We start from the raw sequence: 72,089 nt of genomic DNA on the forward strand, positions 1-72,089 counted from the left end.
TTTTAAAACCATGGCTTCCACATAAGGAAAGATTTTAAAATAAACTCCTGTTATTTTTTATGTGGCCGGCCACCTAAGCTTGGGCTCCAAGCTAGGGTCGGCCACCACTTGGTCCATCCAAGGCTTATCTTGGCCGACCCTTGCTTGGGATCCAAGCTTGGCTTGGCCGGCCACTTAAGGATGGGTAAGAAGGTGGGTATAGGTGGGTATAAGACTTTATGAATAAGAGGCTACGATAGGGACTGAGAGGAGAAATTGGTTTTGGTCTCCCAATGAACTTGAGCTTCCCATGTTCGCCCTGAACACGCCCCGAACACCCAACTCAAGTTCATCAATAATATCTCATTCCACTAAAGAGTTATTATTGAACTATCACATCAATCCTATATTACTATATGGGCTCCTTCTTATCATAAGTGTGTTAGTCTCCCTGTGTTTAAGATATAGAATGTCCACTAATTAAATGAGTTACTGACAACTTACTTAATTAATATCTAGCTCCAAGAGTAGTACCACTCAACCTTATCGTCATGTTGGACTAAGTCCACTTGTAGAGTTTACATGACAATCCTTTTGAACTCCTCAAGGGGACATCATCAACCTAGATTACTAGGACACAGTTCATTCTATAATCAACAACACACCATATAAATAATATCATTTCCCAACTTATCGAGTTTATTGATTTAACGAGCTAAATCACACCCTTTGATAAATTAAAGAAATAAGTATTAAGTATATGCGCTTGTTATTATATCATGATTAAGAGTATACACTTCCATAATAACAGAGGTATTGCTCTTTTATATAGTCAGTATAAAAAGATACTACCTCAAATGGTCTTGCTCAATACACTTAGAGTGTACTAGTGTAATTTTATAGTCAAGATAAACTAATACCAAATTACACTACAACTATTCCAATGGTTTGTTCCTATCTATCTTAGTTGTGAGCTACTATTTATAATTTATAAAGAACTGATAACATGATCTTCTATGTGTGACACCACATATCATGTTATCTACAATATAAATTAATTGAACAACTACACTTAACAAATAAATGTAGACATTTGACCAATGTGATTCTTTATTTCAAAATAAATGTTTACAAAAAGCTAAGCTTTTAGTATACACTCTAACAGTTGAAGGCTCCTTCCGGCTCCAGATAAGGTTTCCCAGGGGTTATAAAAAGACCCCTTGACCTAGGAAATGGATATCAACTCCAGTATTCATTTACTAGCAACTGTTTGAGCAATTAACGAGTGTAAGAGGCTTCTCCGCCTTCACCGAAGGAGATCTTTTAGAGCTTTTTTCCTTGTCCTTGAATTAACAACCACCTAGGTTGTAACCAAGTAAATCCCGTGTCTCATCTTTTTAGTTGTTAATTTAATTTACTATTATTATTGCTTTTAATTAGAGTTGAAAGAACGGGAAGAGTGTTGTTTTTGTTGATAGGCAATTCACCCCTCTCTTGCCGGCCACCAGTGGTCGAACACTCAGTTCTTCTCAAGTATTTAAGGATTGTCTTGGCAGTCGCCCAATGATCTATTCTTGGATCTAACTGGTATCTGTTCGTGACACTTAGAGTGTATGATACATCGGGTCGAGTACATAACATACATAATAAATCCTATCGTAGATGTATAGAGAATCTTATTCATATAAATCATCTTGTCTTCTGTGTGTGGGCATATAGATTTTAAAAGGTGAATTTCATGCATCATGGGTATACACCCTTTCTTGGATTCAGACATGCTATGTCACGCCCCAGAGGAGTCCCTGTCCAAAGAAATTTCGGCAGCACCTCCCCTGTACGGGTGACAATCTGAAGCATTTCTATAGGCATAATATACATCAGCCACAGGCGGCTGGAATATACACACAACCACGCAGTTATATATATATCATCAGCCTACACGGCTGAAACAAAACCAATACAGCGGATAAACATAAAATACAAGCCCATACAAAACCAAATAAAACACTGCTAGCCGGCTAGGCTTACACCACATAACCAAAACAACACTCCGAACACAAAACCGGAACACAATGCTAAGTACACAAATACATATACTATGATAAAACAGCAAAAAGACAGCGACATGTCTTCTGATGTGACGCGGGGACCAGCAAACAGGATGCTCCAAGCGACACCATAAATAACCTGGTACCTGAAAAATATAATGTCCACGGGGGTGAGTTCAACAACTCAGCGAATACCAATAGACATGCCTAGTAAGATATATCTAACAGCAATAAACATGGAATACAGCTTCCGAATAATATATAGGAAATATACAAAACTGAAAAGTAACCAAGGAAGCTGTACTCACCAGGAACTCCTATCCTGAACTAAAGGGTCATCAAACCGATACGCAGTATGTCTCCTGTATGCATGTCAAACAAATGCATCCACCAAAATGCAGCATATAAGTGCAGCAAACACAAGCAAATAAATACAATCAATGCATGTGATGACCGTGCACTCTAACATCACTGCTCCTGAACAGTGACCGAGTGGACGGAATGCTGTCGGAGTACTCCTGTCCTCTGACCCCAAATCATAAATGGGGGAGCTCAATGCTCTCATCTCCCGGTACACGATGACGGGGAGGATATCTCTGCCGGCTACCACGCTGAGTCACCTGACCAACGAAGCCAAACAGAGTCCACCATCTGCCGGCTACCACGCTGCTACACTAAATGCCAAGGGAGCCAAACAGAGCGGAACTGTCTACCGGCTACCACGCTGAGTCACCTGACCAACGGAGCCAAACAGCAGAACCGCCACACACCTGCCTGATAAACCACTAATCCATGAGTGGTGGTGTGTGCAGTACATGTAACTGGCGATGGGCTCAACCATAGTGGAGCCGACAATCGCACAGCATGCAATCATGATGCATGACACTAAGCATAGCAAAACTGATCAACATAACCATATCCATATATACAAAATGAGTACTGTAAAATTGATGGTCACATACCAAGATCTAGAGTACACATGTCAGATAGAATATCAAAAACCTATGTCCCGAACATAATAAGTATGGAATATCCTGATCAGCATAGAAAAATCCATATATACATAATATGGGTACTACAGTATCAGTAGGTCAAATCCACGGATCTAGGGTATACAGGTCCTCTATGGTATAACAACCTAGATCCTAAACCTATCCCCCTTCCATAGCATATGTACCAACAATATGCACAGATCAAAGCCACAAGGTCTAGGTACACGAATCATATATAATATACTAATAGAAATACACAATCCAGGCATGGCATAAAAACCTAAGTATCGGATAATTTGGATACACATGCCAGAAACAAAAATCCAGAGCCTAGTCTTAACCTCGGTAAAGCATGGTATGTCACTCTAGAAACTAAGATACTCATGGTAATAAAGTACTCATGGCAACAAGATACTCATGGTAATAAATCATGAGATATAAGTACGGATACTTCACAGGCGACAAATTTAACATGCTATGGATATCAAACAGTGACATACCAAAGACAAACATGTTCATTGCTTGTAGTTATAAATACTATGCATATCCAAATGACAATATCATAAAAGATAAGTCAAGAGGTACCCGCCTCCAATGTAGATCGTATAGAACCAATCCGATGTCGAGACGCCCGTCTCGAATCACAGTCCTGTAACAACACGATATACAGATTTAGCTAATTACATATTAATTAATTAGATAAATCAAATTCCCGAGAAGCTAACCTAAACCCAAATCCAATTTTAAACCTTAAATTGGATCATCAACTCCTCAATCATTTCATAACTAATTCATACAAATTAGAACTTGCAACAATTATAATCCCTCACAACAACGTAATCATATAATCTAGATTACATCATGATCTATAACTAAAATCAAAACCCTATTCCTTACCTCAACACCAAAGTCTCTTCTGTTGGTCCACAACAGGTGGTTCCTGTCGGAATAAGGGCAGCCGCTGAAACCAAATACACCACCGTCGCAATGAATCTATAATTAGAAACCATAATCCGTAGTTAGCATAACCTTCCACCCAACCCAAGTGCTGCTCACGGCAAGACAAGAATCAGAGTACCAAATTTGAAAACCCAAACCTTAAGCCTTCACCTTCAACCCCTCTGCCGGATGCACCTGCTGTTGGCGTCGGAGCTCTATGGCCGGCAGCTCTGAAGAGGGGCGGCACCAGGAACTAGGGCATGGCCTGGAGGCTAGGGCAGATGGGAAGAGAGGAAAGGAAAGTATGCGACAGTGGAGAGGCTAGGTCACGCGACAACTTGAGTGTCGGCGAGAAGAGGAGCGATCGGCTCCGGGGTTCCCGTGGCCGGCGGTGGATCTAGGGCACACGGAAGGAGTGGCCGGAGAGGCCAGCGGCAGTGGCGTCGTCGGCGTCGGCAGAGGAGAGGGTGGCAGTGGGGTTTGTGGCGCCGTTTGGGAAAGCGATTAGGGCAGAGGGAAGAATCGGGCGTGAGGTTTCGGCGGGGAAGAAGGAACGGATCGAAGGAAATAAAGAAAACAAATAGATAAAAGAAAAGAAAAAGGAAAATGTAACTTTTCCTCATTTTAAATGGGGTAGCCTAAAGAGATTTTCCCGGGACCCATAATTGATCCCCGTAACCTACACCATACGGTCTCCAAAAAATTCCAGAAAAATCTCCAAAAATTCCGAAATTTTTTTGGTATTTTACATGCTAAATCATTTTAGCACTATGTCTACATATATAGACTGTGAAAGACTAAATAACATTTTCTGTTTGTCTCATAGATCTTCATCCCAAGGATGTAAGTGATAGATCGAATACGAGCAATAGAGGGAGGGGTGAATATCGCTTTCTTTAAAACTTATCTTTTTCTTTTCAATCAGAATTGTGCAGCGGAAAATAAGAAAAGGGACAAAGTTGTTTACTTCGTTCGGAGCCTAGCTTGACTCCTACTCGAAGGCTCGCGGTCCTTGACCGCTCCGATGGGCAAAACACTATAGCCCTTCTTTCCGAAATCCTCGGAAAGAAGTGGATCGTACATATACAAAGATGTAAGATAGTAACACTCCTACTATCTTACATGAAATTAAGTGCACTACAGAACAAGATATACCGACAATAGTAGTTGTAAGTCGAAGCTCAGTCGACACTATCGGACGAAGTCGCTTGCAGAGTTGACGAAGACTTATAGCACGAGCAGCTTACAGAAGAGCACTTGAGTTAATCAGAAGTTCTATATTCGCCTTAGACTTCGAGCCTCCTTTTATAGGTATACTGGACATTCGATCGACCGATCCTCCTGTTCGATCGACTGAACATGACTCCCTTCCTTCCTGACTGGAGTCTGACGCTGGCTCGATATTCTGCATTAATTGGTCTTTAATGGTTCGGTCGATCGATCCATCTTTTCGGTCGACCGAACAAGCTCTTTCCTTGTTCGTCGGAATCTGCCGAGATCTTTCTTTAATGCGGCTTTAATGTTGATTGGATCGGTCGACCGATCCCTGGGTTCGGTCGACCGATCTGCTTCTTTTCCTTTGTTGTTGATCGGTGCTGATGAACTGGCAGTGCTGAGTCATTAAGGTTCGGTTGACCGATTTTACTGTTCGATCGACCGATCATGCTTTGACCGGACTCTAGTCTGATCTGTTCTGAATTGATAATTGCTTTGAGTTGACCTGATTTAGTCGACCGATCATCCCATTCGGTCGACCGATCGGACAGAACCTACAAAACAGTGTTAAGCAAAACATCCTGCAAAATAGAGATTAACACAGTAGTATAAAATGCATGAGTAGTATGAAAGACAGTAGAACTGTCTTGATATCAACTTGGAAACCTTCCCGGTTCCTTTAGTTGGATTAGCGACCTAAGGTTGTTCCCTTCGGGAACCCGACCTCACTGTCTCTCCTCCAGTTTTTTACCTCAACCTACCTGCCAAACTTAGATCCTTTAGATCTAGTTCGGACTTTTCACTTAGCCTTGATCGACTCCCCAGGACTTTTCTCTTGATCTTCGGTCCTCCAGACCTCTCGATCACATTGCCAAGCTTCTGGTCCCCTCGACCTACTTGGACTTGCACCTGGATTCCAGGATCTGCTAAGATTTCTCTTGCCTAGCATCCAACTAGGTCTTTCGCGGTTGAGTAAATATCCTGCACACTCAGTCAACTTGTTAGATCATAACAAAACTTAACATGAACCTTTGACAACATCAAAACTTAGGTTTGATTCTAGTGCAACTTGCACCAACAGTAAGTTGCTTCTCCCATGTCTTTCATGGAGAACATCTTAGACAACCAAATTTTAACTGATTATAAAACTAGCATGTGGTTTCCTATAAGTAACATGTTATCAAGATATAATATTAGGAATACGAATATACTCCCACTAACCTTATGGTATATACAGGGTTCGTCAAGATTTTGTGAGAAATCAAACTCTTTGATTGTCTCATCAAAATGGATGTTCCAACTCTTGGATGTTTGCTTTAGTCCATAAATGGACCGTTGAAGCTTGTATACTTTATTTTTATCAACAGATGTAAAACTTTCGGGTTGTATTATATATACATCCTCAAGCAGGTTTTCATTAAGGAAAACTCTTTTCACATCCATCTGCCATATTTCATAATCATAATGAGCTGATATGACCAGGAGTATTTGAATATACTTAAGCATAGCTACTGGTGAGAATGTTTCGCCATAGTCAATTTCTTACCTTTGACGATAACCTTTTGCCACTAATTTTACTTTGTAGGCATTACATTACCATCCATGTCAATTTTCTTTTTGAAAATCTATTTGCACCCAATAGACGTAATGCCTTCAGGTGGGTTCACTAAGTTCTAAACTTAGTTTTTATATATGGAATCCATGTCCGACTTCATGGCTGTAAGCCACTTATCCCTTTCTAAACTTTTTAGAACTTTTTTATAATTAGTAGGGTCCTTATCGTCATTGAGTAACACGTCATTCAATTCACTTATGAAAGATTTGTATCTTTTAGGAGGAATATTGCGTGTCTTATGAGATCTACTAAGAGGTTATGTTACCATAGGTTCAACTGATGGTTCATTATTATGAGTAATCGATTGCGGTTCTTAACCAGACATCTCTTCATCGCCTATTAGAGTCTCTGAAACTTCATCAAATTCAACCATACTTTCACTTGTTTCCTATAAGAGAAATCCTTTCTCTAAGAACACAACATTCCTTGAAACAAACACTTTTTGTTCCAAGGAATTATAGAATTGGTAACCCTTTGTTTCTTTAGGATAACTAACAAATAGACATTAATCAGACTTAGCGTCTAGCTTGTCAGATACAACCTTCTTCACATAAGCAGGACAACCATATATCTTTAACTGAGATAGATAAGGTTTCTTACTAGCCCATAGTTCAAATGGAATAATAGAGATTGCCTTAGTCAGGACTCTGTTTAGCAAGTAAACAACTGTCTTGAGTGCATAACCCCAAAAGGTTGTGGGAAGAATTGCATGATTCATCATTGACTTAACCATGTCCAACAAGGTTTGATTTCACCTTTCAGATACACTATTATGTTGTGGCATATAAGACGGAGTCCATTGACACAATATTCCATTGTCTCTTAGATAATCTTGAAACTCTTGGATTAAGTATTTACCACCTCGATCGAATTGAAGTATCTTAATACTTTTACCAAGTGATTTCTCTACTTCATTTCTGAATTCTTTGAACTTTTCAAAAGCTTCAAATTTATGTTTCATAAGATACACATAACCAAATCGTGAGTGATCATCGATAAAGGTGATGAAGTAGCTATAACCTCCTAGTACATGAGTTGATATTGATCCACATACATCGGTATGTATGAGACCAAGTAACAACTTAACTAGTTCACCCTTTCCAATAAAAGGTAATTTTTCCATTTTATCTTTTAAACATGAATCACATGTATCAAATGAATCTAATTCAAATGATTTCAAAATTGTAAGTTTTTGCAATTCGAACATGTGTTTCTTGTTTATATGGCCAAGTAGGCGACAATGTCATGAGTAGGAGGTTAGTTGTTCATCAAAGTTATATAACAACAGTTGTTATTAAAGGTCAAATGGAAACCTTTTATATTTAAATAAAAATAGAAGCAATGTTATTTATTAATGCGGGAACGAAATAATAATTATCCAATTCTAAGACAAGTCCACTAGGAAGCTTCAACAAATATGTTCTAATGGTGACAACTGCAACCTTTACTTCATTGCTAACTCGCAGATTTGTTTCTCCCTTGACGAATCTTCTACTATTCCTTAGTCCTTGTATGTCATTACATATATGTAAGCCACACTCGGTATCCAATATCCAAGTGTCAGAGAAAATAGTATGACAATTAATAACGAAAATACTTGAAGTAGATGGGGCATCAGATGTCTTCTTTTTTTTCATAGACTCAAAATAAATCTTTCAGTTTCTTTGCCAGTGTCTCATCTTGCCACAATAATGGTATGACCTTTTGTTGTTGGTTTTACTGTCTTGACCTTTTTTTTCTTCCCAGTGGCCTGATGCTTTAGTTTCCTCTTAGAATTTTTTTCCGAGAAGTTTACTAACATCAATGTTTTTATTCTTTCTTCACAGAAGGTTCCACATCTTTAAGTATGTTGATCAATTATGGAATTATAGATTTAATGCGGTTTATTTGGTATTTCATTACAAACTATGAATAATTGCTCGGTAAACTGTGCATAATTAAGTCAATACTTAATTCATGATCCAATGTAAATCCAAGTGATTTCAAATGCTTAATGTAGTCATTCATCTTCAGCACAAATTGTGTCGTAGATGAACCCTCTTGCATTTTTGAGCAAAATAGTAGCTTGGTGATCTCGAACCATTCAGATCTAGCTTGCTTATCAAATAGTTCACGTAGATGAAAAATAATTGTATAAGCTGTTAGAATGTATACTAAAAGCCTAGCTTTTTGTATAAACATTTATTTTGAAATGAGAATCACATTGGTCAAATGTCTACATTTAGTTCAATGCAGTTGTCCATTTAATTTATATTGTAGATAACATGGTGTGTGGTGTCACACAGAAGATCATGTTATCAGTTCCTTATAAATTAGAAATAGAAACTCACAACCAAGATGGATTGGGGCAAACCATTGGAATGGTTGTAGTGTAATTTGGTACTAATTTATCTTGACTATAAAATTACACTAGTACACTATGTGTGTATAGAGTAGGACCATTTGAGGTTGTTCCTTTTATACTGACTGCATAAAAGAACAGAACCTCTGTTATTATGGATGTGCGTACTCTTAATTCTGATATAATAACAAGCACATGTACTTAGTATTTATTTTTTTTAATTAATTTATTAAAGGGTGAGATTTATTCGTTAAATCAATAGGCCCTATAAGTTGGAAAATAATATTATTTATATGGTATGTTGTTGATTATAGAAGGAAACTGTGTCCTATTTATTAGGATGATGATGTCCTTTTGAAGAGCTCATAAGGATTGTCATGTAAACCTTGTAGGTGGACTTAGTTTCGACATGACAATAAGTTGAGTGGTACTACTCTTAGAGCTAGATGTTAATTAAGTTAGTTGTCAGTGACTCATTTAATTAATGAACATTCGATATCTTAAACACAGGGAGATTAACACACTCATGATAAGAAAGAGCTCATAATGTAATATAAGATTGGTGCGATAGTTCAATAATAACTCTTTAGTGGTATGAGTTATTATTTATGAACTTGAGTTGGGTGTTCGGGTCGAACACAGGAAGATCAAGCTCATCAGGATGTCAAAACCAATTCCTCCTCTAGGTCCCTGTTGTAGCATCTATGTATAAAGCTCGCATCCACCCAAGTTATTCTTATGGCCGGCCACATCCTTGCTTGGTGTTTAAGCAAGGGGCCGGCCACCCCTTGTTTGGTGCCCAAGCAAGGGGCCGGCCAAGATGGGTTTAAAAGTGGGTTTTTAATTTTAAAACTTTCCTTTTGTAGCCATCCACAATAGACAATTTAAAAGAGAGATTTTATTTTTGTTAAAACTTTCCTTTTTTGTAACCATGATTTAAAAGAGAGGTTTTAATTTTAAATTTTTTTCCTTTTTGTAGCCATCTACAATGTTTAAAAGAGGGGTTTTTAATTTTAAAACTTTCCTTTTGTAGCCATCCACAATAGGAAATTTAAAAGAGAGATTTTAATTATTATTAAAATCTTTCCTTTTTAGCCAATACAAAGGATTATAAAAGATGATAGATGGTGCCTTAGAAGAAATAATCATCTACATAATTTTTATTCCTCTTTTATTCTCCTTGTGGTCGGCCCCCTCATATTCTTATTCTCCCCTTGCTTTCTCACCTAAGGTCGGCGGCATCAAGAGGCTTCAACCATCTTGTGGTCGGCGGGTTGCAAAGAAGAAAGAAGAACAAGAGGTGGTGTTCCTAGCTTTGATCCCTTGGTGACCGAAAGTCTTGGAAGAAAGAAGGACTTGTGTGATTTTTGCGTCTTGGTAGATCGTTGCTCACACGACGTCCAAGAAGAGGAGAGGAATACAACAGAAGATCAAGAGGTCTTTAAGCTACAAAGAAAGGTATAACTAGTTAATTATTTCCGTTGTGCACTCGTTTATTTTTCCTTTGTATGGATCTTGAAGTACCAACACAAGAGGCTAGCAATCTTGTGCTTTGATTGAGGTCTCTATAGTTTAACCTAGGGTTTACTGTAAGGAGTTTAAATATTCAATTTCTTTGAAAGGCTTTGATTAGGAAATGGTGGATGATCTCATACCTAAGAAGGTCGAGTGTCTCGCCAACGACCTGGAAACAATCTTTGAAATAGATATTTAATCAACTTCTGTAATATGGTTTAACTTCTGATGAACACATGGGTTGAACTTGGATTAATAATGTTAAATTTCGTTTGCAATCCAAGTTTAACTTCTGAAAAACACATGGGTTGCTAGGAAAAGTTCTGTGCTTATACAAATTTTTGTATAGGGGAAACAGAATGAAATTCCGAGTAGCGCCGACAATTGATATCAGAGTTCATTGCACATGGTTTAAAAGAGAGATTTTAAATTTTAAAAACTTTCCTTTTTTGAAGCCATCCACATGGTTTTAAAAAAAAAAAGTTTTAAATTTAAAAAGTATTTCCTTTCTAGCCATCTACAATGGTTTAAAAGAGAGATTTTATTTTTGTTAAAACTTTCCTTTTTGTAACCATGATTTAAAAGAGAGGTTTTAATTTTAAAAATCTTTCCTTTTTAGCCATCTACCATGTTTAAAAGAGAGATTTTTAATTTTAAAACTTTCCTTTTGTAGTCATCTACAATAGGAAATTTAAAAGAGAGATTTTTAATTTTAAAACTTTCCTTTTGTAGCCATCCACAATAGAAAAATTTAAAAGAGAGATTTTAATTATTGTTAAAATCTTTCTTTTTTAGCCATTACCAAGGATTATAAAAGATGATAGATGGTGCCTTAGAGGAAATAATCATCTAGACAATTTCTTAATTTTTTAAATCTTTCTTTTTTAGCCATCTAAAATGTTTTAAAAGAGATATTTTAAATTTTAAAAACTTTCCTTTTTTGAAGCCATCCACATTGTTTTAAAAGAGAGTTTTAAATTTAAAAAATCTTTCTTTTTGTAACCATCCACAATAGAAAATTTAAAAGAGAGATTTTATTTTTGTTAAAACTTTCATTTTTTGTAACCATGATTTAAAAGAGAGGTTTTAATTATAAAAATATTTTCTTTTTGTAGCCATCTACAATGTTTAAAAAAGGTATTTTAAATTTTAAAACTTTCCTTTTGTAGCCATCCACAATAGGAAATTTAAAAGAGAAATTTTAATTGTTATTAAAATATTTCTTTTTTAGCCATTACCAAGGATTATAAAAGAGGATAGATGGTGCCTTAGAGGAAATAATCATCTACACAATTTTTATTCCCCTTCTATTCTCCTTGTGGCCGGCCCCCTCATATTCTTATTCTCCCCTTGCTTTCTCACCTAAGGCCGGCGGCATCAAGAGGCTTCAACCATCTTGTGGCTGGCGGGTTGCAAGGAAGAAAGAAGAACAAGAAGTGGTGTTCCTAGCTTTGATCCCTTGGTGGCCGAAAGTCTTGGAAGAAAGAAGGACTTGGGTGGTTTTTGCGTCTTGGTAGATCGTTGCTCACACAACGTCCAAGAGGAGGAGAGAAATACAGCATAACATCAAGAGGTCTTTAAGCTACAAAGAAATGTATAACTAGTTAATTGTTTCCGCTGTGTACTAGTTTATTTTTTCTTTGTATGGATCCTGAAGTATCAACACAAGAGGCTAGCGATCTTGTGCTTTGATTGAGGTCTCTGTAGTTTAACCTAAGGTTTACTGTAAGGAGTTTAAATATTCAATTTCTTTGAAAGGCTTTGACTAGGAAGTGGTGGATGATCTCATATCCAAGAAGGCCGAGTGCCTCGCCAATGACCTGGAAGCTAATCCTTGAAATAGATATTTAATCAACTTCTGTAATATGATTTAACTTTCAATGAACACATGGGTTGAACTTGGATTAATAATGTTAAGTTTCGTTTGCAATCCAAGTTTAACTTCTGAAAAGCACATGAGTTGCTAGAAAAAGTTCTGTGTTTGTACAAATTTTTGTATAGGGGAAACAAAACGAAATTCTGAGTAGCGCCAACAATTGGTATCAGAGTTCATTGCACATGGTTTAAAAGAGAGATTTTAAATTTTAAAAACTTTTCTTTTTTAAAGTCATCCACATGGTTTTAAAAAAAAAGTTTTAAATTTAAAAAATCTTTTCTTTTGTAGCCATCTACAATGGTTTAAAAGAGATATTTTATTTTTGTTAAAACTTTCCTTTTTTGTAACAATGATTTAAAAGAGAGGTTTTAATTTTAAAAATCTTTCCTTTTTTAGCCATCTACAATGTTTAAATGAGAGATTTTTAATTTTAAAACTTTCCTTTTGTAGCTAATCCACAATAGGAAATTTAAAAGAGAGATTTTAATTGTTGTTAAAATCTTTCCTTTTTAGCCATTATCAAGGATTATAAAAGAGGATAGATGGTGCCTTAGAGGAAATAATCATCTACACAATTTCTTAATTTTTTAAATCTTTTTTTTGTAGTCATCTACAATGTTTTAAAAGAGAAATTTTAAATTTTAAAAGCTTTCCTTTTTTGAACCTATCCACATGGTTTTAATAGAGAGTTTTAAATTTAAAAAATCTTTCCTTTTGTAGCCATCCACAATAGAAAATTTAAAAGAGAGATTTTATTTTTGTTAAAATTTTTATTTTTTATAACCATAATTTAAAAGAGAGGTTTTAATTTTAAAAATATTTCCTTTTTGTAGCCATCTACAATGTTTAAAAAAGGGATTTTAAATTTTAAAACTTTCCTTTTGTAGCCATCCACAATAGGAAATTTAAAAGAGAGATTTTAATTGTTGTTAAATTTTTTCCTTTTTAGCCATTATCAGGGATTATAAAAGAGGATAGATGGTGCCTTAGAGGAAATAATCATCTACACAATTTCTATTCCTCTTCTATTCTCCTTGTAGCCGACCCCCCTCATATTGTTATTCTCCCCTTGCTTTCTCACCTAAGGCTGGCGGCATCAAGAGGCTTCAACCATCTTATGGTCGGCGGGTTGCAAGGAAGAAAGAAGAATAAGAAGTGGTGTTCCTAGCTTTGATTCCTTGGTGGCCGAAAGTCTTGGAAGAAAGAAGGACTTGAGTGATTTTTGCATTTTGATAGATTGTCGCCCACACGACGTCCAAGAGAAGGAGAGGAATATAGCAGAACATCAGAGGTCTTTAAGCTATAAAGAAAGGTATAACTAGTTAATTGTTTCCGCTGTGTACTAGTTTATTTTTTCTTTGTATGGATCCTGAAGTATCAACACAAGAGGCTAGCGATCTTGTGCTTTGATTGAGGTCTCTGTAGTTTAACCTAGGGTTTACTGTAAGGAGTTTAAATATTCAATTTCTGTGAAAGGTTTTGATTAGGAAGTGGTGGATGATCTCATACCCAAGAAGGCGGAGTGCCTCGCCAATGACCTGAAAGTCAATCCTTGAAATAGATATTTAATCAACTTTTGTAATATGGTTTAACTTCTGATGAACACATGGGTTGAACTTGGATTAATAATGTTAAGTTTCATTTGCAATCCAAGTTTAACTTCTGAAAAACACATGGGCTGTTAGGAACATTTCTGTGCTTGTACAAATTTTTGTATAAGGGAAACAGAACGGAATTCCGAGTAGCGCCAACATAAGCATCCATATACTCATGTTGTTTTTTGTAGTTCAGGAGACATCGAGGTCAGTATGATTCAACTTGCAAGCTAAGAATCAGTCATGTGCTTTTCAAAAGCCAATACTTGATCTGGTGTTGCATCATCTGCTATATTTATGGGAAGTGTTTTTTCAAGGACATATATTAGTTTCTGAGCCTTGAGAACAATTCTTATATTTCGAAACCAGTTTAAGAAGTTCGATCCAGTTAGTTTATTCGAGTCCATCAACAAACACAAATTTAAAGATGTCATAATTAAATAATTAACTTAGAAATACAAAAACGAGAATATATGAGAGAGGTGATTTTATTATGTAAATAATTTACATAGAATAAAATTCTCGCTTATTTATCAAATTCAAGAGCCTTTATTTTTAATCTGAGAGATTATAGGTTTTCTCCAAATGGGTTGCTATTCATTTCAGATGAGAACAACCTTAGCTTTGATGCAACAAGTCATTCTTAAATGTAGTAATAGATATCAAATATACTGATTACATATCGCATATATGCAACTATCATATTATGCTATCAACTAATTAATATTTGCATAAATATCGAGTTGTTAACACATTAATAAATATACATCAAATGCATATTACCCAACTTCACCTCTATCCATGTTGACCTTGACTTTAACAAAAGAAATCAACGCTTCAAGTTAAAACCAACCTGTTAATCATGAAATTGTATCTCAATGGTTCTAACATGTTTAATTTCAGGTTGAGTTTAGCTTTAGCACAACAACTAAAATAAGTAATCAAACTCTTTTCTTACCATATTAATAGAAGGTGTAAGTTTAATATTTTTGTAAGGGATTTAGGTGTAATCATCATTATGCATAATCTACTTATATGACATCACCTACATGATCAAAATGATGACATATAAAATGATATAACACATTGCTTGACATAAATGACATGACAAATAGCATGCATGCAAAATGATAATATGCATCTAATGCATATGACCTACAAGTATAGTGAAAATAATTTCATAGTTGTCATAATATTATTTGAAATAAAAAATATCTTAAAATGTAATTTGACAAATCAAAATATTTTTAATTAAATTAGAAAATAAATTTTTAAAATTTAATTACATATTTTATTTAGGAAGGAATTCTCTATTTAGAAAATCTAATTAATTAGGAAATAATTTTAAAATTTTAAATTTCCTAACAAATTAGAAAATATATAATTAGAATTACTTAATTAATTTTAAAACTTTCAAATTTGAAAATTTTCAAATTTATTTTAGAAAATTTTTCAAAATTAGAAATTTCCTAATAATTAGGAAAACTTTATAAAATTAGAATTTTTCTTAATAAATTTAGAATCTTTTCAAAATTTAAAATTTCTAAATTTATTTTACAGAATATTACTTAAAACAAAATTTTCCAAATTTTTAAGAAATTTGCCAAAAATAAATTTTTTTAACAAATTAGAAATTTTCCAAAAATAGAAATTCATAATAAAAATCAAAAAATAAATTATGGCTAAATTTATTTTATAGAATAATTCCAAAACTAAAATTTTCTAAAATTTTAAGAAACTTTCTAAAAATAAAATTTCCTAACAAATTGGGAAACTTTTCCATTAATAAAAAATAGAAAATTTTCTAAAAAAATTATTATTATTAAATTTATTTTTACAGAATATTTTCAAAATCGAAATTTTCCAAATTTTATAAGAAACTTTCTAAAAATAGAATTTCCTAAAAAAATTAGGAAACTTTCCAAAAATAAAAAATCATAATAAAAATTGAAAAAAATTAAAAAATAAATTATGACCAACTATGACTCATAAAATATTTTTTACGATTATGTCCAAGCATGATCAGGCTCTAATACCACTAGGAGTTATGAGTCCAACGTGGATGTATGTTTTAGACATTTTCACAAAAACATACGTAGCGAACAAATAAAAATATAATAAATTCCTAATTTATTACATTATACTACCACGCATGCAAGATATAACACGTGCAAACATAAGCACAAAAAAAAGAATAACAATTATTCTAGGCGTACCTTACAGATGATGTGAAGGAAAAGGGAATCAATTTTAGCGACGTTCATGAACCTTGTCTCTATTCGTATCTAAACCGAGATTTTCAAAACAACTATTGTGAGCAACAAGGTTTACCTCTGATTTGTACTAGCACAGCATAGAGGCGAGGCGATTCTAGAGGAGAAGAAGAAGCTCGGAAGTTTTGGAAGAAAAATCTCTCTTGGCTTCTTGGTGGCCGACGTCAAGGAGAGGGAGAGGAGAGAGAGGGTGGCTAGTGTTTTCGAAAAACCTAGAACAATAAACCTATGTTGATATGTTTCTCCTTATAGAGGAGTATTTATAAACCTTTACATGACTTAGGGAGCAAGTCATCTACTCAACTCAATAAGCAAAACTAAACTGATCCATTACCATTAAGAATAAGTTTGGTTTAAAACCAAACAACCTTGGTTCATAATTAAATCAAACCTATTTAGTTTATTATTAAATCAAGTTGTTTCATAACTAAACCAAACCCCTTTTGATTTATTATCAAGCCATTATGAAACCATATCTTCTACAATAGTCATGACTCATCTGTATTTCTGTTTCGACAAATATCTTTCCTTATTTGTCTTTTATTTGGTCCAACCAAACATTTTATCTCTAGATCTGAAAATTAAATTCTCAAACTTGTTTTACATCTTTCAGATACTCGTAGTGCGTGTAGCCCAATAGGTTCGCTGTTTATTTTGGTCGTCTATAATTAACTATTTAATTATGAATCGATTGTGAGTAACACCTAATAGTACATCATGATCCTCAATTAACCAGAAAATCACAGTTGATTCCAAAATAAGTTCTGAACCCTTTAACAACTATAGTAAGTCGTGCCTCATTTTTTTCACTCATCCTATATCCACTTGATTTAGGACATGACCTATGTATTTATCTCCACTAGGCTGACTACATTATACATATCCCAAGTAATATTTACTCGTCCTGTGGATTCGAATTACTCCAATCATGTGTCTAAGAGTCTCATACTATTAACATGTAATGTTTTGTAAAGGCTTTGAGTAACAACATCGACAAATGACCATAGGGTATATGTCTCCCTACAGGAAGCGGTGAATTCTGTGGGCTATCTAAATATCTTTGGACACTTTAACTTATACCCCATCATCTCAGGTCCACATCTCCAATGAGATACTTTGTTTAAGATATCAAAATATAAGTCTCCATGACCAAGGTGACTTGAATACTTCAAGTCTAAGGAAACTTATACTCGAGTTGTAATAAGAACTTCACAGATATATCAATACATATAGAGAACCATATGAAGTTTTACAGCTAGTCACTCTAGTGAACTAGTTATCATAACTAGTATCCATGTTTTACTCTCGACATTCCAATGTTTCCAGCTAGTGAGTAACAACTGCTTAGTCAAATCAATGAGTATAACCCGTGTTAGTCTCACAGAATTGATGATGTCCAGATAAATCAATTCATTGACTAAGGAATATTCAAATACTTTTATAATTACACATGTAGAGACACTCACTATTATGATCGAATCACAAATCCTCTCATGCTATGAATCGTATTACGAACATTCAGTAAATGAGTTTAAGATCATTCAAATACATAAATAATGTGCACTCAAATAGTGAATCTTTATTTATCAAAATAAATAGTACAAAACATAAGATGATTGTCTTAGGACACCTCTCAAACATAACAATCTAAACTCAACAAAACTATATATTATCATATTATGCTTGACCCAATAGGTTTATTTAGCTAAGACAAATCATTTTGGTGGTGAGGGAGAAAAGGGAAAGTGATCGAAGATGTGCATAAATGAAGAGACTAGTATATAGCCCCGGTTGTAGCTGAGTTGATACTCGGGCAAGACTTGTTACTAGAGAGATATAGTTTGATTCTCAATAGATGTAAATGCTATTTTTGGTTATCTTATGCCCCCTTTTAGGAAGACTTTGATTAAGGCTAAATAAGAGCCCTATGATTTATCATCTTTCAGAGTGTGTGAAATCTTTTCAGAAGGGTCACTAAGATAACGATTTCACATTTTGGCAATGAGGGAGGAAAGGGAAAGTGATCGAAAATGTGTATAAATGAAGAGACTAGTATATAGCCTTGGTTGTAGCCGAGTTAATACTCGAGCAGGACTTGCTACTAGAGAAATATAGTTTAATTCTCGATGGATACACATGTTATTTTCGATTATCTTGTACCCTCTTTTAGGAAGACTATTCAATTATGGCTGAATAATAGTCCTATGAGTTTTCCTCTTTCAAAATGTGTGTGAGATCTTAAAAATGCTGGTAAGCTAACAACTTCACCTTCACCCTTTAGCATTAGAAAAGGATTCGTATGCAATTTTATAACCCATATCCTCCTCTTGTTTGTATCTTTCAAAATGAGTCTAATGTTTTCAACTACATAATGAATTAAAATGATCTTGACATTAATCTAATCTATTTTTATATGAATATTTTTAAAAAAATATATATAGTAAAAAATAATATCTTATTTCTTTCAAATTGAGTCAAATTTCATGAGAATAAAAAAAATAATTCTTGAATTCTTAATAAAATTAAACATGAATAAAAAACTATTTAAAAAAATCTAATAATTTTTAGAAAATTTAAAAAGAGGTGAAAGTGGACCCCCACTCCTGGGGTTAGAATTTAACTGGAGTTAGGGTTTTTTTTTCTAATTTGGTTAGGTTAGGGTTAGAAAATTATTTCTATAAATGGTGGCCAAAAGTGAGGGAAGTCACCTCCTTCTCTCTCTCTTTCGTCCCTCTCTCTCTCTCTCTCTCTCTGTGGGCATTTTCGTACTTGGGCGAAGAAAGCGGTTTTATATCATTTTCTTGGGCTTCGCCTTTCGGATTTGGGGGGAAATCAAATTGGAGATCGCGCTGCCTCAAATCCCCGCCCATCGCCTCCACTTCCACCCTCCCAATCGGTAGCCTCGCCGTCCATCGCTGGAGGTCCTACGGTTTAGGGTTTGGGCATTTTCTTTTCCGGCAGGTACGTGTTTCACGCGCCCCTACTCCAAGTCCTCTTTATAGCTTTTTGAAATGCTGATGAGTTGAGACTTCGTTTGTGCGGTTTTTTTCTTCCAGTAAAGTGAGGATCTTTCAATAATGTCTGTTTAGTAAAGTGAGAACCTTTCAATATTTTGTCCATTTTTTTGTGGGTTGGGAACTCATCGCGTTTGAATGGTTCCTGCGAGGGTTATTGCTAAGTGTGCAGCAAGTTTGATTTGACCTTGGTTGCTGAAATCTATCAGGAAGAGGAGCTTTGCAATCACTGGAAGAAGGTTGAAAGATGGAGTGCAATAAGGATGAAGCCATTAGGGCAAAGGTGATTTCTGAAAAGAAGCTCATGGAAAAGGATTACGTGGCTGCCAAGAAATTTGCCTTAAAGGCCCAAAATCTCTTTCCAGCTCTTGAAGGCCTGATCCAGTTGATATCAACTCTTGATGTTTATATTGCGTCTGAACGTAAAGCTAATGGGGAGAGCGATTGGTATTCTATTCTCTGTGTGGGTTCTATGGCGGATGAAGATACAGTGAAGAAACAGTATAGGAAGTTGGCTCTCCTGCTTCATCCTGACAAGAATAAATCTGTTGGTGCTGAGGGTGCTTTTAAGCTAATTTCCGAGGCATGGAGTGTCTTATCTGATAAGTATAGGAGAATGCTATATGACCAAAAATTGCAGAAATTTTCCCAACCAACCAAAAACAAAACTGCTCCTTGTAATGGTAATGGGTTTCCAAATTTCTCCAAAAACACTAAAAACACACACATGGGGAATGGTAGGACTAAAGTGGTTTCTGCAGCCATGAATCTATCTTGCAAGTCATCAACACCTGAAACATTTTGGACAGTTTGTGATAAGTGCAACATGCGGTATCAGTATCTCAAGGTGTACCTTAATCATACCCTTCTTTGTCCTAATTGCCACAAACCTTTTCTAGCTAAGGAGACGAAGTCTCCTAGCCTATATGTATCATCGGTGCCAATTTCTCAGCAGAGTCAGCCAAACTCCAATCATAGTGCACCTAGCAAAAATGCCTCAGGTCAAGTGAAAAGTAACTCAATGCTTCACAATAAAGAATCTAGTGGACTACAGAATGGAACAAATACAGCTTCTTTCAATCACTCAAACTTCAAATGGAACCCCTTATGTTGTAGTACAGGAGTTGCTTGTGCTACTGCCTCATCAGCTGCTGCTGCACAGGCTGCAAATGTTATCCATCAGACTTATAAGGAAGTAAGGGGAGACCGTGAAGAGGCACAAACAGCAGCTAGAAGGGAAGTGAATCTTCACAGGAAAACTAATGCTCTCAAGAAAAATACTAATCCCGCTGGGGTACCTAATACAGGTCAAAGCATTAATATACCTGTAAAACAAGCGCGAAGCATTGGTCATGAGCCTGGGAGTGATAAAAGAGCAGTTCTGACACAACAATTTCCTTCATCTGAGATAAATAGAGTGAGTGGAAATTTTGGTGACACATTAAAGTCCAGAATGGTTGAAAGACCAAGCAATCCATACATACAGTTCTGTCTTTTTAATACTAAAACGATGTTGATTGAGATGACTAAGTCAGCAATTGAAGTGAAATTAAAAGAGTGGAAGTCTGCTGCCTCTGTGAAACTTGATGCAAAAGAAAATGCTAAGAAGAAACAAAAGCTTAGTGAAACTGGTAAAGATGAGGGCAACAATATGGTGCATGGGGATGCTACTGGCCAAAAGCAGACTCTGGAACCTAAGAGTGAGACCATACAATGTTTGAATGAGAACAATTCACCTAATGCTCAATTCGCTGATTCAGATGGTGAGATTAATGAACCAGTGTCAATTGATGTTCCTGATCCAGATTTTCATGATTTTGATAATGATCGTTCAGAGCAATCTTTTCGAGGTGATGAAATATGGACTACATATGATGATGAGGATGGTATGCCTCGTTATTATGCATTAGTTCAGAAAGTTATCACTTTGAATCCTTTCAAAATCCGCATTAGTTATCTGACGTCAAGGTCCAATAGTGAATTTGGCCCGTTAAATTGGGTTGCATCTGGTTTTCCAAAGAGCTGTGGTGATTTCAGAATAGGACGATCTGAGGTGAATACTACCATAAATATTTTCTCGCACAAGGTTAGGTGGGAAAAGGGACCGCGTGGTGTCATAAAAATTGTCCCGAGAAAAGGTGATACCTGGGCTCTTTACCGAAATTGGTCTCCAGAATGGAATGAACATACTCCTGATGATGTGATCTACAAGTATGATATGGTTGAAGTACTCGAAGATTATAATGAAGAACACGGTGTATCTGTTAATCCTTTGTTGAAAGTTTCTGGATTTAGAACAGTATTTAGGCCTAACACAGATCCCAAGGAAGTAAAGAGAATCCAAAGGGCAGAGATGTTTTGCTTTTCACATCAAGTACCTTCATATTTACTGACCGGTGAAGAAGCTGAGAATGCTCCGAAGGGATTCTTTGAGCTAGACCCTGCAGCAACTCCTACAGAACTTCTGCAGATAATCCATGATAGTAAAACAGAAGCCGTGGCAGAGGCCATTAAACTAACAGTTACCTAGTTGTTTAACTTGGTATATTCTTGACATAGCAGAATCATTTTGTTTCATTATGCATTTAGTCATTTAGTTTCTGATGCTATAAAATATGGAAGATTGTTAGACGACTTAGATAAAGCCTTTCCCCCCTTCTTTTTTGCAGTTTGCTGTGGGAGATCTTATCTGGCTGGTCCAATTTTTTGTCTGCAAACTAAAATTAGTTGGAGTTAGAATATTCATTTGATTAAGAAATTAAGCATTCTATTTCGCAAAGCATCTACTGGTGGTTCCTTAATTCCTGCCTTGTTATATTGGTGAGGTGACAGCCAACATCCCTTATCTGTTGATCATTTTTATATAGCTAACTTTTTCATTGCTGTACTTTTATTTCATTAATTTTTGTTGTATGAACTTCTGTTTTATGCAAAGTTTAGAAATCCCCTTTATTTTTTGTATTTTGTCATTTGTATGATTGTGGATGTCATGCTTGCCCATCATTCTTGTTAAATGCATTGTGAATTATTAGTCATACGTAGCGTTGGTGCTGGAAGCACTAGATAATCGAACTTGTGTTTGATAATTGGCAAAGGTTCAAAAGCATTGTGTTTGTCTTTGCGTTATTTCCTCTGCGTGTATTTTTTGAAAATCGTGGAAAAAAAAACGACACGTGCTAAAGCCTGCTATCCGTCTTTATTGTCCATAACCCCAACACATTACCAGACGTTCTTCATTTGAGGTCTAGCAGTGCTAGGATCTGCTTGTGGGAGCACAAGTTACAACCACGAAACAAGAACCCATCATGTTGGGCCAGAAGCAGATGAGCTATAGGATTGCAAAGCCAACAAAAAGGAAAATAAAGGATGAGTGAGAGAAAAGAAATGAGAGATGAGGGGGGCATTGGCAGCCACCCTCTATGAAAAACCTTCTAAAAATTTTAATCCTGGAAAGGGCTTTGATACTACCTAGAATTTTGGGATTTTACATGGATTTACATAGACTTGTGACAAACTCCTAAACCTAGAACGGTTAGTATGAGACCAAATCCATTAAACTTATAACTCTATTAATCTAATACAGGAAACCAATTCATCCTCACTTTATCAACTTGCTGCTCTGATGCCAAGGATTTAATGCCTGTATGTGTTGTCATGCACGCTAGCAATATGTTTTTCATTTTTATCATGCCTTGGCCTATATTTTCTAGTTATGTAACAAACTGAATAGATACATCCGTACCTTCATCTGAAGGCGTGTTAAATGTATTTGAATTATTAGACACGTCTATATTTTCTAATGGGGTTAGCTCCCTGTTTGACGTATTAGGTTTAAGGTCTAATTGAGTTATTATATATCATACATATTATCTTTAAAAACAAGGAATACAATTTTTCTTTTCCTCAATTTCTACATGTTATGAAAGCTACCTGGACTAGGGCTTTCAGTTCTTATATAAGAGCAAGCGTTGCTATCTTTGAGTTTGTTTCCTCATTGATGATAAATTTGATATGTTACTTTTTTTTTATAACATTTGCCTACAACCTTTGCTATACATATGCCAAGACGTTCCATATCAGCATTTGGCCAACTTCATGTTTATTATCATAAAATTTCACTTGTGTTTGTCTAAGACATAGAATGTTTTTATGGAAGTTGCTTTAGATTCCAGTGGACTATTTCTACTGCCATGGAAAATTTAGATGAGTAGTTTGAGAATATGAAACCTTGGAAGCAGTGAAATGTTGGCTATCCCAAGCAGTCAATAGTAGTGCTTCATGTTGTGGCCGTGTCCACATCTTGACATTTTCTACTTGTAGAATATTACTAATTGGATAAGAGATCTTCCTCTAAATGCTGTTGTGCATACTTGTTCTTTATTTGGGAAGGAACATGGATAGGGTGCCTGTTCACAAATTCCTGCATAACTAGGTTTACTAATATTGTAGCAAAGGTGATTACACTCAAGATACCCCTCATAGCCCGTCCTCAAATTATGGGAGGAGTTTTTTTTTCCCCCAAAAACTAGGAATATGAATCTACAACTATTTATGAAAATGTTGTCAATATATGATTATTAATTATCAATATCTATTAAATGATAAATACTACCATTTTTCTTTATGTTATTATATTTATTAATTATTTAATATGATAAGTATATTAAAAATATGATATAATTTTCTGTTTGTTTATGTGATATTAATAATAATTTGATATTCACTATTAATAGTTGTGAAATTTACTTATTCAACTTATTAATTTAAGTAATAACTAGCAATTGAAATTGTTATTAATTATCTGTTATTTAGTTCATTTATATTCTTTTAACTATTTAGTTGATTAATATTGCAATATTATGTATTAATAATTTTAGAGTACTATAGGCAGTTAGATGGTTGAACAAATTGTACAATATGTAAATGATGTGAATTTTATTATAAATTGATAATTAAGTTATATTAATTAAATATCACTAAAAATCAGATTCTACTACAAAATTTCCTTTATTATTTATTTTTTCTAAATTTTATAAAATGGTTATATCCTGACCCCAATTTTGCCAATCCAATTCGATTAATACCATGGGGGTTTTCTTTTTACTAATATCTATCTGTACTTTAGCTTGATTTGTTAAGGAGTCTCTGCTAATTTAAACTATTATTTTGGTATTTCCTCAATGAGAATTATCTGCTTACTTAAATTGTCCTTTTGCTTAAATGAAATTAATATTATTTCTCCTTCCTCTTTAGTTATTTTATTTTATTTTTAAACTGTTTGTTTCTTTTACTGGTCATCATTGGTTCTCATTTTAGATTTTACCTTCTCTAGCAAAAGTTAGTAGTTTATAATTGAAACAAACCAATTGATATGAGTCCATGATTTGGGATGGTGCTTCACCTTAAATAGCAAACATGATCGATTTTATGGAAATAAAATTAGGACTTTATTGATCGTTTATGATAGTATTGTCTTTGACATGGACAATTTGTGCCATACATACTAAAGACATTCGATGCACTGTCCTCATTTTTAAATGATGTCACATTACTGCTTGCCACAATCCATCAGTATGGTTAAATTCGTATGATTCCATTATTTTCTCTCTCTTATTAGTTTAAGGTGATTTATATAAAGGGGAGAATACATTTATGATCACAGAACTTATCTTTTGAGTTGAAATTTGCATCTCTAATAAAATTCATTTAGAAAAAAGGCACCTAAAATTTTAATATCTGCATATCTTGTTGATGCATGTTGCCTAGATGAAGGTATGACAATAGTGGATCATGTTATTATTTACACTAATTTCATTCGGTTCATCTTTGATTGTTTTTGGATATCTGATATTCCTAGGTGTATTTGCATCTATTTATGTTACAATATCTATATGTATCATGTACGATCACTTTCATCAATTTGAATGCAATAATATTATTCCTTTGCAATATATACTTTTAATTTGTGAACAATGAGACCTGCGAAGTGTGCTTGTTTCACATATGTGGCCGCGTAGTCAATTTTAGCAGACCACATAGTTTGCTAATGGTCCATTTACGTGTATGGAAGAAGGAAAAGAGGGACTCAAAACTAATGGAGTTTCATCATTTACATGCATTGTTTTTGAGTTAATTTCCTCCTCTTTTCTTCCGCTCAAGAAAAAGATGCTGAAACTTGTTTCTATTATTGAAAATAAATTTGCACTTTGAATTGTTACTCAACTACACCTTTCCATGTGTTCATTCTAATCTAGTAATCGAACAAAACCATGGTTTCTTTGTTTTATTTTTTTTGCTATTATTGTTGTATGCTAACTCTTGCTGTTCTGTTTTATTTCAGCAGCTTGAAATGAGCTGATACACTGAAGACAAGCTTATGATCACTAACCAGTGCCTTCCATCTGGTAGACTTCAGGTTTTGATGGGGCATCTCTCGGGTTCATTCTTTTTGGGAACCTTTGGCATATAGATTTCAGTAGTCTCTTCATCGCGAATACCATCCTTTTTTTGGGAACCTTTGCCATATAGGTTTTAGTAGTTTCTTCATCGCAAGTATCTGACATATTGTGTATATTTTGTTAGTCTCCTGAAATCTACTGTTTCCTGGGTCTTTTTGGTTATTCCTATAGCTCGAAAAATATATATATTAGAATCTGTTTAGTCTACAGTTTGTTCCTGTGTTGCTCAGCAAGCCTTGTGGAAACTGTTTTTTCATTTAAACAACGACAAATATCTCGGTTGGGCTTTTACGAATGAAGAATTTCGAGTTCTGCTCAATCCAGCTCTCCTTTTGTATGTTATACTAAATGCAATATCATAAATTGCATTTTTCTTATTAAAACCTTACTAGAGTTAAACAGATATCAAACATTTATTGTTTGATTAAATTTTTAGGGTTCATGTTGATATACACAAGTCATAAGCCTCTTGCGATTCGAGTGGTTATCAAACTTTATTAAAATATTACATTTTGTTTAGTTGAAGGTGAGAATGTGTGAAACAACAATCGAATGGATCAGAAGGTAATTTAATTCATATAAAATTTAATTATAAAGTTGATTTTTTATTTACATATTTAAAATTTTAATGATCTATAATTTTTGTAATCTTAGACCATCCTTAAAAATATATAAAAATTAAACAAGTTCAAAAAAAATAAATAAATTTAAGAAAAATGATATGTTCAAATAAAGAATCTCAATAAAATATTTAAAAATAGACATATAAAATGATGGAATTCATTAAAAAAATGATATGATGGACCATAAATTTATGTGTCTATCTTTAAATATTTAGTTGAGATTTTTCTTTAAACATATCATAGCTCTAAATTTAAACACAATCAAACTCAACTCTGACACTCATTATTAATAAATAAATCTTCAAGCGTGATGCAATGATAAAACATTTAGAGAATTAATAAGATGATTAAGATTCAAATTTTAAATAGAATGAATATTTTAGAGATTGATTTTTGAATATGGATAATGTCTATTTTTAAAATTAGTAAGCAAAGCCTATATATATATATATATAGATGAAATAACGAATGACTCATTCAAATCACTCTCAAACTCTAAAATAGGAAAACTCATTCCAATAGAAATAAGAGTGAATCACATCATTATATAAATTATACTCCGGGTTTTTTCAATATGCGAACCAAAGAGTCATCTATCTCTGAAATTAATCGGGTGAAATTTAAGCACTTGAATTATCAAAAAAAAAAATGAAACACAGCATTAACACAATAGACGATGACAATTGGAATCCAAAGAATCACTACAACATCTTCCTTGCTTCATGTAAAAAAGCTGAATGTTACAGTGCAGAAGTACATGAAGCCAAGACTGCAACAAACATGAGAAGTAGAGAGGTCTTTCACTGATAGTTAAAAGGGGAAAGACAACATAAGCCTAATTATTGCATGTTTAAGTCAGAAGTATCTAGCTACCAAAACATTTTAGTAAAAGACAAGGCTATTGTACATGAACTAGTCAAACAACATGATTTTAACTTCAGCCGAGCAGATATATATTTGTCAAATGGTTAGGTCTTCGGGAGTCACTCCGATGAGAGGAGAGAGCATCATCACGCTAAAAGTAAGCTACAGATACACATCACTCCAGGGGTTACTTTTGATCATCTCTATCAGAATCTTCTTTTGCATCATCAGCATCATCATCATTCTCAGCATCGTCTTCTGCACCTTCTTCATCCTCCTCATCAGTCATGTTATTGATGACATCTTCAATTATGCGCTTCACCTCGGCTTTTCTATCCATCAGATTGGTGTTGAAGTGAGCCCCTGTTAGCAGTTTATTTCATGCATCAACTTTCAATATGTTCATCCCTATTTTGTCCTAGATTGTAGTGTTAATTAGTAGAGTTGTTAAACCCAGAAAAATCATACCTAACTGCCGCAAAATATCAGCCAAAGTTGCCTGTACCCCAAGGATGTTTTTGACGATTAGAAATATCAACAAGGAAAAAAAAGTCAAAAACTGAAGCATCAAGCAAGAAGTCTGAAGCAACTTACAGTGTTGAAATCCACTTCTTTTAATATCTTACTAACAACAGAATGCAATTCCTCAGTGCTGGGTTCATTCTTCTTAGCCTCACTTAGCTTAGATTTTCCTAATTTCATGACCAGATAATCAGCAATGAAGAAAAAATTAATCCAAACAAGACAAAATAGTGTTAGAAATATATCCATGATTTTCAAACATAAATCACACTCAATACTTGAAATTAGCATTACCCATAGCCACTGTTTTACCAAGCCTATAGTTCCTCAAAGAATGCAATATTATAGCACAAATTAACTTTGGTCCAAAATGGCACATAGAAATATCTCTATAACCTTGTCAATTGCATTTAGATAATGAGTATTCATCAATTGAAATAATAATTTAAAAAAAAAGGGACTTCCAAATAACATAAATCTTCAGATAGGGCAGAAATCTTTTGTTATCAGAAAAAGAATATTAATAAAACAGTTAGTTATCTGACTTTGACATGGAAAAAAAAACAATCTACCTCGTTTTTTATTTGCTGTTTCCTTTGACTCTGATTTGGATATTTTTGTCTTGCCGGTTGCTTCCTTCTTGGATGGAGTTTTCTCCTTAGTCCGGCCTTTTCTACCTACTTTTTTGCTTTTTGAGTCTGGAGGTGGTTCAGACTCACTATCATCCAAAGAATCACTTTTTTTAGCAGAAGATGTAGAGGTACTTTTAGTGCCTCTAGCAGACTTATTTCGTCTTGACCTTTTTTCTTTTGCTGAGACCTTCCTTTCCGGTTCATTCATCTCCCTATTGGAATCTTTTTTGCTTTCTGGGGGTGAACTTGGATCATCTTCACTAGATACATCTAAATCATCTTCTGAAGAACGTTTACCGGAAGCCATCTGTTTGACAGGAGTAACTTTGCTCTTCTCTTCAGATGGTGCAATGTTCTTCTTTGTTTGCTTAGCAACAGAACTTTTATTGGTTGGAGCAGGCTCATCTTGTTCTTCCTCTTCTTCACTCTTATCATGATCACTCTCTTCTTGAGACTCCCCATCATCTTCGCCGTCATGCATCTCATCCTTTGCATCACCAGCAACGTTCTCTTCATTGTCACCATTCTCATCTGCAGTGGATTGTTGGTTACTCGTTCTTAGTTTCTGTACAAAAAGAGGAACCCATCAGGTTGACTGTCTTAAACATACAGAACAGAAATTATTCATCAAAACATGAAACTTGGATAATCAACCAGATCAAAAATGAAAATGGTTGATCATACACATTGAAGGATTTAATCTAACTATCCAAAGTAATTATGGCCAGGAATTGATCACTTGATCTTACTATCCAATTGGACAAAGATTTCAAATGTGCTATTATTTTGACCATTATTATTGCTTTTAAAATTTAATGACCCTCCAAGTAATAACAGAAAAAAAATCAGATGGTCAAAACTTGCAGACAATCCTTCTACTGTGCTGGAACACTTTCTAAAGATTGTAATCAGGCTGATACAGTCTATTTTATTTTCGTTTCGATAGAATTCAAACTGCTAAAGGTTACTTTTCCAGAAATCCAAAGCACCCATTATAGGACAAGGTTTATGCAAGGTCCTGAAAGGCCCACACGATCGATGGAATAGCATCAGTGTGTTTATTGATTGCTAAACAACCATCAATAATTTCCAGAAAAAAAGCAAGTTCTTGCTTGGTTTCTTCAAAACATTTTCGAGGATTGCAAATATTTTGTTACACTCTTGGCAATGGTAAGCAGTCACACACGTTACAAGCGATAATAACAGTTTCTTATGCCCTAAAGTAGTCCATTAGGCTATTTTGACAATATTTATAATTTTAATTATAACCAAAAATATGTGCAAAATTTTATTGTTTGTTTAATATACAACACCCTTTACTTAAAAGAACAAGCTGAAATCAATATTTAGCCGACATGAAAGAGGATACATCAGGTTCTATAAACTTCTTGATCTAATCAAATTCTGATCAATGAATGACAACAGACTACTTATCTGAATACCAAAACAGGACATGTTATTTACAACTATTTTACATGTTATCTGAACAATTAAAGGATTAGAATGGAACCAAATTCTTCACTACTGAACGAACAAAGAAGGCAAATACTATATGTTTTAGAAAAGTTTAGCACATTTGTACATCGATGAAAGAGAGAAGAATAAAAAACTACAAGTATCACAAAAACACCTTGACTAATCAATTTCCAGACATGTTAAGTACTTAGAATGAAAGAAGAGTACTGCTAGTCTTGCCTGTGTTGAGTGCCAAGACAAATATCATATGCAAACTAAATCCAAAAATAAATTTCTCCTTAACCAAGCCAATAACCAATTGCTCATATTTGTAAGAAATACATAATACTTAAAAAACAGACCTTAGTACTTTTTTCTGAAGGTATTTCTCCAGACGTTCCTTTTGACCGCCTCCCCCTCTTCCCTTTCTAGTAGTAACAACAATATATTATGGATGCTAGATCTCTTAAAGAACTAAATATAGAAGTCCGGAACATTAGATCAAAATTACAAATCCTTAACCTTTTCTGTTAGTATTACATCTCTAGTAATACAAGGCGACTCCAAAAATTCCATTAAATTTGATACAATTTCTTCCTGAAAAACATGAACTAAAGGTGAATTTTCTGGGAAACTCATCATATATGGTTACTGATTGATGTAAAATAAAAAATAAAACACAATTGTACTGTGTACCTTTTTGGTAGTGGTCTTTACTGCATGAATATCGAGTAGATCACAGAAATCAAGCAATCTTTCCTTATTATACTTGTCAAGTTTTTCTTTCACCCTTATTCTCTGTTTTTCCTGAACAAAACACATAATTTGACCATGATAAGTTCAAAAGAATACTTCACAATATTAATATCAGATTTTTTGCTGACACCATTTAGTAAAAAACTATGGTCTAGCTCCCTGCCAACAAAGAAAACATGACAACAAGATACATGGTTCTAGTTCATCTCCTACTAGAAAATTTGGTTGTCAAGCCCAACAAGTTTTATGGCCAGAAGATAAGAAACTCATAGTATTGATAGAACGGGTTTAGTATGATCGATAGGATTGGAATTGGGAGAACAAATGGAGCAAAATAATATACCGTAGAAGATAACAAAAAATATGTCTAAAACCCCCTAAAAATTATGTATATCATGCATCCTGACAGATGTATAAGTTGGCAGTAGAAAGGAAGATAAGAAACAGTTGCTATGGCTACAACATGATAAGCCTAAACTAAAGAAAGAATATGTTAAATCCTGTGAAATCTATCAGCACTATTGGAATCTGTATCAGCAGTTATCCATCCAATGTTTCTTTGATACCGAGTCAGTTTTGCTTTTGCCCTACAGAAGCTTCTAAACGGCTTATATGCATTAATGATAATCTGACTAACTAATGAAGCACTAACATCATACTAATGACTGTGGTTGACATTTTTGTTGTGTTAGATCTGAGAGTATATAATTTTATATTTATTTTCATTTGTGCTCCTACAACATGATAAAAAATGGAAAGACTAGAATAATTACCTCATTTTGACTCCAAACGTATCCAGAGAACTGCTTTCACCCTTATTCTCTGTTTTTCCTGAACAAAACACATAATTTGACCATGATAAGTTCAAAAGAATAGTTCACAATATTAATATCAGATTTTTTGCTGACACCATTTAGTAAAAAACTATGGTCTAGCTCCCTGCCAACAAAGAAAACATGACAACAAGATACATGGTTCTAGTTCATCTCCTACTAGAAAATTTGGTTGTCAAACCCAACAAGTTTTATGGCCAGAAGATAAGAAACTCATAGTATTGCTAGAACAGGTTTAGTATGCTCGATAGGATTGGAATTGGGAGAACAAATGGAGCAAAATAATTTACTGTAGAAGATAACAAAAAATATGTCTAAAACCCCCTAAATATTATGTATATCATGCATCCTGACAGATGTATAAGTTGGCAGTAGAAAGGAAGATAAGAAACAGTTGCTATGGCTACAACATGATAAGCCTAAAGTAAAGAAAGAATATGTTAAATCCTGTGAAATCTATCAGCACTATTGGAATCTGGATCAGCAGTTATCCATCCAATGTTTCTTTGATACCGAGTCAGTTTTGCTTTTGCCATACAGAAGCTTCTAAACGGCTTATATGCATTAATGATAATCTGACTAACTAATGAAGCACTAACATCATACTAATGACTGTGGTTGACATTTTTGTTGTGTTAGATCTAAGAGTATATAATATATAGTTATTTTCATTTGTGCTCCTACAACATGATAAAAAATGGAAAGACTAGAATAATTACCTCATTTTGACTCCAAACGTATCCAGAGAACTGCAGGATATTTCTCTTAAGATAATGTACCTGAATGATATTTAAATTATTCCAGGAATGAAATAGTAATCATATGTATAAAAGCACAGTGATTGCAGAATCTTACAGTCGATTTCCTTCCAAAGAGAAGGGAGTGAAGAGCTCGAAGATTCTCATCCGCTTTTCGTTTAGACAGCTTGAATGAAACTAAAGCATGTAGCAATGTCATTAAAAAAGTAAGAATAGTTTGCAAAAAAAAAAGAGCTAAAGAAAACAAAATGAGTCCGACTCTCTATTACAAATAAGCTTTAATAAACATCTACTTATGTCATCTCACAAAAGAATTTTCTTCTTCATTAGATTAAAGATGACCCTGTATAAAACTTTATTTCCATGAGCTAGATCCAAAAACTAATGCATCAAATTTAATGCAGTCCCAGGATTTTATCGTCCGTAGAGCTTTTATCTAGGAAATAGGCAATTGTTAAGATGGATGGACAAGAACTGCAAATAATGTTAGATATCTTGGACAGCAAATGAAATGTCATTCCGTGCGGACGTTTTTACCATTCTGCCGAGTGGACGAAACTAGCACCAGAGGCATCTCCATCTTGAATGCGTCATAAGAGTCGTCGCGAGACTCTTCTAGCGCCACCGGACACCCCCTAGCGATCCGCCACGACACCCCACAGCATTTCTTTTCCCAAATTTAATTTTCTGTTTAATTAATTTAAACAATTTAAATTTAATAAATTTTATTAATTAATATTCTGGAAAATTGTTTTTTAATGTTTTAAATTTCATTTACAAATTTTAAAAAATATAATAATTCTGATTTATATTCTAATATATTTTTTTATTATTTTGTATTATTTTAAATTTCATTTAAATTTTTTTAAAAATTCTAATTTTTTAAAAAAATCTAATAAATTAGATTTATATTCTGATAATTTTTTTTATTATTTTGTAATTTTTTTACTTGATATTTTTTACTATTTAAAATAAATATTATTTAATTTATATAATTATTATATATAAAGTAATATCTTTGTATTAATTTATATACTTATTATTATAAATAGTTTTTCTTTAAAAAACTATATTTAATTATTTTTTCTAATAATATTAAATTGTTCAATAATTAAAAACTTATACAAAATCAATATACAACTTATTTTTATATACACCATACACATATTTATCTTATAATTATTATATATAAATAAAACATACCAAAACCGTATCAACACAGGATGATACGAAACTAAAACCATATCATTCTCGTATGGGACCAAAACCTCAACATGGGTTGAAATTTTAAACCTTAATCTTAGATCTATTATCCAGAAAAAAAAGACATTTCTGAAGATATGTTTGGATGATTGAAATGAAAAAAGAATATGAAGTCTCTTGTTCGATTATAATGTGCCCCTAAGGCTACAAGAAAAATGGTATCTATCATTCTTTATTGTCAGAAGATATGACAATAGTAAGGAGCGTGGAAAAACAATTGAGGAGCAAAGATGAGAATGTTAAGATACACATGTAAGTTCACCAGAAAGAATATTTAAAAAATCTCTAGAATCTGAGAGCAACAAGGTGCAACTCCAAATCTCCAATAGATCATACAAGAAGAGAAATTAAGTTAAGATAACATGACCATGTTCAAACAGTACTATGAGGAATAAGAACACCTAACATGATTAGAACTTCAAAGTGATTCAGGAGATTGAATATTATAAATATTAGCATTTAGGAATTTGGTCTTTCATAGAGATCGATAAGGAATAATATTCATGTAAAGCCCAAATAGTTGGGATTAACATGGGTTGTTGTTTTGAATTTACATGTACGTCACATAAAACATCTAGATATTATCAGTACAAAAAAATTGTATGATGGGATACAATCAGCATGTAGTTCGTTTGTTGTTATTAAACTCAATCTACTACTATCATTAATTTTGATTATATTAACCACCATTGATCAAGGAATTTTAATCTACTAGACATATCCGTCCCAACAAGTTCATATCTACTATATTAACTCTGTGTACATGTTGCCACTTAGTTGCCAAACATTTTACATCATTTACCTCCTACCACAACAAGAAAACATATTAGTCCCAACTCCCAATTATAGTTTGTCTCCCAGTCACCAAATAAAAATATCACTTTAACCATACAGATATCATTAATCAATCAATATTTGCACACAGTTACCAACCACCCAAACACTATGAACTCCACTGTACTTGAGGAATAAAGGGTAAAGCTACTGACTAACTCGGCTCTAGGTATATGTTAATTCTTGATTTGCTCAACACTCAGATTAATTGTCTAAGTCTTGTAATAAACTTATAAAAACGTTACTTTCCCTAGGTCATATAAAATATTCAGAGAGAAACACACAGACACTCATGTTTTTTCTATCATTTAATGAGAAGTAACTACTTTGCTCTCTACTTATTGACAATAGTTAATATTGATAATTCAGGGGTGAGTTTTTCTCCCACATTTTTGTTGATGTTTTGTTCCCAAACTTGAAAGAGCTGTCCTTTACTTTCATTGCTATTTTCACGAAATCATACATTCAAGCAATTGAAAACAAAATGTTTCACTAGTAAAAAAAAAATAGCAAAAAGGTGACTTTCCTATCTATGTTGCAAATGATCCAAGAAGGCGCTTAAAGATCAACTTAATTCCAATACATAAAGCGACTAAAGGGTGAGAACAAAGTGTAGAACGAGTTGGGAAAGGTAGTACCATTTGGTATGTCTTTCAGCTTCTGGCCAGAGCCCTAAAATCCACAGAAAATATAACGATATCAAGAACAGCTACAAGAAATCGGTCGAATTGAACAGAGGAAAATCACTGGGAGGTTTTCGTTCAAGCAAGGAACTTCGGCTAACCTGCTCGAACGACGGTGTCTTCGGCACCGAGGTTTTGCGCGGAGACATAGCAGCGAACCTTTCGACCCTTTTACGTTCCCTCGACGGCCTCTCCACCGGCGTGGCCGCTTCCTTCGCAACCGACCGACGCTTTCTCTTCGCCGTCCCTTCCTCCTCCACCTCCCCGCTCTTCTCCCGCGCAATTCTTCCTCTCCCTCGTTTCCGCTTACCCCCCTTCGCCACCTCGGCCGTCCCATCGCCACCTTCTTCCTCTACCTTCTTGCCCTCTTCATCACCTCCGGCCCCACCCGTCGAGCCATCCTCGCCCTTCTGCTCGTCGACTTCTCGCTCAGCGTCGCCATCACCAGATCCGCCGACCGCGTTCTTGATCTCTTCCGCTACCACTCCAGAATCAGAATCCATGGACGAAAACCCTAAACGAGACGAAACCAGTGAGACTCGGAGCGAGGGGTTTTGGAGGGCGGAAACACTCACGGATGCAGTATGGTTAACCTTTCCCTGTATCCTGTTAACAACCAATGAACTACCCAACCTTAGTGGGGTCAACAAGTCAATAGGCGTTTCTATTTGACAGTTTAGTGTTGTGCGACCTGGAACGTCTTGGGGATGAAGAGAGAAAAGGAGCACTGGATCTTGATGGCACGTTTATCGATGGAAAGATAATAAATAAATGGATTTAAAATTTCATGCGGAAATTGAGGGCGGGACGCCCAAATTTGCCCAAATTTCGTAGATAAACAATATTTGAAATCATTAACATTTTCAATTTGATGTATTTAGAAATTAGAAACATTTAACAAAACAAAGATATATGTAAATAAATTTTTACTAAATTAAATTGGTTTATTTTAATCACTGTTTAGTGTTTACTTGAGAGGACTAAAATAAAAACTAAGGAAAATAATAGACGGATCCTCTAGATTTACCGATCAAAGAATGGTTTCATTATAATTGATAGATTATGATGAATCTATTTGTTTAAGTAATGAAGTCTATTAAAATAGATCATCCATAAAATGAATTATCCTTTTATCCATAGAAAATAAGTTTTTCATATTTATCTATGATAGACGGACTAAACTAACTTTTTTCTTCCCGTTAATTATTTTTTAAAACTTTTTTTTTCAATTCAATTTGAACTGAAAATAGTTAGTTTTTACTAAATTAAATCGGTTTACTTTACAGGTTGGATATAACTACAGTATTACATGTAAGGTTTAAAAAAAAATTTAATTTGTCTTATTGATTATTTCTGGAATGATCGACGATCAACCTAAAAATTCAGCATATGTTCTATCGCGACATCATACCTCCGGAGACAATGTATGTAAGGCTAAAAAAAGAATGAATCAAATATTTGTAAATAAATTGATGTTTGATTTAATAAGTTTAGTAAAATTTATTTATTTTCTTCAATATATATGAGATAAATAAGTTTGAATAATTTATTAAATTAAATTAATAAATTTAAATAACTCATATATTTAACTCAATAATATGCATAAATAGAAATTATGTATCCACGAGTAATATTCATATACAAAATTGATGAACCATATTTATAAAAAAAATCTTATCAAACTTGTAAATAAATAAAAAATAAGTTTTCAAAATAAAAAAATAAGTTTGTAATATCAAATTTATTAACTAATCAAATAAACTTAAAAATTTAAACAAATTCAAATTGAGAGTACATAATACAATAAAATCTAAAAAAATCAAGTTAAGAAGAAAAGTCAAACTTAAATAATTATTTCAACCAGACAGAAGAACGTATGGTGGAAGTTTCCACCGTCATGTCAGAGATATGCTCGGACAGTTACGGTATGACGTCAAACGTGCTTTTCTGACACATCCATTTTGAGGTATGTTTGGGGAAGCGCTCACACATCGAGGAGCGTGCACGCGCCTCCCCGGGAGCCTATATAAGAACCCCCGGACTTCGACGGAGGTAGACAATCAGATATACTATAGACTTCGTTGCAGGTTCGCCGGAGGTCCACGTCATCCCTTTGTATACGCAGAGCCAGCAAAGAGCACTACGTCCCTAGCTTTCATCAACTCATAGTTCGGACAGGAACATTTAATAATACTAAAATAAGAGTATTTTTCAGATAGAAAATATGATGAAGTGTTATTTTTATTTATTTATTTATTGTTTTAAAAAAATATCCTTTTAACTAAAATGATAATATGGGATGTCCTTTTGCACTGTGTGAACTTCTTCGCTCTATGAAATATTTTTGTTGACAAAAATCACCTTGTAGATAGATACGCATTTGATATAAGATTAGAAGGAAAGAGAATCTAGCAAGACTAATGGAAAGAAATAACAATGCGGGAAATATTGTTTAGCGATTGACTTATCGAATGTAGAAGAGTTTTTGTTAACCTAGGAGGTTTAAATTTGGATTACACCACTTTATTATCAATAGTTGCTTTGTGTAATGATTACGACGGTGAACGTAGAGAATTGTCTAGCAATTTTTGTAGTGGTTGAATATGAATAACAACACTTGACTATCGAATATCAAACCATGCATTAGAATCATGGTGTTGCCATAATTTCAATTTTTTTAATTAACATTATATATCCAGCTTACGCTGCGATAACTATAACTGGTTTAATCCCATGAAATTTTTTTACTTATCACCAAGATAAATCAGGAAGTATTCGGATAGTCTGTCAGCCTAACATTCTTAGATCAACCATTCATTAAGAATAATTCATCTGTTAATTCGTCAAAACTATGATTCAATCCTTAGATGTATGAAAAATTAAGAAGACGTCCTATCGCCCAGGGCCCTAATCCCACCCTTTTAATTCTTAGTGTGGTTGCATCTATTCTAGATGATAAACTCCATTTTCAACTATTAATTTTATAGAAAACAACTTTTAACCATGGGCAGATTCAAAATTTTAAATTTGAAGAGGTCACACTTTATTTATTCGGAGGTGTCGATAAAGAAGGAAAAGAAATCCACTGTGGAAATATATTCCTTGAAGGGGAATGGAAAGACAGATAAAAAGTAAATGAGGAGAAAGAGGAGAAGGACAAGGAAAATAAAATGGAAAGATGAAGGATAAAAGTAATTGAGGAGAAGGGAAAGGAAAGCAGCGGCGTCTTCACTGTTGTGATGAGGTCACGACTCACTGAACCTCGATGGCGACCTCACTCGTGATCTTGCAGTGAGATCGTGAGGTTAGACCTCGCCTGACAACCTCATAGCAAGGTCGCAAGGTTGGACCTTACTAGTAGCGAGGTTAGATCTTGTTGGAAATTAAACTTAATTATAGATAGAGATCAAATATAATGAAGTGGCAAATAGAGATAGGATATGATGATGTGACATTTCTGGATAAGAATGAGAGTTAGTAATAAGAATATAGGGATAGCATTTGATGAGGTGGCAATCTTGATAAGGATAAGAGTTTGCAGAGATAGAATAAAGAAAAAAAAGTCTAGATTCAATGCATTTGAGATTAGTACTTATCCAATAAGCCTATAAATATGTACCTTTTCCAATGAATAAAGTAAGTTGTGTTCGTTGTTTCATTCTCTTCCTCTTCCACGTAGAGTGAATTCTTCTCCCATAATTTTTTTATTTCTTTTCCCATAATTCTTTTTTCTAACAAAGTGGTATCAGAGCTATAGCTAATGGAAATATGATTTCCTTCCCAGTTCCAATACTCAAGGCGAGTAATTATGATAATTGGAGTATTAAGATAAAGGCGCTTCTTGAAACTCATGATGTTTGGGAGGTTATAAAAAAAGGCTATGTTGAGCCACGTGATAACTCTTCGCTATCTCCGATTGAAAAAAAACAGTCTGAGAGATTTAAGAAAGAGAGGCAAGAAGACTCTCTTTCTCATTTATCAAGCTTTAGATGAGGATGATTTTGAGAAAATCTCAAATGGTACTTCGGCCAAGCAAATATGGGGAAAACTCCAAGTCTCATATCAAGGAGAAGAAAAAGTAAAAAAAGGTATGACTTCATACATTAAGAAGTCAATTTGATGCTCTTCATATGAAAGAAGGTGAGTTGATATCTGATTATTTTTCTAGAGTCTACTATTTTCAATCAACTAAAGAGAAATGGTGAGAAACTAGAAGAAATAACTATCATTGAGAAAATTATTCGATCATTGGATTCAAAATTTGATAGTATTATAACCATCATCGAAGAGACCAAGGATCTACAAGCCATGACAATAGAGCAACTCCTAGGTTCATTACAAACCCATGAAGAAAAAAAGAAGATAAATGAAGAAATTACTCAACAACTTCTAAAGATGACTCTTCAACCAACAAAGAAAGATGAAAGCTTCAATAATAATAGAAGTCAACGTAGAATAGGTCATGGATATGGATGAGGTCGTGCTAATGAGCAAGGATGGATTTCCAACAACAACAATGAAAGAGGAGAAAATTCAACAAGAGGACGTGGAAGAGGGCACACAAACTCGAGGTACGATAAATCTCAAATTAAGTGCTATAATTATGACAAGTTTGAGCATTATGTTGGGGCAATTTCCCTAGGTCAAGTTTGATCAATTTGACTAAGCTTGAGTTGAGTCAAGTTTGAGTCAGGATTTGAGTTTTGATGTTTGACAATATAAGGAGATTGCTGGAGCAATCGTCCGGTTATGGAGATGGTCAAAGGGTTGACCAGGTTGATGAGAATACAAGTCAAGTAGGTCAAGGTTGACAGGAGACTTGACTGGGAAAGTCCTAACTGGAGGTTAGGCATTTGAAAAGTCTTGGTGAGGAGCCAGGCAACAGGAAAGTCCTAGTGAGGAGCTAGGCAGGAGAAAGTCCTGGTGAGGAGCCAGACAAGGAAAAAATCCTGGTGAGGAGCCAGGCAATTGAAAAGTCCTGGTGATGAGCCAGGCAAGTGGAAAGTCCTGGTGAGGAGCCAAGTAGTTAGAAAGTCCAAGTGTGATCTTGGCAAAGGGTGTAAGTCCAAGCATGTGGTCTTGGCAAGGTAAGTCCTGGTATGACTTGGCAAGGAAAACTCGACAACTAGGATGAGGGCGAAGGAAGCTCTTGAAGGCAAGGCGTGAAGGATGGGGAGATATCCGAGGGACGCAAGGCTGATGGAGGAGGTTAGAAGGCTAGTTCGAAGTTGGTCGGGTGTGACCAAATGCTAGGCATGGAGACCCAACAGGACACGGTTGATCAGGAGTTGGGTTGGAGATTTTGGACTTGACTTTGAGTCAAATCCAGGCTGGTCAATCAATCGGGAGATCGATTGAATCAGGGTCCAATCGATCAGTCGATTGATTGGAGTGTGCTGCAATTGTGGGAAGGCGCAATCGATCGGTCGATCGATTGGGATATGGAATGGTGAGCACAGAGGTTTTCCCAATCGATCGGGCGATCGATTGAGAGCTGCCAATCGATCGGGCGATTGATTGGGAGCTGCCAATCGATTGGTAGATCGATTGGGCAATAGAAGCTCTCGCGCGGATGCGAGAGCACAGAAAGGTTCTGAATAGATCGGGCTATCGATTCAGGTAGTCTCAATCGATCGGTCGATCGATTGAGAAGTGACCGTTGCGAAGGATCCAGGTGATGGACGGCTGCGATGGAGCAGTGTTGACGTGATAATCGATTGTGGATGAATTCGATCGATTGGGAGCACTGTTTAAAGCCCGGGCGAAGCATTTTCTTCGCTAGATCCGTGTGATCTTCTCCTGCGATTTTTCTCCGATCTTCACAGCGATTTCTCCAGCACTCACGCCAGTTCTTGAAGGCACTTGGGGAGCATCCCCAAGGTTCAAGAGGCAACAACAAGTAGCAAGAAGAAAGGTGTATTCACTTGTATTATTTGAGTTTCTTCTTGTATTTGTGTTTGTGTTGTGTGTGAGTTTGTACGAGGCTTCTCCGCCTCCGGCTGTGACCGAGAAGGAGTTGTTCATAGTGGAGATAGCGTGTCGTGTGTAGATCCTTGGATTAGTCACCTCTTCTTGAGGTGGATACCAAGTAAATCCTGGTTGTTAGCATTGTGAGTGTTTGTCTTCGAGTATTTCGCTGCACAACAACAAGACGAAGCAAACTGACGCAAGCGCGATGAAATACTATTCACCCCACTCTAGCGGGCACATCGGTCTCGACACATTATGCTAAAGAATGTAGATCACCCAAGAATAAAGTATATGAAAGAGCAAATTATATGGAAGAAAGGAAAGAAGAAGATGACACCTTACCACTAGCATGTAAAGATAATGAAAGAGGCGAAGATACGATCTAGTATCTTGATACTGGTGCAAGCAATCATATGTGTGGAAAAAGAAACATGTTCATAGAGCTTGATGAATCAGTTGGTAGTAATGTATCCTTCGGAGATGAATCAAAGATCGAGGTGAAAGACAAAGGTAACATTCTCATCCGTTTGAAGAATGGAAAACATGAATTTATCTCAAATGTTTTCTTTGTGCCAAATATGAAGAACAACATTTTGAGCTTAGAACAACTCTTGGAAAAATGATATGATATTCATCTAAAAGATAATATGTTTATCTTGAAAGATGATTTGGTTGCTTAATTGCTAAAGTGTCTATGTTAAGAAATAGAATGCTCTTGCTTAATATTCAAAATGATGTTATCAATTGTCTCAAAGCTTGTTATAAAGACATCACTTGGCTATGACATCTTCGATTTGGACATCTTAATTTTGGAGGACTAGAATTGCTTTCAAAGAAGGAAATGGTAAGAGGACTACCTTGCATTAAACATTTTGATCAATTATGTGAAATATGTCTACGTCGGAAGCAATTTAGAAGAGGTTTTCCAAATGAGTCAAGTTCAAGTGCCCAAAAGCCACTTGAACTTATACATACGGATTTTTATGACCCGATAAAGCCAAGTTCACTTAGTAAGAATAATTATTTCATTATTTTCATAGATGATTTTTCTCGAAAAACTTAGGTATATTTCTTGAAGCAAAAATTGGAGGTCTTCGACATATTCAAGATATTTAAAACTACCGTAGAAAAGGAGAGTGATCTCTATATCAAAACTATGCGTTCTGATCGAGAAGCAGAATTTATCTCAAAGGAGTTTCAAGAATTTTGTGAAGGCAACGAAATACGACGACCCTTGACGGTTCCAAGATCCCCTCAACAAAATGGAGTGGCGAAAAGAAAGAATCGAACCATCCTTGATATAGCAAGGAGCATTCTCAAAAGCAAGAGGCTACCAAAGGACCTTTGGGCAGAAGCGGTTGCATGTGCAGTATACTTATCCAACTAATCACCAACGAAGAGTGTGTGGGGCAAGACACCACAAGAAGCATGGAGAGGAAGAAAACATGGGATTTCTCATCTAAGACTTTTTGGGAGTATAACCCACATTCATGTGCAGGATGTTGTATTTAATGAAGAAGAATGTAATTGGGAATTTGAAAATTACAACTTCTTTCCATACTTTGAAGAAGAAGAAGATGTGAAGCAACGAGCAAACAAGAGAGAAGTCTACTACTCCATTGGTAATACTAACATTAAGTACTCAAGAAAGCTCAACTGCATCAATTTCAAGTGAAAATTTAAGTGAAAGAGTACCACGCTTTAGAAGCTTACGAGACTTTACGAGGTAACTAAAAATCAGGATAATCTTACTCTCTGTTGCCTCTTTACCAATTGTGAGCCTATGGATTTCCATGAAACTATAAAAAGCAAAAAGTGAAAAGATGTGATGGATGAAGAAGTAAAGATGATCGAAAAGAAAGATACATCATACATGGGAGTTAACACTCTACTTCTTGAAGGATATAAGACAACTAAGATTCGAATTGATAATAAGTCTGCAATAGCACTAGTAAAGAATCTAATTTTCCATGATAGAAGCAAGTACATCAATACACGCTATCACTATATCAGAAAGTGTATTACAAGAAAAAAGGTGCAAATGGAATACATAAAGTCTCAAAATCAAGTTGCTGATATTTTTAACAAATCATTCAAATTTGAAGACTTTATCAATATACAAAATTTGCTTGGAGTTGTAAAATTAAGTTTAAGAGGAGGTGTTGAAAATTAAACTTAATTATAGATAGAGGTAAAATATAATGAAGTGGCAAATAGAGATAGAATATGATGATATGATATTTCTAGATAAGAATGAGAATTCAAAGATAAGGATAGAATTTGATGAGTGACAATCTTAATAAGATAAGAGTTTGTAAAGATAAAATAAAGAAAATAAGTTTAAATTCAATGTATTTGAGATTAGTGCTTATCCAATAAATTTATAAATATATACTTTTTTTAAGTTGAATTCTTTGTTTTATTCTCCTCCTCTTTCATATAGAGTAAGCTCTTTTCTTATAAATTTTTTATTTTTTCTCCCGTAATTCTTTTTTCCAACAGACCTCATCCCTAAGGAGCAGTGCAAGTGATCAACGATTCTTTGAGTTGATAATTCACAATCTTTTCCACATTCTTTACTCAAACATCTATTATTTTTTCATTGTTTTTGTCTGTTTTTTTAGATCTGGAAGTCAAAATCCCTCACTTTCTTTCGAAGTTTGTCCTTTTCCCGAGACATATTTTTGTGTGAAAAGGGGATTTTGTTATCGTTGCAGTTGACTCTTGCTCTTTGTGTTGCTGTAAGTAATGAGGTCCCGAGATTGGACCTCGCCGTCGACCTCTCGGCGAGGTAGCAAGGTCGAACCTCGCTTTTAAGACACATTGAACAATAATGAATAAAAAGTTTAGATGCCTAGATTTTTTTTAAAAACAATAACTATTTTTTTTAATAAAACCTATTATCTTAATAAAAATTATAATATTTTTAAAAATTAAATAATCTTTTTTTTTAAAAAAAAATCTTCACTTGTTTTCAAAATATAAAAATAAATATTTTTAAATTTTAAATAAATTATGAAAATTAACAATTTGGCTGGCGCTAAATAATTTTTAATTGAATTACAATTGTTGAGTGATTACGACACCTGCTGGATCGCTTGCAGTACCTGCGACGCGAAGTCACCCGAAGGGATGTACCAACTCCTTGCAGCATCTGTCGACGCTGACACCCCCAGAAATACCGTCGACGACGACTGAAAGCTGGAGGTTCGCGTGCTCCGTGCTCTGACGACATGAGGTCACCAAGAGGTGCCACGACTCCTCGTCGTAGTGTAAATCCGCCCCTCTAACTAATTGAATGCATCTCATCAACAACTTACGATGAGACGTGAAGTGCATATAAACTTAACATAAACGCTGCTCTAATTCCTACATTCGAGTCGTTTCCAACATATAGAATATGAGACCAGATTTATAACCAACAACAATCAAGTCTTTTCCCACTAGATGAAGTCGGCTGTATAAATTCTTTTACGTCATTAAACTCTATCTCCTATTATATCATCATCATATTTAAATAAATATGAGATCAGAGTTATAACCAACATACTAAAATCAAAAAAAAAAAAAAGAGAGAGAGAGACTGATACTAACAATGGTCAAAGATAATATGTTCATAGTAATATTGTTCTCATTTGTTAACACTACAATTCAATCTCTTAAAACACGACTCAGTAGAGCAATATCTTCAACCACAATGGTGTCGGTAAATGTCATAACAGAATGTACATGCTTAAGCTTCCGATCACAGGGCAATTTAAGATTATACATAGGTTCAAAGTGAGCTTGCATGGGTATACGGGGGCAAGTTATAAGCATCAGTTGAATCTTTTATGCTCCCTAGACAAGAAACCATGTTATTGTCGAGTCAGGGGAGGTGGTCCCGATGGCAACGGTGGTTGCAAAACGAGGTTGGGGCCTTCAGGTGGTTGAAAGCTGTAGAATGGGCTTGGAGAACTTAGATTGGGATGCATGCCAAACATTGGATAGTTTGGTAGAGGTGGCGGAGCTGAGCCATACGCGTAAGGGACGCCTGTCATAGGCCCCGCAGCAGATTGCATGAATTGGACAGAAGTTGATGGTGATGGTGTCGCGAGTGACACTGAAGTGGATGGTGGTTCCAGGTTAGGGGATGACGATTGCGGAGGAGGAAGCTGATGCATTGCTTCCGGATGGGAAAATGACGGCGGCATCGGCACTTGAAGAAGAGGGTGAGGTGGGGGCAGGCTGTTCTGTAGCTTTAGCCTTTTGCTATCAGGGGATTCTTCTTTATTTGCCGGGCCGATGACGCCTTCCGAGGCCAGAGATGAGAGGACGAAGCTTAGCATTTGGGCTGAAGAAGCAGATGCTGTGAGTTTCGCTGCAACTGCAGCAGCTTCTGTTTTCCTGTTCTCTTCGCTGAGAGAAGGTTTCATGTCAGGGAGGGGTTCTTCCTGGGTGCATCTACTCAGCGTGATTTGAGCATCAACAGCAGAGCTAGCAGTCACTTCAGGAGCAAAGCGTAATGCCTCAGTCGGGTTCTGTGTGGCTGGAGGTTGTTGTTCCACATTGAGCTGCGATAAGATGTTACCTGCTTGCTTGCATCGTAATTCAGCGACCTGGAAAACGCGTGACGAGAAATTCTATCACTTGAAAAAATAAAGAGAAAGGAATGACGAATTGCAGTGCTCAACAAAGAGAATGCAAGTTAAGTACACATTGTTGAAGTACCAAAAAGGGAATAAGATCCAATCTTGTAGGGAAGCAGTGAGAAACCAGGGGTTGAAGAAAAGCATAGCATACTAAGCAAGTGGAAAAGGCGTCAAGGTATATATGTGGATTGAGAGAAATCATTAGCTATTTTTTGGTGTAATCCTTCCACTACATAAATCTGCAAACATCAATTAGCGCAATTTGGCCCAAAAAAAAGTGTTATACCTTATTTGTAACATATTTTCCAAACTGCAAGCAATTGAGACTAACATGGCTTGTGCATATTTCCTAGAAATCTGACAACAAAGTTATGAACATGAACTAGAAAGCATATGTCGAAAAACTTCAATGAACGTCTATGACGTAACGGCAAATATCTCCTTGCTAATACAGCGTGATTCACATATTTAATGCTATCAGTATTTGTTGAGGTTACATTGATTCCCACAGGGGCAGAAGATAGACTAGATGCTCAGCGTCCAAACACAATTTATCAGAAAGGAGAAGGAACAAACTGTGAACGAACATGTAATTTGATACTAGGTGTAAACAAAAAATTACACTCGTATCAATCACCACTAATGAAGCCAGAACATAGGTGGATGACCAAAGATAAATCTGTCTGAAAGAAGAGGTGGTAAAGCGTCGAAGTATTATTCCATAGTTCATGGCTTCTCATAAAGCATAGAAGAAACTACTAACACTGATACTGCACTAGCTCAAATACTACAAGATAGAAACTTAAGATCGCAGTGCATTAAAGCATGAAGAATGGCACAATTGTATAGAACCAGAATATGAGCCACAAAATCTTTGTTATTTAGCATTAAGAAGCTATATTCTGCAGCTACTTAAGCATGCATTGTATTGCTTGAGTTTTGGCCATTCTTAATCAATCTAAATTAGGGAATTATTTTATGTCATAATAATACTGATTGCCAACATGAGGAAGATAGAAGAAGGATCCTAGGCCCTATCTACATGCTTATGATAAAATGCAATGTGGAAGTAGTTGTAACTACAGCTGACTTAAGGAACACAAATTTAATTGTTATAAAGATAGCATGCTAATAAGAGATTGGGTCATATTGTACTAATGTAGGACAACGACTAAAGTTGGGCAACCATAAACGCAACAATTCTAATGGTTAAACACTTCTATTTCAACCTGCAGCAAGTTCCTAGAATTTAAATGTGATTTAATAGTACTTTCAACTGCCAAATGCCAATATACCACCAGCAAGGTGGTTGAGTCTTCCAACTGTATTCTGATGGATTTGAGACTCCACGTGCATATTGTGTGTGAACACCCCATAGAGCCACCTTGATATGACTGATGAGAACAAGCTATTAGGTTCACCATTTTCAAATTATAAACATTGTGTGTGCATTATTTGGGGATTATAAAAACTGTCAGTATCCGGCCTAAGTCTGAGTGAAAAAGGTTGACCCCCCAAACAGATGGGAATCACACAATATGAATGGTTGGGGGCATTTAACTCTTCTGAGCAAACTCATCATGATGAGTGTTTGAGGACTTTAAATCTTCTGGAACAAATTGTTTTCGTGTATATATGAGCTGTGCCAAAATCTTATTACTGAAATGAATCTATGTTATCCAACAAAGTTGTTAGAGTTCTAGGATTGTAGAATTAGTACTGTGATAAGCTACATTCAGCTGTAAGAGCATCTACATCAGTTTCTCTAGAATATCTCTAAAATTTGGGATAAACCACTCACTTTATTAAATTTAGACAATTAGTTTTCAATACACACTACATCAACTACCCTAAAATTTCCGTTAACTTTATTTTTTTTGTTGTTTTCTTCTCTCCCACTTTTTTATTATTTTTTCTCTCTCCCTATTTAATATCTACTTTTCATTACCAAATCGATTCCCTTTATTTTTTCTATCTCCCAAATGAAATGATATTTTAATGCTTATGGAATGGATTTCAATCTATAAATTTAAAGAAGTACTATTTATGAAATCTAAATTTAGGGAATGGATAGGGTAGCTGATGTAATTTTTTTTTTCATAAAATTTAAAGTAAATTTTGTATTTAGGGAAGTTGATGTGGATGCTCTAAGACTATAAAAGATTAATGAATGATGATTTGATTCAATGCATTCAATAGGCATGACTTTTATAAAGAAAAAGACAAAAAAAAGAGCTCATCAAATTGAACTTAGATATATTGGAAACTAAACCCAACTAATCAACTAAAAAGATGGATCATATATATACACAATGGGAGCAATGAGGTAAGGGTAGGAGGAATCTCAGACAATGACACGTAAAAAAGGAAAAACATTGTCATGTGGAGAGACAGTCAAATGGTAAGCACTAGCAAGAGCAAGGGCATGCGCTGCAACAACTAATCTCACAGGACTTAGAAGATGTAGGATAAAATCCATGTGCTCCCAAAAGGGATCATGACATTGCATAAACAGACTAGATTTCGTAGAACAAAAATAAAAAATTAATAAATTTATAACAAGTTCAAAATTAATTCAAGAATTAGTTTATTTACTGGATTGATTTATTTATATTTTAAAAAGTTCTATCTTTTTTTATTGCATCATTCTCTTTCACTTAAAAAAACTTAGGTCCCCACAAATTGTCAACATTTTCTTTATTATCCCTTTCAATAAATAAAAGAAAGGTCGTATTGACACTTTCTTATGCAGTATTGGTCTTCAAGGAGCCAAACTTAACTTCATAGTCATCTTCTCTAATTGTTTCTTCTAATATAAGAAATATTGCAAGTTACTGAAAGGTGAAATTTCATTCATATATCAATTGCAGCTTCAATGTCTGAAAATGACAACGCTAAGAAGAGACTGAAAGAGTGCAACAAGTGAAAAGGTCAACAAATAAAAATGAAGCTCCAAATTTCACTGCAATTTTTCTCATATATGATAAAACTCTCAATTTGGTATGCAGTGTAAGAGGAAAAAAAATCAAATCATAGTTGACAAACTTGAGATAACAAGTACCAACAAACAGCATATTATCAATGTCTTAATAAAACCGCTATAAGCAAATTTATCACTTGACAAAATACTGGAGAGAGGATCTTCTGGTCCACTTTTTATGAATCAGGGATGGTCCACAATACAATTGTGGTCGGATGACGACAGCGATTCAGTCACAATTGGTTGTGATCTCTCCTTGGATTCACCTTTCTATCTAGATTATAGTTTGAGTCGGGGTGAGCGGCCGGCCGCTCGGAGGCCGCCAGCGGTGGGTAGGTGGCCAGACGCCTAATAGGGGGGCGTCCTCTGGCCACCCACCCTGACCCAAACTATAATCTAGGTGGGAAAATGAACCCAGAAGGGAACGCAACCAATTATGGCCGAATCGCGACCGCAATCCAACCGTAATTGTATTGTGGACCATCCCCTGGTAGAGGATTCGGTCTCCAAAATAGGATCATCAAGAAAAGTAGGGAGAATCACATGGAATGCTAAGATTGGCTCCATTTTTAGATCACTAATTTTCTTAATTGAGCTTCAGACAAGTCAGCAAGTGTCATTTTAAGAGTTAAATCTTTGGACTATTTTATAATTCTTTAAGATCGAGTGATTGATTAAATGAGGCTGTAACCAGAACTAATGAACTGTATCTTGTGGTAATGAGGTTGGCATACTTTCGCACTCTCATTTTATCACACCATGGAGTCAATATCCATACTAAGAAGAAGAACAAGACTTATCACATCAAAACACTGACTCAATGATAACGATGAAGTCAATAGTGACAGAAGATGCATTTCTTGTACTCTTTCATCTACCCCTGTCTATATATGTTGGATGTTCATACTAGAGTTGCAATAACATAGATGAGAAGTAAAACAGTGTCAAAGTCATCTTCCAATTCCTTTATCAAATATCATCATCATCCTCTCAATCTCGTGGATCAATTAAACTTCAAGTTGATGATTTTCATTATCACAAGTAGCCAAATGTAGAAATACTTAGTTGTCCACAATATTTCAATTTTGAATGGAATGAAATGGACATATTTCATACATTTTTTATCAAGGTGAGATGTATTCTGTTCTGGTTATTGAAAAACTAAATATACTAACCAAATACCAATAAAATATTAGATTAATTTGTTTATTTCAGGATGTAAGAAATATTACAAGTTAAACAATCAATTAAAAATTATCTTAGAAGTTTTTAACTGAATATTGCAACATACAAACTAGGGGTGCAAACGAATCAAGCCTATTTGCGAGCTTTTTGAGCCGACCCAAAAAATATTTGATTCATATTCGAAATTATCGAATTCGAACTGAATTCGAACATGTTTGATAATTTTTTCAAGCCGAATTCGAACCCATAATATTTTTTTCGATTGTTCATGAGCCGCTCGCAAACCGAACTTGAACTTTGATTATTTTTACATAATTTTAATTTAAATATGCTCAAATTAAGGTCCGAATAACTCGAACCAAATTCGAATTTAAATCATTTCGAACTATAGTTCAATTCTGCATGAATAGTTTGAACAATTAGGACCGAGCTCGAGCCAAAATTATTTATATTTTTGAGCTTCAAATTGAATTTGAATATCATATATAATTTTTCAAGTTCGAACTCAAATATCAATATTCTCATACTATTCGGCTCGATTTGGTTCGTTTGCACCCCCTAATACAAACCTTAATATGATGACCTTGAACCTAAGAATATGGTTCTATAAATAGGGATGGAAGTATGTTTCTTGTGTAAGAGGGAGTTATAACTGTAGCTTAATTTGTGAAACCTTAACACGTCTTCAGACATGAATGCGCGTTAGTGACATTCGAATCAAATTCAACAGTCTTGTTAATCAAACAAGAACCCAAAAAAAGTGCATCTTTAGAGGCTGGAGCAACTGATGCAAAGATAATTTGAAAAATACAAGAAGATTACCTGGAGTTGGTGGCCAGTTTGTTCAGCCTTTAGTTCCTGAAAATCAATAAAAATGAAAGAAAAAACAGATAAATAAAATTGGTCATGTAAATGAAGAAAATTCAGCAAACTAAAATAAGTCCATTATACTAGAGATGTTTAAAACGTCAGCCAGCTGCACCTGCTCATTAAGTGCCTCTCTTAAATATGAGATTAGAGTTGCTCTAGACAATTCAGATGCCTTCAGTTGCTCAATGCACTCTCCTAGAATGCCATGCTGAATTTGTAAGTTACCAATAATTTCAGATCCATTTGCACTTCCTATTCAACAACCACTGGATTAATCTGAAGGTGTGATGTCCAAAAACAAAATAAAATTTGACAGATAAGGTTTAGTCAAACTAATATTATTCATCGTCTATTTAGCATGCAGTGAATCAAATTCCAAACATGATAAAAGGGATCGCAACGCAGCTACCTGTCAGTGAGATGTAAATATGGTTTTGTCTACCAGATGGACTACAAAAATTATTTAGAAATTGATGCAACACAAGAAGAGAGTCTGATTATTTGAAGATAGGTAGTGTAGGAAACTGAAATATAGTTTAAAACCTGTTGAAGAGACTTAGGCATCACACCAAAGAATCCTAAGCATCACACCATATGCAAATTATATCGCACAATCTGAAAAAATAATTTTAAATCTCACTTTTTTATTTCATACTACAGCAGTACAGAAACCACACATACTTGTCCTTAGGTGGACTCTTAGAACATGGGAAAAGAAACATAAAGGACTCATAAATATATACATTCAAGAAGCTTGATAAAGGCTCCTTTGATTACCTATTTAACATATCAAACTTTGACTTTCAGGCGTTGGACGTGTTGCACTTTATTTCTCAAATAGACTCATCATTATTCAAATGCCAAATTAAAAGTTATGTTTAAAAATTTTAATTTTAGGCCTATAGACTTTTAAAGGAGAATGCTACTTGTCACAATCAGAAATATATGGAAAAGAACAAAGAATTTGCATATCATTCCCGATGCCAGAAATTTTATATAATTTTCAAATAATTATTGTGGTGGATCCAGAGAAGAAAAAAAAATCTAACAATTGTACAATATGATATGATAATCTCCAAACAATTATTGCACAGCATCCGTCCTAACATGCATAGATTTACAATGCAAAAGTTTTTAATTCTTGTCTAGATAATATTGTTGAGTATAAGTATTGATGCAGCAGATAACTATTGGTTCCGTTAATTTGCGCACGAATACCAAAAGCGACTCAATAAAAATAATAAAAATAATAAAAATAATAAAAATATTAAAATTGCTTTCTCAAACTGCTCTTCTATTTGCATCAAGTATGCATGTTATTCAGAGTTAGAAGCATAAAAATAATTATTTGGATGATTAATTCTAGCTCTCAAGAAATTAAGCTCATTGTTCGCAAGAGTATAGTTTGGTTGATATACTCACATTAACTAAAATTTATATCTCACATAAATGTAGAATAGTTATAGTGTTTCCTCCCATTATGCAGATCTAAACTTAGATAAATAACACAACAAACACGAAACTCCCAACAATGCGGGATTTCAGAGAAGGGTCTATTATACACAACCTTAACAACATTACCATCGCGCTAAAACTCCCCTTCAACTCTAAAATAAATAAATAATAATAATAATAATAATAATATACGATAAATATAATGCATGTGGCAAAAAGTGACTCGCTCACACTAAGCGTCCCTCACCACCAACCCCACAGCAAGATGAAAGGAGTAAATCACATTGACCGGTGAGAGGGATTTTATTCCTCAAAGGGATTGTTTCTCTAGGGATTCGATCCCTGTTCTCATGTGACAATCTACCACCAAGTACCAACTTGGCTATGCCCATGGAGGTACAATAAATATAATGCATGAAAATATGAAAGATGGTAAATAAATTAACATGCAAGTAAAAGAGAATGTTAATGATGGTATTTTTATTTTAATTAATTTTATGGATGATAACTAAATTGCATAGGAGATGATAGTATTCAGTAATCAAAAGTTGAATATTACCTAAACATAAGATGACTTTATTACCTCAATCTAAAACAAACTAGGAAATAATAAAGAACACATGTTAGACTCTAACTAGGATACAATTATCCCTTAATTATTTACCAAAAGAAAAAAAACATCAATCCCCAAATTAACAAATGATAAACTGAGATTTAAAATTTATTTGTAGATGTGCCAATATTGAAATATATTCTAAGTTGTTTAATTTATTTGCAAAAGCACTAATGACGGATTATTCTCTAATTTATTTCTCAACTTTGTTTCCTTTTTTGTTGTATTTCTTTCTCTCTTGGTAATACTGTTTGATATTTCAAAGTAGTTGATCTATGCTTTGGATGCTGGAAGTACATATTAAATACATTCAATTGTCAAATTAAAAATTGGCTAGTACTTTAAACCATGGATTTAAATTTCATGCCGTGCCGCTGATCGACACTAGCAGAATTTACTGTTCCACCGGCTACCTAACACCATGACAATTCACTGCATTTTTTAATTTTTAATTTTAAAGGATAATTTAAAAAAATTATAAAATAATTTAAATTTTTTAATATATGTTGAACATTGAATGTGAATTTAAAATAATTTTCAAAATACAATTCTTAAACATTTTAAATAAATTTTTAAAAATTAAAAATTTACAAATACATTCAAAAAATAATTTAAGATCTTCAAATAATTTTATAATTACCTTTGATCCTTTCAAATAATTTTATAATTTTAGATTTAGTTTTGAATTTTGAGAATTACATATTTTTTAAAAAATAGGTATTTTAAGAATTACTTTTATATCTTTTAAATATTTTTAAAAAATAATTATATATGTTAATAATTAAAAACAATTTTTAAATTTATACCTTTTTAAGTAAAAATTTAATATGCATCAAATATTTTATGAGAAAATACAACTCAGCACCTCAACACCTGAAATATAACATTAATAGTGAGCATATATAGCAATAAAATATTAATAAAATTAATTTTTAATTAATATACACTTATATTTTAAAAAAAAGTACCAAAAACATATCGGCACGACATGATATAGTACCGAAAACGTATCGTTCTGGTCTGGGACCAAAACTTTAACACGGCTCAAAATTTTAAACCTTGCTTTAAACCTTTGTTCAAGGAAATGAAATGGCATGAGTTATGCACATTCTAACAAGTATTTGAAAGAAAGTAATTTGTCTACACTTTAAATACCAAAATTAGATAACACATACAGCCAATTGTCAGATTAAAAAATTGTTAGGTCCTTCTAATCCTGCTAATTGGAATTTCTGGTTAATTTACAGTTTGAGCACTATAGTCAAAGAGGATGTTTTTCTAATGCTTAAGAGTGTGTCCATGTTAGTGCACTGAAACATTTTTGTATCTCGTTACATTAGCTAATGTGCATTGCCCCTTATTGCAATATCATGCTCCTCGCAGACAAAAATTGGTACTTTATTTATTTACAAATTCTGGGTGAGAACTCAAAACCTTGTGTTAAAAAGTAGAATATGAACCTAGGATTGACTGAAGACTTACTTGTTTAGTGAGAAGCAATCATGAAAAAACAACAGACAAATAAAGTCAATTTGTTTAAGCCTATAAGAGTAAAATTGATAGGTAATGAATAAGCTACTAACTGAAACAAGTTTTTTTTCCTAAGGAATAATAGTGTAAAGAAGAAGTGCAAATGAAACTCAAGCAGATACTTATTAACAGATAAGAAAATATACCTATTTCAAAATCACTTCCCAGTTCCTTTTCTACTTTATCAATGATGTTAAGAGCAGCTTGACATTTTCCAAATAAAGAATCTTCATCAGAAAGTTTATCATAGCTTGAAATAATCTTTTCCAGTATTCCACTAGATTGGTTCTGTACAAATCAAACAGACTTTTAAACACAAAAGTACAGTGTATCAAACTATAATGCACAAACTTCGGACGAACCGATAGGCTTAGACAAATACACCCCACAACTAAAGCTCCTTACCAAGTTTTGAGTAATTGCCTTTCCATTTTTATTTTTATCTTCAAGCTTCCTTCCCAGTATCTCTTCCTTGAGAATTTGTCCCCGTGAACCAAAAACTTTCCGCTCTTCCCAAATGTTAACCTAAAAAGATTACTAATTTAGAAACAAAAAAAGTGAAGTTGCATGAAGAAAAATAAGGTTGGGAGGATGTCAGTTACATTTTCCCATTAGTCAAAAAGATATGTGTAAACAAGCAGCATTTGCAGAATCAATGTAGCATGATTTCAAATTTTAATCTTTCAATCTGCAAAGACGAAATGTTTCATTCCATCTATTGGCCAACACACTAGAAACACCAATACCCGTGTGCAAATGGACAAATTATGTTGCTTTGCCTTCATCGCGAGTGTCTTCCATGAGCATGAGCATCTGAGTTGCAAGTATCTTTGAGCATCTTCCACAAGCCTAAGCTTTCTTTTGCAACGACGAACCTTCCACTTAAGCCATGAGCATTTTCCACCTTCATCACAAGCCCGAGCTTGTTCGACAATAAAACCCTTTCTCTTAAGTTGCAAGTGTTTTTCCACCTTCATTATGATCTTCCACTAGCCAAAACTTCTACATGGAAGATGCTCATCTATGTCGACAAAACCCTCTTTACTCTTTATGCTCATCTAAACCCAAGATAATCATAGTCAATCACCTTTCCACACTTATGGTTTCCCCTTTCCAAAGCTCAAAAGGGCACCCCACCTTAGTTTCGTTATCGTTAAAAGAGCGCCTATGTTGAAAAAAATATCAAAAGAGCACCCCATCAATACCCTTCTTCTAGCACTTTTGTAGTAGTTTTGGGCAAATTTGATTACAAACAATTTTGGTCAACCTAGTCAATGTTGCAATAATTTAACCAAAATTTTAGTCAACCTTCTCAATGTTGCAATAATTTGACCAAAATTTTAGTCAACCTTCTCAATGTTGTGGCAGTTCTAACCAAAAACAGTGTTGGAGCAATTTTGATCAAGTTGGAGCAATTTAGACTAAGTTGAAGCAATTTTAACCAATTTGAAAAAAAAAAAAATACTTTGATATAATATAATGCTCCATGTGTAGCATTTTTGCTCCATTTTGTAACAGCTTTGCAACAGTGTTAGAATAAGAGTATTTTATATGAAAAATAGGATGAGGCGCCCTTTGAATTTTATTTTTTTTTAACATGGAGAGCCCTTTTGACAACAACAAAATTAAGGGGCTCCCTTTCCATTTTTGCCTAAAGATAAATGTACTCCAAAAGAATGTCACATGCATTACGAGGTATAAAGATGTTGATGGTCATTTGATTCAAGGATACTTCATTTTCTTAAGAATGTGGAATGAACGTATTGTGCTATTCAAGAAAGTGTTGTATATTAAGAAAGTGGAATGAATTTCAAGAATGTACTTCATTTTGTTGAACAATATCATGGAGATGTCAGATGGTCGACATGTAAATGATCAAAAATGAAATTCAATTCCACATGGTGTTCATGGTGGTTATGCCAAACATTCAATCGAGTATTGCTGGAATAAGTTTAGAGGACGATCTAATGCACATACTGCTTAGCATCGTTGACTATTAGGGTGTGTTTAGTTCAAGTTATCGTGTATAACCTTGGTTATATTGTTTGGTTTAACCTTGGTTATATTGTTTGGTTTAACCTAGGTAATGCAACAAAAACTTATTTGTTTGAAGGTTTTAATGAATAACCTAGTTTAATATTTTACTATATTATCCTTAGTTACAAAACCAACTATACATATTATTATTATTATTATTATTATATAAACTCTACGTTTTTTAAAAATTTCCTTTTTCACATTTTTCTTTATTTTTTATGTATTTTTTTTACTTTTTTGACATTTTTCATTTTTTAATTCTTTCGTTTTTTATTTTTTATTTATTTTTACATTTTTTAATTTTAAATTTTTAAATTTTTTTGTTTATTACTTTTTTTAAAAAATTTATTTTTTAAAATTTTCTATTTTTTTTATTTTTTACGTTTTTTTATTTTTTACATTTTTTCTATTTTTATTTTTTATGGTTTTTTTATGTTTTTATATTTTTTTAGGTTTTTTTTTATTTTTTTTATTTTTTATATTTTTTATGTTTTTTTTTACATTTTTATTATTTTTTATATTTTTTCTATTTTTTTATGTTTTTCTCTTATCGGAGGGTATTTTTGGTAAAAAAATTATTAACCCTGAAATCAAGAAAAACCTCAATTTTCCGATTCCTGATTGTATGCCCCTTTTGTTAACGTGTCGAGCGTGGAATATTACTCGGAAATCATTGATTACCTAAACCAAACAGAGTTTTTGTTGATAACCTTGGATGGAAAATCAAGGTTACCAAGGACAACCCCCAACCAAACACACCCTTAATATTAGTTCAGTTGATAAGACGGGCATGACAAATATATGACTATTTGGTATTAAAAAAATCAGATTGAGTCCCAAAAGGAAATATAAACAGAAATGTGACTGTGACTATAAGCCTACACATGAAGTCTTCATAGTAAATTAGTATAATGTTTCTGAGAATAGTAAGAATCTGTGAGATTAATCTTTTGGGGGGATTAAGTTATGAAAGACAAGAAAATAAGAAAATGCAAATAATTGTACTTCCAAATGATGATAGAAAGACATGTAAATAAGAGAAGCAATTTTATGTTACCAATCTTTGCACAGTTTTCCTTCCAATATCATCTCCATTAGCAAATACATCAGATAAAGCATCAGGAAGCACTTTCCAGAATTCATTAATGAATTCTAAACCTTTTCGCCGACTGTTCTGCAAAATATCATTGGCCAAATACAAGAAGGAAACTCTTTGTTCCCTAGGGGAGGAATAGAATTGTTGCTCCCAGGTTTCAACAACTTGCTTAGCTTTGTACCGATGGAAGATGCACCAATGTGATAAGGCTAATCCAAAGTTAAGCATAATAGATCCGGATCAGTGTTTTATTGCTAAAAACAACTAACATTGTTCGCCAGAACAAAACAATCAAGAGCTGGAGCATTTCAGCAAGGGAGAAAGACTATCCTTACATCATCATAGTGGTACATAAGAAGGCCCAAAGCGAAATACAGGATGGACAACACATTGAAAAGATAAAAATTGACATACTAATCTTGATCCAATATATCATAAGGCATTGGAGAAAGATCCCAAAAATGGGAACTCTAAAAATACAATTCATATAACATCTATAAATCCTAAAAGGTCTAAAATTAATTGAACTAATACTTCTAAAATCTATCATATTTCTTCCCCACACTTTGTGCAGTCATGTGCACCAGTCGAAAGATCTAAAATAATTTTATAAATAAGGATACTCTCTATACTCTGCTGTGAATTGTTAAGTCTGGTAAGCTTATCCACCAAAATCTGCCCATTGAATGATCCATTCATTGTTCCTTATCAGAAATTCAGTACGCTGGAAAGAATTGAATAGCATTAGGATATGAGATTATGTGAAGGAGAAAAACAATATAATATCAGAAACATACAATGCAAATCCTAAAAATATGAATTTTTTCTTCAGAAGGATTTAACGACAGGAAATTAACAAAGTGAAGAAACAATAATTGAAAATTGAAAATTGAAAATTAACAGTACTAGGTTCAAATATCTTATTAGAGTTTACAATATTTACAAATGGCTTTTTCATCATTTAACTGAGATAAAAAGGGTAAAAACGTTTTGAATAAAAACACAAAATATATGGTAGCTAACTAGAAAAGCCACATGGACCATTCAAGCCAACGCAAAAATGATACGGAATTTGTTACACAAGCCTACATCACATCATGAGCTTGAATACAATTTTTAATAAATAGCTGTAAGAAATAGGTAGATCAAAGCAGACAGACCTTAAACACATTTCAAAAGAACCTGAATGCATGTAATTATTTTATTGATTTCATAATTAGATATTTACACAACAGAACAAAAGTGGGAAATGTCTAATGGATTGTAAAAATATTGATGTTCTGATCCTCATGCAACTCTGAACTACACTAAAAATTAGATCGACAGTTTATACAAATAGACTTAACATTTTTAGGACGGAGCAAATATGTACAAGTAAAAAATTTGAATATACTTAAAGACTACATACGACAAGATAAGTAATAGCACAAGGTTCCCACTGACTTATATCTGCAAGTACCAATAATCAAGTACTAGTAACTGGAATCATATTGAAGCTTATTGACAAATTAAATGACAAAGTAAAAGAGGAACGGCAGAAACTACTTGGTCGTGATGAATTTAGTTGGAGCAACAACTAGCAAATGCCTAGACCTTAGGAGATTGAAGTAAAGTATAGCAACTAAAGTCAAGCAGACAGACAGAGATACACGAACCAATTTATTTCCAAAAGCGATAGCCAACAGGAAGTACTCATTTCATCGGATTGACACACGGGAGAAAAGAAAATAGGATCATTTGAGGTCGTCTTCCCATAAAGGTCACAACTCCAGTCCAAAAGCATCGAGTTTGCTTCTTTACTGGATAAGTAATAAACAATTCCGGGCTTTATTGGCACACCGTCTTCAGGACGATAAACCCCTAGATTAAAGGGGAAATGGCATACCTAACTAGTAATTCCACCACAGACACGCCACCTCAGACAAATTCAATACTCGAGGAACACATTTCAAAGCAAGCAGCAGCTCGGCATTATGCAAGAAAGGAGGAAGAGAGGAAATGAGCTGAAAGGGATCGAACAAGAGAAGCCATTGGAAATCTGACCTGAAAATTCTAGGGCTGAGGCGGAGGTAGGCGAACCTGCGACTGGAATTTGCAGAACTCTTGGTCGGTTCGATCCCCGCATGGATGAGATGGTTAAGGTTTTTACGTTTTTGTGGTTAGGGTTTCGGGGACGGAGTCCGCCCTTTCTATTCTTTTTCTATCGATTGATATGTTTTTTCTAATTACAAATTACAACTTCTGAAATTATTTTTCTTATTTATTTATTTTTAGCGAAAATCGAAAGGTTATGATCAAATGATGAACCTCCTTTATTAATTTTAAAAAACTAAAAAAAATTAAAAGACAGATATTTTGTCTTGAAAATATCTTTTATTCCAGATTGGTTGCTTGTAAGTTGTAGCTATTAAATAGATAGAATTACTCTATAACGTCTAAATGTGTTTAGGATTTATAGTTTATGATTTAATTTGATTAAAATTAAATATATAATTTTTTATATTGTAACAATCATTCACTAGTTGTTGTTATATGCTACACCAGCTAATAGTAGTTACTATATAGTTATAATTAAATTTTAAAATTTGAATATTATTATATATAAATATTTTTTAAAAAACAATATATAAAGGAAAAAATCTTAGAAAAAAATTTAGAGATAAACGTATAAAATGATGGGACCTAAAAAAAAAATAAAAATGATGAACCATTAATTTATATGTCCTAATTTTTTTTTTAAGACTTTTTTCTCTACTTATCATTATTCATTTTTTTTTTTATCAAGTTAGATCAAAATTATTTAAATTTTATTAAACTCATTTTAAATTAATTAAAATCACTTTTAAAAAATTACTAAATAATTATTACAATATTACAACTATTTGTATTATATATTACATATTATAATATCTATATAATAACTTTTATACATTATAACAACAATTATAGCTACTATCATTATACTCAAAATTAAAGAACAACATTTTAACAGCTATCTGATATAATAACTAGCAGCTGCTACACTAACTTAAAAAATCAAGGATATTCTTGGATAAAATACCTGATAGGTGCTTTGTTTATTTTTTTACACAAGGAATGTCCTTTTTTAAAAAAAAAAAATTGAGACGTCTAAGTAAAGAATCTAAGCGAAGCTCGATTAATTCGATAGCTTCATATAAGAGCATAGCATAACATTTATACGCACTCAAACTTACTTCTAGAATATTCGTCTCATTTGAAAACTGATCCTCTTGTAATTTTTTGTTTTAAAATTAATTAAAAATATTCATATCCGACTAATTTTATTTATATAAAAATATTAATCAAGAGAGAGCAATCGTTCTAATTTCACTAAAGCTTTATAATAATCATTATGATAAATTGAAAAGTGCTCCACGATGAATAATCTAAAAACTCAGTATCTTTAATTATATGTCTTATTTAAAAAAAACTTTATAAATATATCATATTTAATTAGGAATCAAATTATAAATATTTATATGATAATTAAAATCCTTCCGCTATATTATAGCCGAAGCAATGATGGAATGAGAGGACACTTATTTTTTTTTGTTATTTAACCAGAGCCGTACCTATTTTTGATGGGACCTAAAGCGCATACTAAAAAAATAACTCTTTTGTTACAGTAAATAATAATAAAGTTCAATTTATAAATAACATATATATATATATATACTAAATGTATAAATAAACTAAAAATAAATATATTACATCAATAAAAAGTTAATCAATATTTAAAATAATTATATAAACACCACTCGACGAATTCTTTTTTTTCTCAATTGATAACATTGATAGCTCATTTAGTGTATCCTATAACACTGAGATCAATGCGGTGACCACATATAGTAGCAAGAAGACAAGTAGTAATCACCATACAATTAGGTCGCAATTCGCACAAGCGATTGAGGTAGCGTGCGACAGCCCAGTGCTACGCAATTAGGTCACGCGAGCAAATGCCAACCGCTAGCCCGCGTTGAGTGAGATAGCCATTGCGAGAATCGACGTAATTAGGTCGTACAAACGATCCCCTTGTTACACGATTAGGTTGTAATTAGTTTCACGTACGTGTTGCAAGATGAAGAAGATGGTCAAAGAAGAAGATTATGATTACCTCTTGTTCCATGGATCCGTGCATTGGTAGAAAGAACGTCGGAAAAGAAATTATGTGCAAAGAAGAGCAACATCAGAGAAGAAATTGCGTGCAAAGAAGAGTCATGCGTACGTGTATGTCTCGGAGCCGTGAGAATAGGTTTAACGACCATTTAGGGTCTATATATATTTTTTTTAGTATAATTAAAAAAAGGATCCTTCATTGGATTGGGCCCTAAAGCTCTCTGGCCTCATGGAAATTACGACTCTGTATCTAACCATAAAGATACGTGTCCACAGCTTAATACTCCAACTTGTAATTAAATTAAGGTGGTATTACTTTCTACTAATGAACTCTAAAATGTTATTATTTTATACAAAACAACCTTAAAATGAAGCGCTATTTTAATAATTTTTCAAAGAGAAGGACTCTTTTAGCGATATGGGTACGATATTGATAAAAGAGCATCGGAGCATCCATAGCTGTATTATTTATTATCTGTTATTTTACCCCTGTGTAGACATTTTTTACCTGTTATGTTTCTTATTTATTTTTTAAAAAACAAAAATCAGAAGATATCCTGATTTATCAAATGATAACATCCTTTATAAATAATAATAATAATAATAATAAATCAAAAACAGATATTTTATTTTGAAAAAAATCTTTTATTCCAGCTTTGTTGAAGCCCTATCGAATAGCTATTATAACATATAAAAATTACTCTATGACTTCTAAATATATTTAAGATTTAGAATTTATGTGTTAATTTGATTAAAATAAAATATATGATTTTTCAGATTATAGTAACTATTAATTCTTAGTAGCTAATAGAAATAGCTGCTACACAATTATAATTAATTCATAAATCCAAAAATCTAAACTCTCAACCCTATTATATAAAAATACTTTTTATCAACTTAAATAAAATTATTTAAATTTTATTAAAATTATTTTAAATTAATTAAAATTAATTTTAAAACTACTAAATAATTACTATAACATTACAACGATTTATATTAGGTGTTACATAGTATAATAACTGCATAATCACTTTTACACCTTGTAATAATAATTATAATTACTATAATAACACTGAAAATAAGGACAATAGTTAGCAAGTACTCAATAACTCTTATATATTATATAAAAAGGAGAATACCGATAATTTTGTTTTGAAATTTGTACGTTTTTTTTGGTAATATAATTAAAGTATACAAGCAAAGCTCGATTGATTAGATAGCTTCGTATAAGAACATACATAATGCACAATAAAAATTTACTTCTAAAATATTCACCTTATTTGAAAACTTAAAGCATTTCCGGGGAAGCTCCTTCCCCTGGTGATGTGGCGTGAGAGACGAACCTTCCTCTCATAGTTCGAGGGAGGTCCATCCCTCAAATGACGGAGTGACTCTAGTTGCGGAGGAGTCGCTCCGTCAACTAGAGGAGTCGCTCCGTCGTTAGTGAATTTTTTTTAATTATTATTTTTAATATTTATTATTAAAAAATCATACACATAACACATTAAATAGTAAAGGTTCAATGTTCAATAATGATAATGTTATTTTTTTTATTTAATATATGATAATATTTATATAATTTTTTTAATTATTAATGTTATTTCAAGTGTTAACGATTTATGAATTTAATTTTATAAAAATTTAATTATATATAAGGTAAAATATGAAAAAGAGATAAGAAATATATATAATAAAAAAATATGAAATCTAAGAAGTTGTTGGAAGATTTTTTTATTAAGATTTTTTTTTTATAATAGAGATATAGAGATATTTTTATTTTTTAAACTGGACATTGACGTGATATTTAAAAAGTTCATTGAGGGTGTCCACGACACTGGATTCTCTTATTATTTTTATTTTTAAATTAAATTTAAAAAAAAATCATATCCAACCCTCTTTTGCTATCTAACCATAAGATATGTGTCGACAACTTAATAATCCAACTTGTAACTTAAATCTAAAATAGTATTATTTTATACAAAATTAAAATGAAACGATGTTTTAATAATTTTTCAAAGAGAAGGGTTCTTCTGTTGGACGAAACAATGTCCTGTGAGAGATTTTCGAGGATTTAATTGAATTTAAATATATAAATTTAAATTTAATTTATCTGTTTAAATTATCTGAGTTGATAATTTCAAATTATCAGTAGGGGTTGATATCTATCGAGTGTCGATCGTCGAGTGCCAAGTGCCGACCTCCGAGTGTCGACCGTCAAGTGCCAAGTGTCGACTGTCGACTGCCAACCGTCGAGTGCCGACTGCCAAGTGTCGACTACCGAGTGCCACTGCCGACTGCCGAGGCTTAAGGCCGACCGAACGAAGCTTAAGGCCGACCGAGTGTGGAGGGCGACCAAGTGAAGAGGCCGACTGAGCGAAGCTTAAGGCTAACCGAGTGAGGAGGCCGACCGAGTGAAGAGGCCGACCGAGAGAAGCTTAAGGTTGACTGAGTGAAGAGGCCGACCGAGTTGCAGGGCTTCTACCGAGCAAGTTGTTGTCGACCGAGTTGCAGGGCTTTTGCCGAGCGAGTTGCTGCCGACCGAGTTGCAGGGCTTTTGCCGAGCGAGTTGCTGTCGACCGAGTTCTAGGGCTTCTGTCGAGCGAGTTGCTGCCGACCGAATTGCAGGGACTGAGGCTTGCAATGAATGCAGTTTCCTTGAAACAGATTCGCCCCACCTCCGACTGTGCTTCGAGGCTTTCTTTGGTCGTTTATTTTCTATGATACAATGACTAACCGTGATTCCCACCAAGCATTGGTAGTCACAGCGAACTGAGAGGTACCCGACTACTATCACGGGCACTCCGCTGAACAAGAGTTGCACGACAGAGTCAGAGGGGGAACATAGGCGGAGAGCTTCAGTTTTTCGCGTGTGTAACCCTTTTGCCTGTAGTCGTGACCTCCTTTTATAGGAGCTCTGATACCACTAAATTGTCACGCCCCAGAGGAGTCTCTGTCCGAAGAAATTTCGACAGCATCTCCCCTGTACGGCGGACAATCTGAAACTTCTACATAACCCATATACCTCAGCCACAGGCGGCTGGAATAATAACAGTAAATAAAATCAATCACCACGCAGTTTATATATGTATTCAGCCTCTGGCTGTCACAACCACGCAGTTAATAAAATAAACAAAGCAGTAATACTCTGACTCGAAAACCACCCTACTCAACTACACTCGTAAAAACTCAAATCCGACGAAACTCACCTCTTATGTCGACCCGGCAGGCATGTAGTAGAATAAGACCAAATAAAATCCATCGACATCACAAAAATAAATACAACGTCCAAGTATCAAACAAATCAAGTCTAAACATAGACAAACGAGAAGAAAACTCAAAAGTCAATCAATCCTCGAGGTCTGCAGGGGATCTAGCACTACGTGCAGTGGGGACTAGCGACTGGAACTCCCTCCTGACAGCATCAACCTGAAAATAACAACAATGAAGGCGGGGTGAGTCCAACACTCAGCAGGTACAATTGATATGCAAAGTAAAGAAATAACACCTAGCACTAATCATGCGTACAGTCTCCTGATAAAGATAAAGGTAAATGCAATCCGAAGAAGACAGGAGAGAATCTGTACTAACCAGGACCCGGTATAAGGACAAACAGTCCGAAAGGTATAGAAGACTTGTATGCATGTCAATCAAGGTATCCAAGCAATGTGCAGCATATAAGTGCAACAAACACAAACACAAACAATAAATGCATCATGCATATGATGCCAATGTCATGGTCACCCCTGACGCAGTCAGCCAACTCACAACAAAAGTGGGACTAAGTGGGTAGGGCTGTGACAACCGTGCACTCGGACGGGATGCTGTCGGAGTACATACGTACTCCTACCCCAAATCATAAATGGGGGAGCGCAATGCTCTCATCTCCCGGTACACTATGACGGAGAGGAATCTCTAACGTGCTACACGCTGCGTCACACTACCCATGAGCGGATCAACGGAGCACCGGAAGAGTCAAACTGACGTGCTACCATGCTGTGTCCCGCTACCCATGAGCGTCACAACGGAGCACCGAACAGTGATGAAACTGGCAAAGTGCTCGACAATAAAGGAGCAATCAATCACTCAGCATGCAATCATGCGAATGGTGCATGTCACTAAACATGGTAATATACTAAACCAATCTCTGGACATATCATAATGTGCACCAAAGCGAATGAATCACATCAAGGTATCTGATCATATAAGGTAACAAACCTAGGTCCTGACATGGTAAAATATGGTTATATCACTACCCATGAGCATGTGGAATCAGGTACATATCCATACAAGATGTAAACAAACAATCAATCAACAGGTAGCATGTATTGGGTAGTGATTAACCGAAACAAGTAAGAAACACAATTAATGCATCTTGTTAATTTAATTACTAAGCATATCAAAGACAATAAATCAAAAGTACCCGCCTCAGATAAAATGGTCCAAATCTGACTCCGAGATACTCGTCTCGCGTCAAAGTCCTGTGATACCAATGTAAATATATTTCATTTAACTACAATTCTCATAAATAGCTAAATGAAATCCCTAACCCTAAATTAGGGCAAACCCCTAATTCAAAAGCACATAAACCTAATCAACATATAAATCTAATCAATCTACACCTGATTCATTATCTAACTACAATGCGTAGCCAACATCCTACAACATACCTCAAATCACAGCCCAAAGCTAGTTGCTGCCTGAACAAAGGTAGTTACTGGAAACCCAAGTAACGCTCTGCAATTCACTGTTCGGATCAAAAGGGAGCTCAAGAGTTCATCACAGCCAACAACAACCTAATTCTAGAACAATCCATGCACCTTACCTCTACCTCTAACTGCCCGTGAGGACCAAGAATTCGACGAGGTGCTGCTGGAACCTCGTGACCTCTATGGAAGCAGCCAAAACAATTTGCCAAGGCATATTTGCAAGCCATCGAGGTGAAATCTGGTGCAGCCAAAAACACAACGAACCTTCACGATAATTTCATAAGAAAATCTATTAAAATTTCCAGTAATATCTATTCCCATTACCTCTTCTTCGGTGATGCCAGAGGGTAAGGGAAAGGAGAAACCGGCCGAGGCAGAAGATCCAGTGGTTGTGGCAAATAGCTAGGGTTCCTTACAGTGCTGACCAGGAGTTAGGAGAGGAAGTCGCGCCCGACAGCAGGGGCTCACAGCGTCCGGCGCGGCCACGACAGCTTCAGACTAGGGCACAAGCACAGAGGAGAATCGGTGTGGTGAAACACCTCTGTGACCAGGAGGTGCTGCTAGGGCTCGGGTGTCGGCGTAGAGAATCGGCCGGCAGTGGATCTAGGGCACGGCTGGCACAAGCGTTGTCGGCGCTTGGGAGAAGAGAAGAAGATGTGGTGCCCGGAGGATGGCTCGGCTCCGGGTCAGAGTGGCGGCAGAGGAGAAGAAGATCGGGGCTAGGGTCGAAGACGACGGCGTCGACAGAAGGAAGGCCGGGGGTTCTCGCCGGACCAGAGGAGGCGGCGTCGGCGACGCTAGGCACAGGGAACTCGGCTTCACAGAAGAGGAGAAAAGGAAGAGAAGGGCTCGGCGGAGGAGTTGTACGCTCGAGGAAGAGTAACCGTCGCCGGCGGTTAGGGCAAGGAGAGGGCGCGGGGCGACGTCGGGGAGAAGAGGGCTCGGGCACAAGGTTTCGACGAGGGAAGGAAAACAAATAAGAAAAAGGGGAAAAAAGAATTAATTAAATAAATCTTTTCCTCACTTAAATGGGTAGCCTAAACAGGCTTTTTCGGACCCTGTTTTTATCCCCGTCAACTCATCCGTACGAGCTCCGAAAAATTCTCGAAAAATTTCCAAAAATTTCGGAAAATTCCCTTATTAATATTCGCCTATTTTCCGGTATTTTACATTTTCCCCCACTAATAAAAATTTGGTCCCCAAATTTCGTTATCTACCATCAGCAAGTACTAACAACAAATAGAAAGTATGAATGTTGAACGGTAAATTAAATCACATACCTCAAGTGAAAAGATGGGGATATCGAGCTCGGATAGTATCCTCGAGCTCCCAAGTAGCCTCCTCATCCGAATGATGCTGTCATCCGACCTTAACAAGCCGGATAGTCTTGTTCCACAACTGACTCTCCTTCCGGTCTAAAATTCGTACCGGAATCTCCTCATAAGTGACGTCAGGCTGTACTGAAACTGAGATATCTGTCAGCACATGTGTCGGTTCGGGTACGTATCTCCTCAGCATAGATACGTGGAATACATCGTGCACTCCTGCCAAGGACGGTGGTAGTGCCAACTGGTAAGCTACCGCTCCAATCCTTTCCGAGATCTAGAAAAGTCCAATGTATCGTGGAGCTAGCTTACCTCTGAAGTCAAATCTCTTCACCCCTTTTACGGGTGAAACTCGCAGAAATACATGGTCACAAATAGAGAACTCTAAGAGTCTCCGACTCCGGTCAGCATAACTCTTCTGGCAGTCTTATCCCTCTGACATCCTCTGTCTGATAGTACGGACCAACTCTGCCTCATGCTGAGCTCTATGAGGTCCCAACAACTGGGCCTCCCCAACCTCATCCCAGAGGGTGGGTATCCGACAAGGTCTACCATACAACGCTTCAAACGGTGTCATCTGGATAGCCAAATGCAAACCGTTGTTTTAGGCGAACACTACCAATGGCAAATGGTCCTCCCAACTGCCTCTAAAATCCCATACACAAGACCTCAGCAAGTCCTCTAGAGTCTGAAAGGTCCGCTCTAACGGTCCATCTGTCTGCGGATGGAAAGTTGTACTGAAACAGAACTGCGTGCCCAAGGCCTGCTGCAGACTCTGCCAGAACGAGACGTGAACCGTGGATCTCTATCCGAGATGATACTCAACGGAACACCATGTAGTCTGATAATCTCCCGACAATACAGATCTGCCAATCGATCCAGAGGATCAGCCCTCCGAATCGCTAAGAAGTGCGCGGATTTAGTTAATCGATCAACGATTACCCAAATTGCGTCATGGTCTCGTCGTGTCCTCGGCAAACCTACCACAAAGTCCATAGTAATGTGTTCTCATTTCCACTCAGGATTAGGAATCTGCTGAAGTAAGCCGGCAGGTCTCTGGTGCTCGGCCTTCATTTGCTGACAGACAAGACATCTAGCTATGAAATCCGCGATGTCTTCTTTCATGTCATCCTTCATGTCGTTCCACCAATAGAAACATCTCAAATCTTGGTACATACGGTTACCGCCTGGGTGGACAGCAAATCATGAGCGATGAGCCTCCGGAAGTAACTCCTATAAGACCGGATGAGACTGAAGCACGCAAAATCTGCCTCGATAGTGTATAACACCCTCCTCGTCTCGGGTGAACTCAGTCTGCTGCCCGGAAGCTATCTGGCTATAATTAAACTGCAAATACTGATCAGCAGCCTATGGCTCTCGTATCCTTGTCCTGATCAACAACTGAGCAACCATGGTAACCAGACATGTATGCCTATCCACTCGGGCATAATCAACTAGAAACCCACAATAATCATATGTATAAAGGTATACGACCCAAAAGATAAAGTCAGAATTCAAGAACATCAAGACACTCTCATTTTTTATCCTCAAAAATATCAGCCCACATAATATCAGATGAATAAGTCTCTACTCCCCATGAGGGCAAATTAGCATTCAAAACATCGATCATTATTTATCCACATAGTTCAATATCAGATGAAACAAATATCAATTTTTTTTTTATCATCCTGTTAACTAACCACAACTAACCGGATTTATTAAAATCTCATAGGCACTCTAAACCATAAACTCTCTAGCACTCAATTTATAATCTGATCACGAATTATAATCATCAAACCTGTGAATATCATACATGACACTCACTATATCACCATCAACGACAACCCAAATAATAGATCATCAAAATAGTTATCCAGTAATAGATCATCAGACAACCACATAACATTTACTCTCACAAACCATTAGAAATCAACATATCACAATATCTGATCTCCCAATATCCCTCAACCTCAAATCATTTTCAACAATGATCAAACATGATAACTCTCCAATGACCAATTTTCATCGTATCGGATACCCTAATATCCAAAAGATACGAGTATAAAAACTCTACTGGCTAAGTCCACAAGAATATATAGGTATCATTCATTACCCAGCTAACAATAGCAGAGGTTGATATGTGCCTCCATCCCTTCTAGTAGCAACAGAAGTTAAAACCTCTGACGGAGGATGTCAGAGGCGCAGGATCGTCAGAAGAGTTATGCTGATCGGAGACGCAGACCACTAGAGTTCTCTGTTGGCGACCATGTATTTTTGCGAGTTTCACCCACGAAAGGAGTGAAGAGATTTGGCCTCAGAGGTAAGCTAGCTCCGCGGTACATTGGCCCTTTCGAGATTTTGGAGAGGATCGGAGCGGTAGCTTACCAATTGGCACTACCACCGTCCCTGTCAGGCGTTCACGATGTATTTCACGTATCGATGCTGAGGAGATACGTGCCTGATCCGACACATGTGCTGGCAGATATTCCCGTTCCAGTTCAGCCTGACATTACATATGGATTCTCGACCGGAAAGAGCGTCAGTTGCGGAACAAGACTATCCGACTGGTTAAAGTCGGATGTCAGCATCATTCGGACGAGGAGGCTACTTGGGAGCTCGAGGATACTATCCGAGCTCGATATCCCCATCTTTTCATTTGAGGTATGTGATTTAGTTTACCGTTCAGCATTTATACGCTATATCTGTTGTTAGTACTTGCTGATGGTAGATAATGAAATTTGGGGACCAAATTTTTATTAGTGGGGGAGAGTGTAAAATATCGGAAATAGGCGAATATTAATAAGGAAATTTTCCAGAATTTTTGGAAATTTTTCGGGAATTTTTCAGAGTTCGTACGGAAGAGTTTATGGGGATAAAAGTGGGCCCCGGAAAAGCCTGTTTTGGCCACCCCAATTAAATGAGGAAAAGTTGAATTTTTCTTAATTCTTTTCCTTTATTTATTTTTTTCCTTTTTCCTGCATTTTTCGCCGTTTCCTCATTTCTTCTCCCCGACGCCGATCGCGCGCCTTCTCCCCGTGCCCTAACCGGTCGCACGGGCGGTTCCTTCTCCCCGAGTGCACAAAAACCCTCGGCCACTTCTATTTCTTCCCCGCCGAAGCACGCCCGAAGCCTTCTCCCCTTGCCCTAACCGGCGCACCGACAGTTCCTTCTCCCTCTCCGCGTACAAAACCTCCCAGCCAAGGGCTTCGCCTTCTTCTTCCTTCCCGAGCGCGCACGCCCTTCTCTTCGCCGAGCGACAGTACTGATCGCCGCTACTGCCGAGCCCCGATCTCCTCTGTGCCCGAGCATCTCCGCCAACGCCACTTCCCGATTTCCCCTCCCCTCCTCTAGTCCGACGAGACACCGCCAGCCTTCCTTCTGCCCTAGCGCCGGCTGCCACCATCACTGTGCCTGCCGACGCCGCTGTCTTTCGACCTCAGCGTCGACCTCCTCCACTTGACTGTGCCCTAGCTTCGAACCAAGTCTTCTTCCTCAGTTTTTCTAGTTGTTATCGCCAGTGTAACTCTAGCCAGTATTCAACAGCCGCTGGGACCAATCGTCGAAGAAGGAACTGTTGATTTGAGGGTAAGCCAACCTCAATAACCTTGCTCTATTGATTTGTCATCATGCCCTAGTTACTGTGCTTGCTGTTCTGATGGTTGGGAAGTTTCTTTGTGTTGCTGCCACAGAAACACAGGGTTCCCGGCAGCAACTTTGCTGTGACTTAGGCAACAAATTTCCAGCATCAATAGGGGGCTTCGGATTAAGGTAAGGATTAGGTGATTGAATATATGTGTGATGAAGTATAAGTTGACACATAATTAATTGATAATTATTTGATCATTAGGTTTGTGTAGATTTATTTGGTTATCTAGATTTGGATCTTATAATTGTTTATGGGTAATGGATCCTTGATGTAGATTGGTTTGGTTTAAAATGGAACGAGGGTTAAGACAATTAACCCTAGTCAATTGTTAGATTTAATTTAGGGTTAAAGAATTTATTTAGCTATTTATAAGCATTTAGCTAAATAATCGTATATGTATTGGTGACACAGGACTGTGACGCGAGACGAGTATTTCGGAGTCAGATTTGGACTTTTCTTATCGGAGGCGGGTACTTTTGACTATTTGTCTTTGATATGCTTAGTAATGAAAATAATATGTTGCATTAATTGTGTTTCATACTTGTTTCGGTTAATCACTGCCCAATACATGTTACCCGTTGATTGATTGTTTGTTTACATCTTGTATGGATATGTACCTGATTCCACATGCTCATGGGCAGTGATATAACCATATTTTACCATGTCAGGACCTAGGTTTGATACCTTATATGATCAGATACCTTGATATGATTCATTCGCTTTGGTGCACATTATGATATGTCCAGAGATTGGTTTAGTATATTACCATGTTTAGTGACATGCACCATTCGCATGATTGCATGCTGAGTGATTGATTGCTCCTTT

At 35.1% G+C, this 72,089-nt stretch overlaps 3 protein-coding genes across 7 annotated transcripts; 1 reads left to right on the top strand and 2 right to left on the bottom strand.

Annotated features, from left to right (window-relative positions):
* Positions 1-19,100: 19,100 nt before the first annotated feature.
* On the top strand, positions 19,101-26,151 carry LOC121976256. 4 transcript variants are annotated; one of them, XM_042528347.1, is made up of 4 exons: positions 19,101-19,349; positions 19,612-21,944; positions 22,072-22,227; positions 25,743-26,151. In XM_042528347.1, the coding sequence occupies exon 2, from the start codon at positions 19,650-19,652 to the stop codon at positions 21,930-21,932; it is 2,283 nt and encodes a 760-aa protein (XP_042384281.1). In that variant the 5' UTR covers positions 19,101-19,349; positions 19,612-19,649; the 3' UTR covers positions 21,933-21,944; positions 22,072-22,227; positions 25,743-26,151. The 4 variants fall into 4 exon arrangements, with proteins under 4 accessions (XP_042384281.1, XP_042384283.1, XP_042384282.1 ...); XM_042528349.1 differs by having other exon boundaries at positions 25,746-26,151; XM_042528348.1 differs by having other exon boundaries at positions 22,072-22,222.
* A 1,015-nt stretch (positions 26,152-27,166) lies between these two features.
* On the bottom strand, positions 27,167-35,615 carry LOC121976257 (protein DEK-like). Its single transcript, XM_042528351.1, has 11 exons — positions 35,185-35,615; positions 35,039-35,072; positions 32,401-32,480; positions 32,265-32,324; positions 30,653-30,763; positions 30,479-30,553; positions 30,319-30,384; positions 28,442-29,066; positions 27,942-28,039; positions 27,816-27,846; positions 27,167-27,710 (listed from the first exon to the last, which is right to left on the bottom strand). Exons 1-11 carry the CDS (start codon positions 35,584-35,586, stop codon positions 27,535-27,537), a joined length of 1,758 nt encoding a protein of 585 aa, XP_042384285.1. The 5' UTR covers positions 35,587-35,615; the 3' UTR covers positions 27,167-27,534.
* A 9,022-nt stretch (positions 35,616-44,637) lies between these two features.
* Positions 44,638-59,668, bottom strand: LOC121976258 (regulation of nuclear pre-mRNA domain-containing protein 1A-like). 2 transcript variants are annotated; one of them, XM_042528353.1, is made up of 9 exons: positions 59,336-59,460; positions 59,106-59,249; positions 58,074-58,174; positions 57,412-57,659; positions 54,723-54,842; positions 54,464-54,605; positions 50,832-50,971; positions 50,672-50,707; positions 44,638-45,651 (listed from the first exon to the last, which is right to left on the bottom strand). In XM_042528353.1, exons 3-9 carry the CDS (start codon positions 58,147-58,149, stop codon positions 44,911-44,913), a joined length of 1,503 nt encoding a protein of 500 aa, XP_042384287.1. In that variant the 5' UTR covers positions 58,150-58,174; positions 59,106-59,249; positions 59,336-59,460; the 3' UTR covers positions 44,638-44,910. The 2 variants fall into 2 exon arrangements, with proteins under 2 accessions (XP_042384287.1, XP_042384286.1); XM_042528352.1 differs by lacking the exons at positions 59,106-59,249; positions 59,336-59,460 and adding an exon at positions 59,494-59,668.
* Between the last annotated feature and the right edge of the window lie 12,421 nt (positions 59,669-72,089).

Source organism: Zingiber officinale, chromosome 4B, assembly GCF_018446385.1.
Source record: "Zingiber officinale cultivar Zhangliang chromosome 4B, Zo_v1.1, whole genome shotgun sequence".
Classification (NCBI taxonomy): Eukaryota; Viridiplantae; Streptophyta; class Magnoliopsida; order Zingiberales; family Zingiberaceae; genus Zingiber; species Zingiber officinale.

What these genes read in the sequence shown, in the direction of transcription:
- LOC121976256 (XM_042528347.1), top strand. Translation starts at nt 19,650, where the DNA reads ATGGAGTGCAATAAGGATGAAGCCATTAGGGCAAAGGTGATTTCTGAA.
- LOC121976257 (XM_042528351.1), bottom strand. Translation starts at nt 35,586, where the DNA reads ATGGATTCTGATTCTGGAGTGGTAGCGGAAGAGATCAAGAACGCGGTC. An exon ending in AGACACCGTCGTTCGAGCAG is followed by an intron (nt 35,073 to 35,184) that starts GTTAGCCGAAGT and finishes TGTGGATTTTAG; the next exon opens with GGCTCTGGCCAGAAGCTGAA. An exon ending in TCTTTGGAAGGAAATCGACT is followed by an intron (nt 32,325 to 32,400) that starts GTAAGATTCTGC and finishes AATATCATTCAG; the next exon opens with GTACATTATCTTAAGAGAAA.
- LOC121976258 (XM_042528352.1), bottom strand. Translation starts at nt 58,149, where the DNA reads ATGAATGGATCATTCAATGGGCAGATTTTGGTGGATAAGCTTACCAGA. An exon ending in GAGAGGCACTTAATGAGCAG is followed by an intron (nt 50,708 to 50,831) that starts GTGCAGCTGGCT and finishes ATTGATTTTCAG; the next exon opens with GAACTAAAGGCTGAACAAAC. An exon ending in AAACTGGCCACCAACTCCAG is followed by an intron (nt 45,652 to 50,671) that starts GTAATCTTCTTG and finishes CGCGTTTTCCAG; the next exon opens with GTCGCTGAATTACGATGCAA.